This window comes from Macrobrachium nipponense, chromosome 3, assembly GCF_015104395.2.
Source record: "Macrobrachium nipponense isolate FS-2020 chromosome 3, ASM1510439v2, whole genome shotgun sequence".
Classification (NCBI taxonomy): domain Eukaryota; kingdom Metazoa; phylum Arthropoda; class Malacostraca; order Decapoda; family Palaemonidae; genus Macrobrachium; species Macrobrachium nipponense.
In genome coordinates this window covers 10,769,571-10,841,659 of record NC_087202.1, presented here as the reverse complement: position 1 = coordinate 10,841,659, position 72,089 = coordinate 10,769,571, and positions in this window count along the sequence as shown.

The following is a 72,089-nucleotide window of genomic DNA, read 5'->3' as shown; positions in this document are numbered from 1 at the left end:
CTAATTTGCAAATTAAACCAAATGTGGGTCCACTAACCCTTTTGGTAGAAAACCCTGTCCCAGTAAATGTAGCCCCAGTACAGCCTGTAGTGTCCCAGGAGGACAGTGAATATAACTTATTTGTAAGAGAATAGAGTTAATGAAGCTCGAGTTTGAAGAGAACGAGAGGGTGAGGCGGCATGAGCTAGAGATGGCCAATGTAAATTTGGAGTTGGCTAGGTTACAAGGTTCTCCTAATAGATTGAGTACGCCCTGTGGACCATCTGCTGATAAATTTAATATAGGGGCAGCTCTGAAGTTGGTCCCTGTATTTGATGAAAGAAATGTGCCTGAATTTTTAAGGCTTTTGAACGGTAGCTACAAGGTTGTCTTGGCCCACCGAGATGTGGACAGTCTTAATTCAGTGTAGGCTGGTGGGCAAGGCGGCAATCCGGGTGTATAATTCTTTAGAGGAGGGTCTAGCCTGTGATTATAGTAAAGTGAAGGCGTTGGTCCTCAAGGCTTATGACCTTGTCCCTGAGGCCTATCGCCTAAAATTTAGAAACTTTTCTAAGCATGTTTCCCTTTCATTCGTGGAGTTTGCTAGGCTCAAGGAAGAGCAATTTGATGATGGCTAAAGAGTCGACAGGTAGCCTCTTTCTCCTCCTTGAGGGAATTAATGCTGTTAGAAGATTTAAGAAAATATTGTAGTAAGGAACTGAGGATTATACTTGGAAGAAGTAAAAGCGGTCAGTCTAAGTAAGGCGGCTCAGATTGCCGATGAGTTTGTTTGAGCCCATCGAGCGGGCTCCGGTAATTTTGGGTCCCAGGTTATAAATTTCCATTCTGCTAGGGCCAAATAACTTTATTAATAAATTCTGGTAATATGGTAGATAATAGGTAAAACATTCAGGTGTTCCAACCTATTCTAGGAATGAGAATCGCCAGGGAAAAGTCTCAAGTGGTGGGCACACTAGAGTCTTTTCCAAAAACAGCGTTAATGTCGGTAATGTGAGCAGAGGTAATGGGACCTGCTTTTGGTGTGCAATAAGCCCGGGCATTATCAGTCTAATTGTAATGCCAGAAGGAGGTATCTCCAGAGAAATGGTAACAATGTTGACAACCCTATATCTTTAATTACAAACAAGGCTACTCCTACTAATCCCAAGGTTGATAATCCATCAGTGATTGATAGTGGTAATATGATTAGTGGTGATGGCGGTAATGTGAATTCAACTGGTGGTAGACAATCATGACTCTATGATAAATATATCTGGCCTGGTAGACTGGTTACTGATTCAGGAGTTCTTAAGGTGAAATTTTTGCAGACACAGGGTCTGCTCGGTCATTAGTACTGAAAGAATCATTGAATAGTCTAGTTAAATATTCAGGAATTATGTGGTTCTGGGAGGGTTCCCGAACACAGTGGTTTCAGCTCCTTGGTAGAAGTTGAGTTTCCTTCCCTGGTATAATAAAAAAGGAACTGAGTGGCTGTTGTGGAGTCTCTCCCCATTCCAGGTATTGATGGTATTTTAGGAAATGACATGTTAGACCATAAGGGTCTGGAATTATTCCCTATTTTGACTATGGACGCTTGTCCCGTGGCTGTGACGACCCGGGCATCTGCTAAGGCAGCTAATTTGATAAATGATGATGACTTAGATTTAAGTTAGTTTAGAAGTAGAGTTAGAAAGGCCCGGGCCAGTAGATAGTCCTAGTAGTATTAGTGATATCTTGCAACCCGATTGGGACCGTTTCACGTTTATTGAGGCTCAGAAACAAGAGTTTGATTTTGAGTTGGGTGACACAGCCGATTTAACTAAACCAAGGTTTTGTGTAATAAAAGGTTTGTTATACCGAGTTAGTCGCCCATCTACACATGATCTGAACAAGACTTCTCGAGTGGAACAAATTGTGGTTCCCTCACAATTTAGGGAGGCTGTTTTGAGGTTGTCACATGATGATTCTTTTTCTGGTCACTTTGGAGTATTTAAGACTTTCAAGAGGTTGGCAAAATGTTTTTGGTGGCCAGGATTAAAATTATCAGTGAAACAATTTGTTAGTAACTGTGAGGTTTGTCAGGTATGGGAAAACCCAATCAAGTAATCCCTAAAGCACCTTTAAATCCAATTCCTGCAATTGGGGAACCTTTTGTAGAATTGGTAATAGATGTGGTAGGGCCTTTGCCAGAACAAAGACTGGGTTTACTCATCTCCTGACGATTATGGACAGGGCTTCTAGATTCCTGAGGCATTCCCATTGAGAAAGATTACCTCCAGAGCAGTATTTGAAAAGCTTATTGAATTTTTCTCCAGATATGGACTCCCTCGTAAAATTCAGACCGACTGTGGGACAAATTTTACGAGTAAGGTATTTAGGGGTAAGTGTGCTGAACTGGCCATTCAGCACACTACCAGCGTACCTTATCATCCAGAGAGTCAGGGTGTGGTGGAAAGATTCCACCAGACACTTAAATCAGTGTTAAAGAAATACTGCTATGAACAAGGAGAGGATTGGGAAAGAGGGCTTCCCTTTGCTCTCTTTGCTATAAGGAACCATCCAAATTCATCTACAGGTGTAGCTCCCTTCGAGCTGGTGTTTGGACACAGGGTACGTGGTCCGTTGGAAATTTTCCACGAATGCTTGCATCTGGTCAGAAGGGAAAAATTAATGTGGTGGAATTTGTAGAGAATTTACGGAAGAAAATTAGCCATTGCATGGAAATTTGCAAGAGAAAATTTGGCTTCCTCCCAAGCAGTCATGAAAATCAAATTTTGATAAGAAAACCAAGGTGCGGGTCGTTTGCCGCCTGTGAATTGGTATTGGTGTTGAGTACAGACTCAGACAATTTTCTCGAACCAAGGTATAAAGGGCCCTGGAAGGTTTTGAGAAAATTGTCTGGGTGGAATTATGAAATTGAAGCCCCCGGGACCAAACGAAAGTGCCGGGCTTTCATATTAATAGATTAAAATCTTATATTTCATGTGGTAGAGATCCTTTAGCTATTGTATATGAGTCTGTGTCTATGGTTGTAGAGCCTCCAGAGGATAACTTTGAGGACTTAGTTGGTCAGGTGTCTTCTGATGCTCTCTTTAATAATATTCAAAATCTAGAGGTTTTGAAAGGAGGGCTTGACCATCTGGAAGTTACCCAGAAAAGGGACATTATTAATTTAATCTGTTCTTTTCCAGAATTATTTCAGAGTTCGCCAGGTAGGGACAAGGTTGCTTCAGCATGATGTGGATGTGGTCAGTGCTTCCCCTGTAAAGCAGAGTCCATTATCGAACTAAATCCAGTGAAGAGGGACATAGTCGAGGAGAAATAAAGTATATGCTGGAGCATGACCTCATCCAACCTTCAATAAGTCCTTGGAGCTCTCCGATGTTCTGGTCAAGAAGTCTGACGGGAAGTCAGCATGTGTGGGTGGGGACTATCGAAGTTAATGCCCACACCAAAAATGACTCTTTTCCTTTGCCACGTATTGATGATTGTCTCGACCAGATAGGTTCTGCCAAATTTATTACGAAAACTAGATTTGCTGAAGGGTTATTGGCAGGTTCCGTTATCTGATCGAGCCCGTGAAATCTCTGCATTCGTAACTCCCTTTGGTTTATATGAATGCAAGGTTATGCCATTTGGGATGAAAAATGCCGCGTGTACTTTTCAGAGGCTTATGAATAGGGTAATTGTGGTTTGGAAGGCACTGAAATTTATATTATGATTTAGTTGTTCACAGTAATGATTGGCGAACTCATATGGTAAGGTTGAGAAAAGTGTTTGAAGCTTTGAGGGCTGCCGGTCTTGTTGTGAACTTAGGTAAGTGTGAATTTGGCAAGGCCAAAGTATGTTATTTGGGTCATGAGGTTGGTTTGGGACAGGTAGCCCCGAAACAAGCCAATCTCGAGGCCATTATAAATTTGAAGAGGCCGTGCAATGTCAGAGAAGTTCGGAGAGTTCTCGGTATGATGGGCTATTATAGGCGGTTTGTCCGAAACTTCTCGGACATTGCTCAGCCGCTTACTAAGCTATTAGAAAAAGGACAGAAATTTGTGTGGTCTCCTCAATGTGAAGAGTCTTTTATTAAACTTAAACTGGTGTTGGTGTCAAACCCAATATTAATGTCTCCTGATTTTCAGAAACCTTTCATTATTGCGGGTGGATCCATGTAGATGTAGGCATTGGGGTTGTCCTCTTTCAGAGAAAGGGGTGGGGCTGAGAGGTTCGTCCTGTGTCTTACTTCAGCCGTAAAGTTATTGCAGCGGAGAAAAGTTTACTCCACTATCGAGAAGGAGGCCTTGGCCTTGGTTCGTACTCTGTTACATTTTAAACCCTATGTGACTAATTTCTCTTTCCTATAGAGATTTGGACTGACCACAATCCTCTAGTGTTCATCGAACGGATGAAAGGATCCAAACCAGAGGATTTTAAGGTGGGCTCTGCAGTTGCAGGAATTCTCTCTCGGTTATCAAAACATATTAAGGGATCTGAGAACCGTATTCCTGATGCCCTTTCTCGTATGTAATCTTGGCTTTTTGTCCCTCCCTCGCCCTTCTCGTGCTTCATTGGAGTTTGTATTAAAACTATTATTGCATAGTAAAATATGATGGCAAGTATGTGTGTGAGTATGAGTGAGTCCTTATCTTAGGGTTTAGTTTAGATGTAGGTTTGGTTAAGTGCATTGTTTTTGTATGTTCAACCTCGGTAAGGTCTATCAGTTTTTTTTAGTACTCGTTCGAGTCTTGGTTTAGCCTCTTTAAGGTGCCCATATTGTCTGGTTTGGTGGAAGTTTTCTTCGTGAAGCTATGCTTCTTTTGTCATGTATATTGTAATAATTTTCATAACCTTTATTTTTTCAGGGTTGTTTAAATAGTTTATCTTGATCTGGTTTGTATCTCTATAATATTATATTAATTCCTTTCATTTCAGCATTCTTACAGTATTTGATTTAAAAAAAAAATGTATTCTATGTGAATAATTTTTTTTGTTTTGGGGGAGGAAGGTATTAGGTTAACGTAAAACTATCATTATCTCTTTAGTTGATTTAAATCAGCCTTGTTTACTTTTTTGTTTACTTTTAAGTTAAATTTTTGCTGAGTATGTTTACTCTTGTGTCACCGTAAGTTAAGTGGCTTTACGATTGTTTCAGTGTTTTTGCGCCTCCTCCTCCTCTTTTGTGTATTAGTGAACTATCGTTTTAAACGATGTTATTCTTTTGCTTTGAGTGTTTATAAACACTGGGAAGGTGATGAGTGGACATGGTCGACCGGTCAACGGGAGTTCGGGTCTTGACAAGCTCTCACCAATACTGTTTCCTGTCGCAGCATATATTTTGATTTGGAGGACGACTTTGGATACTTACCTTTTGGACCACGCACTTGGATATTTCCCTCACGGATTCGGGAAGACGCAGATATACGTTCTCTTGTGCGTGTGTGTCCCTGGAAGTTGGATTCACGGCATTTTCCGCGCAGGTGTTGTTGTCACCTGCGACCTTCACGCTGCAGTGGGGGAGTTTCGCAGAGGCTGTCATCTGCGACCGCTGTTTCTGCCCCGTTTTTCCCGTCGGAGGATTTTTACGGGACCAGTGTCGTCGCTGTATACCGGCACTGGATTCTGGATTTACCTGCCGTGTCATCCTCGTACAGCTGTTATACGGGAGTGAGAGCTATTGACTCGTGAGGTGGCTAGTAGGGAGTCTGTCGCCAGGTAAGACGTATTATCGTTCCTCTTGTATCGGGAAATGTGTTGCCCTTCAGTACCTGGCGTACAGTATTTGCCCTTCCGTTAGCAGTTTGATGGACTGATTACGGCCCTGAATTAAACTCCTCTTCTGGTACTTCACTTGAGGTGAAATTGTTTATTTTGTTAATCTTATTTACAAATATATATGTATAAGTTTACATGTATATGTGTCATATTTGTTTGTGTGTAGTATTTAGTGGACCGAGTCCACATTGTTTAGCTTTGTGTTGTAGGTAGGAATATTAAGGTTTCCTTGTTATCATCTCTTACTTCCTTCCTTCTACCTTATTATTATTAGGTTATTGATTATTTGGCTAGCCTTATTTGGATCCACCTTGTTATTATCAAGTGTTTTCTCTCTTAGGGTTTTCTCTTGTTTAGGGCTTAGTATTAGCTTTAGGTTTTCTTGTGAGTTCCGAGAACCAGGTATTTGTTCTCTTTAATATTCTATACAATTAAGTGTATTTAATCTCACAAGGTTGATTTAAGTCTTGTTCTAGTTTATAATAAATATTGTTAAGTTTTCTTGATTTTCTGTTTCCGTCCTTCCTTGTCACTGAGGCTACATTTACTGACTGCATCCTTAAGAATATAAAGACCTAAAAAGAACCTGTACTGCAACCTGGGAGGTTGTAACACTCCTACAAGAAAAACTTTAAGACGGAAGTACTCTCCTACTCCGGGAACAATTTTGTCGTCTTCTCCTTCGCATATCTGCTTTAAATTGATATTCCATCACTGTTTACTCCCCAAGTGAAATTGTAAACGTGAGAATTTCTTTAGCGATTCGCGTCCGGAATTCTATCTCTCGGGATGGCTTCACGCATCAGCGCTCTCTCGTTGCATTCAACTAAACGCGAAGGCTATAACCTTTCTCTTTCGCCTGAAATCAGCGCTGGATGAATTAAGCATAAAAGCGAATGAAGAAACAATGAAAAACGTAACTTATAAACCGTATTTTTTTTTAAGCGATTTTCAAAGTATATTCAAACTGAAAGTTCCTAGTTGCATTGTGATGTGATTCAAGTTCTGTCTGCAAGCCCTTCATGAATACTATAATATATAGATTAAAGTTTAATGTACGTTTTGTAAATAGCTACAGAAAACCTCACTTATACGGGGATCATATAATGGTCAGTTTCTCAAATTCTAACAGCAATTCTCCTTCAGGCCTCAGATTTCACATACTTCGCATAATATATTAATGTTAGTATCCTCTTGGATCTATAATAGCGTTATATGTTTAAAGAAGGAAAAAATTGTGTATATATATACTATATATATACATACATACATACATACATACATATATATATATATATATATATATATATATATATATATATATATATATATATATTCATTCACTTGGTGGAGAGTGACTTTGGAAGATACGATTTCTCTAATATTCGATGATGTACAAAATGAGGAGAGAGAGAGAGAGAGGAGAGAGAGAGAGAGCTATAATCAAGGCATTAAACAAAGGCCCAACATGAAAAATTCGCCAGGATTTAGTGAATATTTCGCTAAACAGACGTTCGTCTTTAGATTTTTTAAATTCTTTTTTCCCGCAACTTTTATGTCCAAAGTTTCCGTCTTCAGTGATCCGTAAAGTCAGCGACTTGCGGCAAACTTTTGGCAGCCACGAAGACCTAAATATAGATACCCTAACCGGCCCCTCCCCCTTCTCTTGTCTCTCTCTCTCTCGCTCTCTCTCTCTCTCTCTCTCTCTCTCTCCTCTCTCTCCTCTCAAACGCGAGTAAACTGTACCGTGGCACTCGACTTCGAAATGTGTTAAAATCAAAAATCCTATTCGTCACGATAAATTATGGACATAAACATGTTTTTTATTTCTTATCTTTACATTATCATCAGTGTGCCTGACAAGTACAAAAATGTAAACAGTGCTCCACCAATTCTCTGCAGTTGCATTGCACCTGGCAATACTTCGAATGCACAGCGTTGTTCAGTATTTTCTGGTCTGATTTCAAGTCCTAGAATTTTGAAAAATCAATAAGGCCATGGTACTTAGCGGACGATTATTATATTAAGAAAATTTTTATAGAGTTCGATAATGATGTCAGCTTAAATAAAATGGACACTTACACACACACACACACACACACACATAATCACACACCCACACGGGTTTATGTCAAGAACGCCAGGGGGCCGTTCCTGAAATGGTTTACATAACTTGGCCAAACTACCGACGGAAAATTTAATTAGCTCCTGGTGCATAACAAATATACAGAACAAAAAAAAAAGAAAGTTGAAATGCCTTGCGTACAGCGTTCTAATCAGCGCTCGTTTGATGTCATGAAATACTTACCTGCTTTTCTTTGGATTTGGTAAGACATTTTCCGCAGTATGAATTATTATCTTTTTAAAATTTTCCTATCAAATCTTTGCGCAGGTCGTCGCTAATCCTATGCTCGATTTATGAAAGGAAAATGCTAACGGAAATGAAGATGCGAGAATAATAATGTTAATATATGCCAAATATAAAACAGTGCTGAATATATTTACTTATACATTTCTCTCTCGAACTGAATTCGATCTCTAATAAATGTATCCATCCTTTCTCTCACTTGCTTTCACTTCGTAGCTCTCTTTCATACGAATAATTTCGGATGAGAACCTCTCTCTCTCTCTCTCTCTCTCTCTCTCTCTCTCTCTTCTTCTTCTTCTTCTTCTTCTTCTTCTTCTTCTTCTTGTCTTGTTCTTCTTTTTCTAGTTCTCTCTCTCTCCTTCTTCTTCTTCTACTCTCTCTCTCTCTCTCTCTCTCTTCTTCTTCTCTCTACTTTTTCTTCTTTCTCCCTCTCTTCTTCTTTTCTCTCTCTCTCTCTCTCTCTCTCTCTCTCTCTCTCTCTCTCTCTCCTCCTCCCTACTCCTCCTCCTCCTCCTCCTCCTTCCTTCCCCTCCTCCTCCTTCCTTCTCTCTCTCTCTCTCTCTCTCTCTCTCTCTCTCTCTCTCTCTCTCTCTCTAATTAAAGAAAAAAAGGAATATTGAGTTTCGAAGGCTTCCAGACAATTTCCACCTCGAGTTCCATCTTCCTGGTGTCACAGCGAGATGACTTGATACAAGTTTTATCGCTTCGTTTTGATGAGATTCTATTAAATCAATTTACATACTGAATCAAGCACCTGCTCGGAGAACGTCTGAATTGGAATCATCGCATGAAACAGATTTGCATATCTCTCTATTTGTTATATATATATATATATATATATATATATATATATATATATATATATATTAAATAATTATAAGCTTGCTATGGTATTTGATGTTTTTCGAAAGACGCACTTTGCCTGAAAGTATCAAAGATTACTAGGCTAAAAAGTTAGAGCGTGAGAAGTAGTACGTATCTCTCTCTCTCTCTCTCTCTCTCTCTCTCTCTCTCTCTCTCTCTCTCTCTCTCCCCACACACCACCACACACGTTTTAGTGAATCAAACATCTGTATTTTGATCAACACGAATTTAACATTTTCGTACGAGAAAGTGAAATCTTCAAAAAATATTGTAAAGATTTCTCGTTACTTTTATGTATGTATAAATAAAACTAATGCGTTAATCTTGATGCCTTCATCCTCTTAAACAATGCTCATTATAACTCTCTCAAATTTCTTATGCCCTAAACCTCCTACCATAGCAATAACTACGAAGTGTAGAGTTTATTTTTTTATATATAGATTCATCCCCTCATGCCTCCACACGTAAAATCTCGCTCTCAGAACAACCGGTCAGCATCAGAGACACTGAACAAGTGCGCGCGCTCACACACACACACACACACACACGTTCGTCGCAAACCAATCAGGATACCCTACCTATGACTTATAATATTCCGAGCAGGTGGGACGATATACCGCTAGGGAGTATATATATATATATATCTCTTAATTAGAGTTTCGTGACAGGGAGAGAAGGCTTAGCTGCAATTATGCAAATCGTGGAATCTCTGTGTGCATATCAAAGAGCCACCAAGACAGAGGCGAAGGGTATATATATTCATACTAAGAAAACAATGGGGGAGGGTCAAAGTATCTTAGAAGGATAATAATATTGGTATTTTAAGCGTTGTTTATTTGCGATTAGGACTCATAATGCATTGCAATGCTACGCAACAATTTACGAGGTGCCTTATCAATTCTACAAAAAGCGCTTGAGAACGTTTGGTTTTCTGTATATGGTGCAGTATGGGTAGCCCTTTAAGTCCTGTTGTTCTAGCCAATCTGTACATGGAATACTTTGAAACTACAGTAATAAATGCAATAAAACCCAAAAACATGCTGTGGATGAGATATGTGGATGATATCCTAACATTTTGGGATAATAGGTGGGGCAATTTCAATGAATTCCTCTCGAAATTTAAACGCATTAGGTGCCCTACCAAGCATCAAATTTAAAGTTGAATGGGAAAACAGACAACAAAATTCTTTTTCTTGATGTTTTAATAATCAGAGATACGACAGAATACAAATTTACCATATACAGAAAACCAACGTTCTCACTTTCATACATTCACTACTTTAGCTATCACGACATTACTATCATCAAGATAGGTGTAGCTAGCAACCTGTTCTTCAGAGCCTTACGAATTTGTTCCCCAGAATTCCTGGAAAAAGAATTTGAACTAATTCGCAAGCAACTTTCGTCTTTAAAGTATCCTGGACCATATAACTGAGAAAGCAATTCACAAAGCAAACGTAATTTTCTACCGACCCCCCTAAAGACAAGACCAGAGATCACCCAACAATAAAATAAAAAATTCCCCACCTGGACACGATTAAGAGAGTAACCCACCCCCTCGGAAAATCTAACCCTTTTGTATTTACTTACCCAAACACCTTAGCCAAATCCCTGATTAACGTCCAACAAAAGACATCTCCCAAGGACTCTGGGGTATACGAAATCCCATGCCAGGACTGTGACCAATCTTATCGGATCGGATTTAACAGAGGTAAATCACTTCCCCAGAGATTAATACAACACAAACGGTCAGTTAGATATGGACAACAGAACTCGGTTATTTTCAACCATATAAATATTGAACATAACCATAGAATAAACTGGAATTTGTCACGTGTAATTTATAGCAGCAACTCGCTGGTACAAGAGTCAAATGATGGAATCTGCCTTAATAAAGAGAGGCAGGTAATGAACATCTCAAAAGGAGCATGGATTTCAGATACGATCGACGAGGTTTTCATTCAACCAACACTTAAGAAGATTAAAGGAAGATTATCAGCGGGGGTGACCTAAATTGGCTTGCCTGTGGATGGACCTCTTGGTATAAATACCACCTTTTCTGTAAACTTTTCTCATTCATCTACCTGAAGAGGGAGACAGGAGTCTCTGAAATATAGTACTTTTTTCTCTATGGTTTTGGTGTTTTTATGGGCTCCTTTTTATTAGATGGAATTCTGTTGTTATAAGAACATTTTACCAGTCATATATATATATATATATATATATATATATATATATATATATATTATATATATATATATATATATAGTATATATATATACCTGATAAAAGGAGCCATAAAAATACCAGAATGTAGAAAGTAAGTACTATAATTCAGAGGCTGCTGCCACTCTCTTCAGCAGTCTCTGAAATATAGTACTACTTACTTTCTATCTTTTATCGTTTTTATAGGCTCCTTTTATTAGATGGAATTCTGTTGTAACAGAACATTTTTACCAGTCATATACATTATGTATATAAGATTTAGTTGTTTGCTAGGCTCATTTTCATTCCTAAAAAGGTCTGAAAAAGATGGGTTTCGCGTCGAGTTAAAGATACAGGAATTTCAGGATAGGATATTTATGGTTTATTTATTAGAATGAAAATTTAGCAAAATCAATAACGTGCATGCTAAACAGTACAGAACTATTATTATTTGTAAAAAAAATATAGCGTATTTATTTTATTTTTCGTTGGTGAAACAACGCCCTATTTGACGTTAGATTTCAGCACGCGTCCTGAGTAAGCTTTAAGCCGGATCACGCCTTGTTTAATTGATTCTCTCTTACTTGTTTTTGTTAAAAGATCTCTCTCTCTCTCTCTCTCTCTCTCTCTCTACGAGCTTGATGGTTCTGGGAAACTTTACGTATATACCCTTTCTAATATATGCATAATATAACGTGAAAAATAATGAGAAAATTAGCCCACAAAACGATTTCCCAACTCAAACCAAATGGTACAGAAAAGGAGACGTCTGCCATCTAGAAGAAAATGCACGAAAATAAATCCCTATGAGGAGCTCACAGTCGTCCAGACACTCACAAAAATGAGACTTAGTAAAATAGGAACCAAACATATCATCTCATATATTAGCAAAAATTGCACATAGTAGCATGAGTATTAAAAAACAAATCCACAGTTATGGATGGGCAGAAATATATTTAAAGATAAGTCTCAGCAGAGAGCTTTCGGGAATCCGCACGATTCCCCATTTTCAGTTTCTTTCGAATAAATGGGAACCGTGTGCAAATTCCCGAAGGCTCTCTGTTAAAGAATTAGCTTTGAATGTATTTGTGGTACACATACATAACTGTGGATTTGTTTGTCCAATTATCTCGTAATGATGACAATTGCTAAACATGTTGTCAGCATAAGGAAAAATTTTGCCTCATTTAATTATTATTATTATTATTATTTATTATTATTATTATTGTTATTATATTATTTTGGTCTATCACCAAGTCCTTCCAATTCGATTGGGTGGTTTTTATAGTGTGGGGCTCCGGGTTGCATCCTGCCTCCTTAGGAGTACGTCACTTTTCTTACCCATGCAGAAGAGCACACTCTTCTGCATGGGTCCTGGAGCTACTTCAGCTTCTAGTTTTCCATTATTATTATTATTATTATTATTATTATATTATTATTATTATTTTTATTATTATTATTATTATTATTATTATTATTATTATTATTATTATTATTATTTATTTTTTGGTCTATCACAGTCCTCCAATTTGACTGGGTAGTATTCATAGTGTGGGGAAAGAAAGGAAAAAAAATGGATAAGTATCAAGACCTGAAAATAGAAATAAGATATGCCAGTGGAAATTGTACCCATAATCATAGAAACACTAGGAGGCACGATCCCAAGATCCCTGAAAAGTAACCTGGAAAAACTAGAGGCTGAAGTAGCTCCAGGCCCTCATACAGAAGAGTGTGCTTCTGGAAACAGCGACATAGTTTAAGGGAATGGGGGGGGGGGTTGGGGGGGGGGGGTTTTGGGGGGGGGGGGGGGGGGGGGGGGGGGGGGGGGGGGGATTGGGGGATTTTTTTTATTTTAACATAGTAAAGAAAAAATTTTTTATAATTAATTAAAAAACCATAAGTAATAATTTTTTTTTTATTATTATCACTATTATCATCGAACATCATGTCAGTAGATGAAAACCTCCCACCGCTAAAGACCCCCTAACACTGCAGCAGTAATGATCATGACACACAGCCAGTGATTTCTCATCACCCTGGGGGCGACGCGAACCCGCGACATCCAAGTGACTTACCACGACATTAACCACTATACCAGCGGCACAACACAAAGACGACCCAAGAATCTCGGCGAACGAGGGGGAGAGACAGGGAGAAGATGGCGATAAAAAGATCTAAGTTAGTGGCGGGACCCTTCATTAACATTGCACGTTTTGTGTTTGCATATTGAGTTAGAGCAAGACAGAGAGAGGGTCTCACACACTCTCACAAAAGAGTTTTCTCTCTCTTACATCTCGTTAAAGGCAACGAGATTCAATAGAGTCGTATATACCTTTCAAGGTGGAGCGGATTCTTCAAAGTTCCTTTTAGCTGATTCGTTGCGAATGATTGCTTTTTTTTTTTATTCATTTTTGTTTATTTTCTGTCTGGCTTGACTTTCGGAAAAGCACTGGGAAGCAGTCCCATCTTTTTGTGCAGTTGTGGGAGGGAAAATCAAATCATAGGAGTTGAAAATATTCACATTGACAATATAATAATAATAATAATAATAATAATAATAATAATAATAATAATAATAATAATAATAATAATAATAATAATAATAATAAAAATAATAATAATGTGGCGCCGTGGAGGAGTGGTTAGGTCGTCAATAGACTTAAGTCAAGTTAAGCAACATTGGGGCTGGTCAGTCGTTGGATGGGTGACCGCTCTCCTCGGCGTTGATTCCTTGGGAAAGGATCTTTACCATAATTTCCTCAGTCTACTCAGCTGTAAATGAGTACCTATCCCTGATGGGGTAGGGTCCAGCTATGGGTTAAATAGCCAAAAACTCAGCAATGATGGAAACGAAAGGTGGAATAAAAACGGACAAAACGACTCGTAAATGGGAACCTCTGGCAAAAACACGAGGAAGGGCCTCGTTCCTGGCAACCAGGTATTCAACCCAATTGTAGGGAAGACGGGTCAGGTACTTGGAGGTCGTCATCAGCAACTGATCAAAACCACGACAGTAATCAACAGCCTGAGATTGGAGCTACAGAGGCAAAAAGGAAGAAATGGACAAGAGAAGAAAATAAGGAAATATGGAGATGCTACATCAGAAGCAAACCGACGGAGAGAGGATATAGAAGAAGATTGATCAACATCTGGAATGAGAGGAATAACACCCCCCAAACAGAGCAGAGGCTGGCAGACCAAGTAAGGAACATAAAGAAAAAGAACTGGCTCTCCCCCACCAACAGAAAGAGAAGAACTGGAAAGGGAAATGTCACACGACAACGAATTACACGAAGACGAACTGAGAGACGATGCCCCCCCCCCCCCCCCACAGAAGACGACAGAGAGGATGAAGTATCAAACAACGACACACGAAGAAACACCGACGAAGTAACAGATAGGACGGAATGGGTAGAAAAGATTAGAGATGGATGGAGCCAGATACAGAGAGAACAAAGATCCCCTCCATGAAAGCCTACAACACCAGAAATTAAGGGAGAAAAACAAGTGAGGTCAATGAAATAATGGGCCTAATACACACCACCAGTATCACAGAAACAAATAACTTGACATATGCAGGAGCAAGATTAGTAGCAGAACTGATGGGGGATCGAATTCGAACACACACCACCGTCACAACCCAACCCAACAGAAACCAAAACAGCAACCTCCTTGGAAAAGGCGCCTGGAAAAGCAAATCATGGTGATGAGATCTGACTTGAGTAAACTGAAAGAGATGGCAGAAAAAAAAGGCTAAGAGCAAGAAAACAAGGGAGGAAACTCAACGAGAAATACAAAGTACAAGAGAGGGGACTAAACAACACAATAGAAGATGTAAAACAGAGGCTTAAGGCCAAAGCACACAAGATCCAACGGTACATGAACAGGAATAAGGGATACCAACAGAACAAACTATTCGGAACCAACCAGAAAAGACTATACAGCCAACTAAGAGGGGAAGACAACCACCCAGAAATTCCTGAAGCCGAACCAAGTAAGAGACTCTGGGAAAACATATGGAGCAATCCGGTATCACACAACAAACATGCAACATGGCTCCAGGAAGTCAAGGAAGAAGAAACAGGGAGAATAAAACAAACATTCACAGACATCACGACAGACACAGTCAGACACCAACTAAAGAAAATGCCAAACTGGAAAGCCCCAGGTCCCGATGAAGTCCATGGATACTGGCTCAAAAACTTCAAGGCCCTACACCCACGAATAGCAGAACAACTCCAGCATTGTATCTCAAATCACCAAGCACCCAAATGGATGACCACAGGAAGAACATCCTTAGTACAAAAAGACAAGAGTAAGGGAAATATAGCCAGTAACTACAGGCCTATCACCTGCCTACCAATAATGTGGAAGTTACTAACAGGTATCATCAGTGAAAAGGCTATACAACTACCTAGAGGAGACAAAACACCATACCCCCACCAAACAGAAAGGCTGCAGAAGGAAGTGTAGGGGCACAAAAAGACCAGCTCCTGATAGACAAAATGGTAATGAAGAACAGTAGGAGAAGGAAAACCAACCTAAGCATGGCATGGATAGACTATAAGAAAGCCTTCGACATGATACCACACATGGCTAATAGAATGCCTGAAAATATATGGGGCAGAGGAAAATACCATCAGCTTCCTCAAAAATACAATGCGCAACTGGAATACAATACTTACAAGCTCAGGAATAAGACTAGCAGAGGTTAATATCAGGAGAGGGATCTTCCAGGGCGACTCACTGTCCCCACTACTCTTCGTAGTAGCCATGATTCCCATGACAAAAGTACTACAGAAGATGGATGCCGGGTACCAACTCAAGAAAAGAGGCAACAAAATCAACCATCTGATGTTCATGGACGACATCAAGCTGTATGGTAAGAGCATCAAGAAATAGATACCCTAATCCAGACTGTAAGGATTGTATCTGGGGACATCAGGATGGAGTTTGGAATAGAGAAATGCGCCTTAGTCAACTTACAAAAACAAAGGCAAAGTAACGAGAACTGAAGGGATAAAGCTACCAGATGGGAGCAACATCAAACACATAGATGAGACAGGATACAAATACCTGGGAATAATGGAAGGAGGAGATATAAAACACCAAGAGATGAAGGACACGATCAGGAAAGAATATATGCTGAGACTCAAGGCGATACTCAAGTCAAAACTCAATGGAGGAAGAATATGATCAAAGCCATAAACACATGGGCAGTGCCAGTAATCAGATACAGCGCAGGAATAGTGGAATGGACGAAGGCAGAACTCCGCAGCATAGATCAGAAAACCAGGAAACAAATGACAATACACAAAGCACTACACCCAAGAGCAAATACGGACAGACTATACATAACACGAAAGGAAGGAGGGAGAGGACTACTAAGTATAGAGGACTGCGTCAACATCGAAAACAGTGCGCTGGGGCAATATCTGAAAACCAGTGAAGACGAGTGGCTAAAGAGTGCATGGGAAGAAAGGACTAATAAAAGTAGACGAAGACCCAGAAATATACGAGGACAGGAGAGACAGAAAGAACAGAGAACTGGCACAACAAACCAATGCACGGACAATACATGAGACAGACTAAAGAACTAGCAGCGATGACAATTGGCAATGGCTACAGAGGGGAGAGCTAAAGAAGGAAACTGAAGGAATGATAACAGCGGCACAAGATCAGGCCCTAAGAACCAGATATGTTCAAAGTACGATAGACGGAAATAACATCTCTCCCATATGTAGGAAGTGCAATACGAAAAATGAAACCATAAACCACATAGCAAGTGAATGCCCGGCACTTGCACAGAACCAGTACAAAAAGAGGCATGATTCAGTGGCAAAAGCCTCCACTGGAGCCTGTGCAAGAAACATCAGCTACCTTGCAGTAATAAGTGGTACGAGCACCAACCTGAAGGAGTGATAGAAAAACGATCAGGCAAAGATCCTCTGGGACTATGGTATCAGAACGGATAGGGTGATACGTGCAAACAGACCAGACGTGACGTTGATTGACAAAGTCAAGAAGAAAGTATCACTCATTGATGTCGCAATACCATGGGACACCAGAGTTGAAGGAGAAAAGAGAGGGAAAAAATGGATAAGTATCCAAGATCTGAAAATAGAAATAAGAAGGATATGGGATATGCCATGGAAATCGTACCCATAATCATAGGAGCACTAGGCACGATCCCAAGATCCCTGAAAAGGAATCTAGAAAAACTAGAGGCTGAAGTAGCTCCAGGACTGATGCAGAAAGAGTGTGATCCTAGAAACGGCACACATAGTAAGAAAGTGATGGGACTCCTAAGGAGGCAGGAGCAACCCGGAACCCCACACTATAAATACCACCCAGTCGAATTGGAGGACTGTGATAGAGCAAAAAAAAAAAAAAAAAAAAAAAAAATAATAATAATAATAATAATAATAAAAGGAGCCCATAACAATGGTAGGTAATGAATGAGAAAAGTTAGAGAAAAGGCGGTCTTATACCGAGAGATCCATCCACAGGTGATGGAATTCTGTTGTAACAGAACATTTTTTCTGCTAAGTAAAGGACGGTTGAACGTCGAAAGATCTTGCAAAAAAGAAATTTCCGGTGTTTATTTTCCCTCGTGGCTTATACCTTTATTTATGGATTTATCACGTTCCAAACTTTCGTGATTCAGTTATAGATAGATAGAGATACTACATACATACTACATACATACATACATACATACATACACACACATACATATATATATATATATATATATATATATATATATATATATATATATATATATATATATATATATATATATATATATATATATATTATACATACTTTTATGGATATTCACTCACAAGCAGATATCTATAGACGATTATTTATTCACCGATAAAACTAGTCAGAATATCAGGTTTCTCAAATTATTCAGTTCAGTAACAGACAAATACTTATTTGTTTTTGGTATTTTTTGTTTAAACTAGTTTGTAAAGGCTTTACTTATGAGATAATAATGCCTTTGCTCTTAAGTTTTTCTCGACGTATTCAGCTCTCTCTCTCCTGTTTCACTAATTCCTTCATCGTTTTATTTTTTTTTTTTCTGAATCGTTTCTTGTATAATTTTTTTCTTTGCCCTTCAAACATTCTAACCTTATAGCGCTACAACTTGTAAATTACATTTCTCGAAGCCTTTCACAGACAAATAAAAAATCAATTAGGGTTAATTTAACAATGAATGCATCAACGAAAAATAAAAATATATTCAATAAAAACCCTTACCAAAAAAAAAAAATGAACTAAAATGAAAGTACAAACGAAAAATATATTTTCCCTAAAAACTTTTATAAAATAATGAAACAAACGGAAAAGAAAAATAAATAAATAAACATAAATAATAAGGTTCCTTTGGCAATGAAATGTAAGAACGAAGAAGATATTTACCTTGAAAGCATCTTGCACAAGAAAAATATATACAGAAAACCGCAAATAACTTTATCTTAGTGATAAAAAAAGAAAAAAAAGCGAAACCTTCTTCCGAGTCGGCAACACCTCTCTCTCTCTCTCCTCTCTCACCCGAGTAGGACGTCAACCAACCTACTTGTGAGAAAAGCCGAAATCAGGAATCGCTGCTACTTTTTCTTTGGATTAGTATCAGTGTTTTTTTCTTAATCTACCTCTCTATTTTTGATAATGTCAGTTAGTAAAGTTATTTCAAACATACATACAGGTATTATTATAATATATAGTATTATATATATATATATATATATATATATATATATATAATATATATATATATATATACACACATATATATGATTAGTCATACTGTTAACAGCTAGACAGTCTCAAATGCTATGACCTGTATACTATCACTTAGAGTTAAAAAACCAGAACTGCCATTATGACAGCTCGACATTCGTCTCTGCAAGCAGACATTACAGTGTCAAAACTAGTTCACATTTACCGATGCTGGTGACTTACATATCTCAAATAGAGACGAATCTATAAATGATTTTCAACAATCCACGATTGAAATATATGAATTTCTGCAACCTATGAGGGAAATATATGATTTTCTACAACCTTTGATGGAATTATATGATTTTCAACAATCCATGATTGAAACATGTGATTTTATACAACCTATGATTGAAATATATGAATTTCTACAACCTATGAGGGAATTATATGATTTTCTACAACCAATGATTGTTATATAGGATTTTCTACACACCATGATTGAAATATATGATTTTCTACACACCATGATTGAAATATATGATTTTCTACACACCATGATTGAAATATATAATTTTCTACACACCATGATTGAAATATATGATTTTTCTACACACCATGATTGAAATATATGATTTTCTACACACCTGATTGAAAATATATGATTTTCTACACACCATAATTGAAATATATGATTTTCTACAACCCATGATTGAAATATATGATTTTCTACAACCTATGAGCGAAATATATGATTTTCTACAACTTATATAAATTTTCTACCATAATGCTATTAATGTTGAGTTGCTTATATACACTATAACATACTAAATCAGTTTCAGAACTCTGGGGCTAAGAATATATTAATATTATACAAGATACCGTTTCCTTTAGTATAATATCATGGCAATATGCCTTAGAAAATTAAGAGTATCTGTTGAATGCTTAGCAACTTCATTAATACGTATCCCTTATTTGTTTTTTTTAAGTTCTTGCTAAAATTGTTAACAAATTAGAAACTAATAATCAGGCTCAGTTTATCTAATGGAAAATGTGGGATTGCCACATGAAATGGAAGTTGAATTTGAATATGAGATATGGCATGCCGTACAGATGGTCTTGGAAACCGCCCCCCCCCCCCCCCCCCCCCCCCCCCCCCCCCAACCCCCCCTCCCCCCCATCTCTCTCTCTCTCTCTCTCTCTCTCTCTCTCTCTCTCTCTCAGCAAGTATGGAGTATATTTTCATTTTAGCTATTTATTCACATGTTAAAATATCAGCGAACTGAGCTTCAAAACGCACTTATTATTATTATTATTATTATTATTATTATTATTATTATTATTATTATTATTATATTATTTATTATTATTATTAATTATTATTGTACTTAGGAAGCAGACCCTCTCTCAAGCATACTTTATGAAAAGTAAGGGCTACTTCAGCGGCGTTACACTTGTAGAGATTCTTCTATATTCCGGAAATTAGAGAAGAATCTCTACAAGTGTAACGCTGCTGAAGTAGCCATTACTTTAATAAAATATTATTATTATTATTATTATTATTTATTATTATTATTATTATTATTATTATTATATAAAAGGTGGAAACAATCATTTGGACCTAATAAGTCTCCACAAAATTAAAATTTGAAATGTAGAGAATGAAGAAGATAACGTTAAAATAACGGAGTAGGGAAAAATCATTCACAATATAGATTCACACGAAAAAAAACGCAAAAGCTCTAAACGACATCAAAGAGCTTTTTTCCTATTACAGGCTACTGATTTCTTTTCTATCTCGCGTAGGTCACTAATGGCCTCGCAATATAGTAAGCATGCGGCAAAATGAAAGTATTCGCTAAAATATAAAGAGAGAGAGAGAGAGAGAGAGAGAGAGAGAGAGAGAGAGAGAGAGAGAGCTCTTAGAACCCATCTCTCTCTCTCTCTGCTGAACAAAGAAACAAGGCACCAAAAAAGGATGGAAACTAGTTAATGTGCCCACAGTTTACAACACAGATAGAAACAGTTTGCTGTTAAAACAGCCAACACGGTTTCAGATACTCCTGAAGATACGGAACAACGGTTTAAACCTTCAGGAACTATCAGCAACCGATGCTACTAGTACTGCATATCATTATTATTATGATATTATTATTCCAGCAGACTGGAACCTATTCACTGGAGCGACGAGATAGTCTAGTAGGCCAACAGCCCTAGATTCCATTGGAGCGTTAAGTTATCAGCAAGTAATAAGACGGTTTCGATATGGTGTACTTGTGTGTTGAAGTGTCGTATACATACATACATACATACATACATGCATACATAAATCACGTGTCAGTGTGATTACAATCATGTGTGTGTATATATATATATATATATTATATATATATATATATATATATATATATATATATATATATATATATATATATATATATATATGCAGCATTTTATATGACACAACTCTCTCTCTCTCTAGCAGCAGTTTCTGACACAGACAATGAGAATCATCTCAATGCCATGGTTTTTTTTTTTTTTTTTTTTTGTTTTTTTTTTTTTTTTTTTTTTTTTTTGTGTGGAGAGAACCGTGCCAAAAGAATATTCGTTTTTATCAAAACTTGGCAAAGTGGGAGGGACAAACAGCTTGGTATTCAGTATTCAAATATCCTCCAGGACTAGAGAGGATCCTCTTGTGCCGCGTCTTTTCTCTTTCTTCTTCTTCTTCTTCTTCTTCTTCTTCTTCTTCTTCTTCTTCTTCCCAACTTTCTCTTCGCAGACTTTTCGTCCCTTGAAGGCTCTTGTTCTATTTGTCGAAGAAAATAAACGTTTAAAATTTCTAGTTATCAGTTGTGCTCTGATGCGAGAAAAAAAACGTCTTGTATCTACCAATGATTTTACCTCGAATTTAGCAGCCTCAGTATAGAATGATTCCATCATACGATGTTATTTACTCACACATTAAATAATTATAGAAGGATTCTATCATATGAAGATGTTACTTACACGCAAATTAAATAACTATAGAATTATTCTATCATATGAAGATGTTATTTACCTTTACATAGGTTAAATAAATAGCTAATTCTTTGCATCTGGTAGTGACAACAAGCTATTTTTACTATTGTTAACTGGAAGTATGTTACTGTTGAAAAAAAAATCTAAAATATCAATTTCATGGAAAGAATTCAATAAGACTTTGGGATACCCGACGGGCACCTACTACTAAAAACTGATACCCGACGGGGCGGCACCTAATAAAACTGAAGATTATGACCCATTATTATTATTATTATTATTATTATATTATATTATTATTATTATACTAGGAAACATATATATATATATATATATATATATATATATATATATATATATATATATATATACAGAAATTATTTATGTATAATAAATTCGTATGGTAATTAAGTCTACGGGCATAAACAAGCCCCATTTCAGAGGCAGAACCAGCCTCGTTTCAGGGAATCCCTTCTCACTCCCACACCCTTCGGAGGAGGGGAGGTAGGATGAAACCTCATTATAAGCCGATCTTTGGGGTCCCCACTGTATCCCTGCCAAGTTCATGCCTCGGACATGCCATTTGGCTGTGATTGAATGACAGACAGACGGAGAGGACGACATAAAGCCCATTATAGTAAGATTATTATTCAGAAAATGAAACCTATTCATAAGGAAGAAGCCCACCAAAGGGGGCCACTGACTTGTAATTCGAGCTTCCAAAGAATATTAAGGTGTTTCATTAGGAAGGAGTAAAAGGAAGTAAAGGGAAATACAGAAAGAAGAAATCCCATGTATAAAAAAATAATAAATTAATAACTAAAAAAATGTATTCAATTGCAAGGAATATAGTACGTTAGGGTAGTAATGCATTTTTGGGAATTCCAACTGTATGACATCCTAGCAAAAACAGTCTCCGACCGTATGCGTTGGGTTGGGTTATATCGTCTCCACTCTTGCTGTGTCTCTCTAGCGGCAAGTTGCCTAACTGTATCTTTTTAAAGTCACATCCTATCTTGAAAAAAAAAAACATATTCATTAGAGGAAGCCACTGGGAAAGAGAAAGTTCAAAATGAAACGACAGAGTGCCAAGTATCTTCGGGTGCAAAGATGTGTTAAAAATACGCGGAAGTACTAGGCACCCTGTCGTTTCATTCTGAAGCTTTCCCAGTTCCTCAGGGGGGTGTGAAGAACAAAATCACGTCCTTACTTTTGTGATTATTTCTTGGCATACTCATTTAAACAATTTTATCTACTTCATTGCTGATATCTGTATATGAGAGTTTAATGTTGTGTTCGGCTACAGGAGCGTCACTTCTTTTGATCATATTCTGCACAAACTACATTTATGAGTATAATTCCATAAAGAAACATTTTTTCGCAATAAAAATAACTTCCATTCTAAGCAGGGAAGACGCCGGGGAAGGGGGGAGCCACTTCCAGCGACCCTCCTCCCGAGATTTACCTTCCATGAACTGTACAAATAGTGGGGCTGGAGGCCGGGCAATATATGCATGAGTTTTGAGTGTACCGGGGACTTCTTAAAAAGGGGAATTCCCCAAGCAATATGTGAAAGTCTTGTTGCAATGCATGTAATTGCAGAACTCCTCTTTTCAACAGAGGCGAATCACATTCCGACTTTATTTATTTATTTATTTTTTTTGGTAAATTCATTACGGCCCGATGGAGCAGGAAAATTTTGTTTTTCCTGGTATGCGTCGCCTATTTTGAAGCAGTGTGTTTTTTTGGGGGAGGGGACCGGCAGGGGGGGGGCAGTGGGGACAGGGTCTGAACAGATTAAAGAAGCCGTATGTTTGCCATTTTTTTACTAATAAAAGAATAACCCTACGAGTCTTGTGTTAGTTTTGCACAGAAATGTGTTAATTTCATTGCAATTAATTAATTGATATAATTATATAATTTATTCAATCGATCATTTCCTGTGGCACCTTATTTCAAATGCTAATAATTTATTATCCTAAGTCTTTATTATTATTATTATTATTATTATTATTATTATTATTATTATTATTATTATTATTATTATTATTAAATTCATTTTATACAAAATTCTCTTAATTCTTCTAAAGAATTGAGAGAATTTTGTATAAGATGAATTTTGTAAATTCCGCCATAATTTTCAATATAATAATAATAATAATAATAATAATAATAATAATAATAATAATAATAATAATAATAATAATAATAATAATATAATAATAATAATAATTTTTATAATAACGGCAGAATTCATAGAATGTTTATTTATAAAAAAATTCTCTCAATTCTTGTAACGAATTATCTGGAGAATTTTGTAGAGAATCAGTTCTGAAATTCTTTGCATTATTTTCAATAAAACATTTTTTGAAAGAAGGTCGTTTTTTCTTCAGAATATTATTATTATTATTATTTATTATTATTATTAATTTATTATTATTACGTCCCCTAACTACAATTAATATCAAGTAGAACTAGAAATGTTCATGAAGATGACTGTCCTCATATGTCCGGTTTTTCTGATGCCATTGTTTGTTAAGTTGCATTCTTCAGACAAATCAAGTTAATGAAACTGAAAATGATTATTTACATAAACTGAAATATGACTACAAGGAAGAATCATTTTGGTCACCATAAATGTGAATTAACGGTAATATTATATAAAATATTTCTTCTCCGGTTATTAGACTGAGAGTTGGTATTTCTAGAGAATGGACAGATGAACGCCCCGAGTTATAACTCCAAATGTAAATGATGATGCCGTATGAATCTTCCTTCATTAGGCGAAGAAAATCTCACCCAAGACCTTATATGGGAGAAGAACTGTCTTAATCAGGGATCTTTGCCCCATACGTCATAATTAGGGCGTCTTTGAAGCCAAAATACATCATCCGTCGTCTTGGTCTCATCAGCGTAAAGGCATCAATATCCATTAGTTTGCCCTCGGTTTCTGGATGGTTATGGGAGATATAGACTTTCCTCGCAGAGCGTTTGCTGATATCATGGCATCTGGATGCCTCAGTTTCCAAAGCCATTTTTGAAAATCAACGAAGCCAAGCTGATGGCAATATCAGTGAAAATTTCCACTCCATAATGTTTTGACACCTCAACTGAAATGTCAATAGATTTTGAACAACCGTATTATATTATAATCTTGAATTTAATTTTTCTGTTTTGATACACGTATACTTTCGCCTACATTTCATTCGTTTATATTTAACGGGGGAAAAATAGCAGTATACTGAAAAAGAAAATGAAAAGGAAACATTGTCTTAGACACGTCATTAACTGAAATTTCAATAGATTTCAAAAACAATCTAGTTATATTACCTTTCTTCAATGGCATTTTTCCGTTTTGTTATACGTATAGTTTCACATACTTTTCATTTGTTTACATTTAACGGGAAAAATTAGCGGTATAATAAAAAAAATAAAATAAAAAACAGGGTCTTTGACAATTCATCAACTGAAATTTCAATAGATTTTAAACAATCTAATTATATTATCCTTTTCCAGAGTCATTTTACCGTGTTGATATACGTCTATTTTCGCCCACATTTCATTTGTTTACGTTTAATTGGGAAAAAATAGCAGTATACTGAAAAAAAAGTGTCTTAGACACTTCATCAACTGGAATTTTTAAGAATTGTAAACAATCTATTTATATTAGCCTTTTCCAATATCATATTTTCATTTTGGTATACGTATATTTTCACCTACATTTCATTTGTTTACATTTAACTGGGAAAAAATCTGCAGTATACTAGAAAAAGAAAAAAAAACAAGTTTCTTTGAAACTTCATCAACTGAAAATTCAATAGATTTTAAAAACAATGTAATTATATTATCCTTTTCCAAAGTCATTTTACCGTGTTGATATACGTCTATTATCGCTTACATTTCATTTGTTTACGCTTAATTGGGAAAAAATAGCAGTATACTGAACTTCATCAACTGGAATTTTTAGAAATTGTAAACAATCTATTTATACTAGCCTTTTCCAATGTCATTGTTTCATTTTGGTATGTGTATATTTTTCACTACATTTCATCTGTTTAAATTTAATGGAAAAAAATTAGCAGACTAAAAAAGAAAAAAAAAGAAAAAAAACAGTGTCTGACACTTCATCATCAACTGAAATTTCAATAGATTTGAAAGAATCTAAATTATATTATCCTTTTGCAGTTTTATTTCCGTTTTGATATAAGTATATTTTCACCAACATTTCATTTGTTTACATTTAACAGGGAAAAAATTGCAGTATTACAAGAAAAAAACGGGTCTTTGACATTTCATCAACTATCTAATGATATTATCCTTTTCAATATAATTTTTCCGTTTTGATATACGAATATTTTCGCCTACATTCAATTTGTTTACATTTAACGGAAAAAATAGCAGTATACTAAAAAAAAAAAAAAAAAAAAAACAGAGACCTTCCACTGCCCAGGGTGTCATGCCTGAGATCAATTAGAGCGCCAGTAAATAGTTTTGCTGGAGGGGGGCGTATTCCCCCTCTTGCGGCAGGGAGAGGGGTGGACACGAGGGGAGTAAAAGAGGGGAGGACGAGATTGGCGAGGGGAAAAAACTAATGTTTTTCCCTTTTCTTGATTCTTTATCAAGTGTTTCCCCGACAAAACTGTCAGGCCAAGTTAGGTCTATAGCAATAGTGAGTGAAGAGTGAATTTATTCTCCTTATTTTACGTCATATAATTACTACCAAACATGTACAAACATAGAAAACGTAATAATGAGAATAAATTACGTATATCTCAGTTCAACCAGACCACTGAGCTGATTAAAACAGCTCTCCTAGGCTAGCTCAAAGGATTAGATTTTATTTAAGTGGCTAGGAAACCAATTGGCTACTTAGCGACGGGACCTACAGCTTATTGTGGGGACCCCGAACCACATTATATCGAGTAATGATTTTCTAGTCACCACAAATAAATTCCTCTGGTTCCGCATTGGCAGCAGCGGGGAGCGAACTCGGGCTTCCAGATTGGTAGGCAAGTATGCAACCCACTCGTCCAATGAGGAACTTAACTATGAGACTAAAAATATGAACAAAATACGAAACTATTCACGAGAAAAATAGAGACAAGCGATCAGAATATGCATGGAGGAACAAAGAATTATGTTCTTTGAGCCTTTCGGCGATTCTAATAGGGTAACACGAGCGGCTATGAGATTCCAGTACAAGTACTATAGTAGATTCACATCACCCGTGCCTTACGACGCTCCTGATTAGCTGTTGATAAGCCGATCACAGGGCTGGAAACTCTCAGTTTCTCTCGAGAGTTCACATAGGCAGGCTGTATGTTCCAACTCTCCTGAGGGATACTTTTGAAAAACGTATCCCTCAGGAGAGGTGGAACGTACACCCTGCCTATGTGAACTCTCTTTCGAGAAACGGAGAGTTTCCTTCCAGCCCTTATTATTGGCTTATCAACAGCCAATCAGGAGCGACGTAAGGACGGGCCTAGACATCGGATGCACGGGTGATATGAATCTACTAAAGTTACCAGTGTTGAGGAAACTGGGGTTCTACTGTAACATAAGACAGAATGTGACTGGGGCATTTGCCTGTTGATATTTCCGATCAACAAATCTAGTCTTCTTGTCTTGGACATATATTCAAACCATATTTTTGAACTAAACTGAATATAAAATTTAGGCTAAAGAACAAGCGGTGGAACCTATGAGGTCATTCAGCACTGAAACGGAAACTGAAACTAAAAGGTTTGAAAGGTGTAACAGGAGGAAAACCTCAAAGCAGTTGCGCTATAAACCAATCGTTAGGAGAGGGTAGAAAACAAGATGGAAGAAGGAGAATATGAAAGGAGATACAGTTAAAGGAACGAAAGGGGTTGCAGCTAGGGGCGGAAGGCCTGCTGCAAAGAACCTTATATAATGCCTACAGTGCACCGCATGAGGTGCACTGACGGCACTACCTCCTACGGGAACCATATTTTTGAATAGAATAAAATATGTTACTCTCAATTTTTAGCTCTCTCTCTCTCTCTCAGTGAGTGAGTTTTTTTATACTCTCATTCTTTCTCTTAGAGACATGCTCCACTCCAACTGCCAAAACGGAACCTGACTTAATCGCATTCAGCTCTCTGGCACTGCAATCAATTCCCTTTACTTTTATTTGTAATATTTTGGAAAGAGTTGAGCTTCCAGCAACTATTATTCCATGATATTGTGAATACTACGATGGGTATTACTCTATGGATTTATACCAATTGAAGAAATTTTTCATAGATTAAAAACTTAATCTCTCTCTCTCTCTCTCTCTCTCTCTGGGGCAAGTGTCTTCCTCATGCCTCAAGTAATGGTGAGTGACATTTCTCCCACTGTATTATTTATGTATCAATTTATTAGTATCGACAACACAGAGTAATGTCTAATTTTAATCGTACGGTGTTATTTATGACTCCCTTCCTGCAAATATTATTTGGAATTATAACAAGTAAAATATGGGGATACGTTTCTTCTGCGCAATCCAGCAACCCATCGACGATTAAGATATATAGTCCGTGCCCTTCCATTTTAGTTATGCAAATTAAAGTGCGTATTTATGATCGAGGAACAATTGTAAGAAAGAGACAACTTTTACAACTTTTGGGGATTCCTTAAAGAAAAAAAATTTCAGCATTTCCTATAATATATTTTTTATAGCAATTCCTAACAAAATACTTAATAGCAATTCCTAAGAAAAAAACTTTCTTATAGTAATTTCTAAAAAAATACTTTTTTATAGCAATTCATAACAAAGATACTTTTTTATAGTAATTCCAAAAAAAATACTTTTTCATAGCAATCCCTAAATAAAATAGATTTTACACCAATACCTAAAAAATAATTTTGATATCAATTCCTTACAAAAATACTTTTCGATAGCAATTCCTAAATAAAATACTTTCTTATGGTAATTCCTAAACATAATACTTATTATACCAATTACTAAAAAAATAATTTTGATAGCAATTCCTAAAAAGTTACTTTTTAAATAGCAATTCCTAAAACAAAAAAAACACACACTACTTTCTAGCAATGTGGTCAATTCTGATGCGCACATGACGACTGGTAAAGACCTGAATAACATAAAGTATTATTCTGGACCACGAAACAAAGGAACTGGAAATAGAAATGGGAGCATCGTAAAGTCCTACTTCTACAGCACACTACTTATGCAACACAAAGCCCAGGAAATCACCTTAGACGACACATTCCGGAAATGGTGTGTGTGTGTGTGTGTGCCTGTCTTCCAACTCCGTAATTCAACATCGTTCAACATGGCATTCTGTCAACAATAACAACATTCAAACACTAATGGCATCAAGACGTCAATATTGCTGGATAAATGTTATTAACAGATTTTCACTCATTATTTATTTTAAAAAATTTAGACATTGTTCCCCTGAATCAAAAATAGAAACATTTTATAAAATTGTGATAAATGAAAAATTCTCAACAAGGTCAGATTACAAAAAAACACAAGTAAAAATGTTCGGAGCAACTGAGTTTTATGTAAAGCGTATAATGCTGTATGAGGCGAGGCCCATTAAACTTTCAGCCACGGCCCTGTGGGGGAAATGTCCTCCAGCGTTTGTCAGACGCACGATTATGGTTAACTTTAACCTAAAATAAAATAAAAACTACTGTGGCTAGAGAACTGCAATTTGGTATGTTGATGATTGGAGGGTGGATGATCAACAAACCAATTTGCACCCCTCTAGCCACAGTAGGTTTTAAGATCTGAGGGCGGATTGAAAAAGCGCGAACGGACGAACAAAGCCAGCACAATAGTAAACGATCTGAATAATCATCGCAAAAATATCACGTAAAACTGAAACAAAAACCAGAGACTCATCATTAAAGTTGTCTGATTACGTTGGACGATCGATTGACGCAAAAATTTTTACGGGCTGCTCTATGAGCAAGAGCCCGTGCGGCATAAGGCCAGCTTAATCTTAAACAGCAAAAATTAAAGATTATTAGCATTAGATTTCCCCCCTTGAAATAAGTGAAGTGCAGTATTTTATCGCTGGAATTGGGGATTCCATTTGAAAATTTCCATTTTCTATACTCTACACTGCTCTGAAGATGTTCAGCGTAATGTAGCAATCCAAACAAGTGCTATTTCAAAAGTGAAGTACCCCATTTATTATGACGTGGTTTTGTAAGATATAGTAATGATTTTTGTAATATAACTAAAATAGCATCTGACCTTTTAAATTAGTTGAACCTTATTATCATAGTCTGAAAATCTAAAGAATGTTTAAGTCTTATTATAATATATATATATATATATATATCAATATATAATATATAATAACATATATATATATAATATAATATATAATATATAGATATATATATCATATATATACTTTAGGGCACAATTTTTTCACGGATACAACATTCATTGAATAGAATGGCTTTTTCACTGTTTACCAGCTTTTTTGAAATTGATTCATATTTTCTAATTATTTTCTTCACTTCATTGTTCAGGTTACTAATGGACACATAATGGGGTTCTTCCATTTACTCCAGTATTTTTACAAAAACGCGACAGCTGTTTCGTCAACCTATACGTATTGACGTTATCAAGCGTACTGATACAAATATGTTGTTGTTTAGGATTAAGCTGGCTTTATGCCAGCACGGGCTCTTGCTCATAGAGCAGCCCGTAGGTCATTTGAATTTTTTGGATGTGGAAAGGTGATTTTTAAGGATATGAGGTGAGCCTTTATTTATGATTCTATGGGTTATGCACGTGAAATGGTATGATTTGAAAAGGAAAGGAAAGGTGAACAGGCAAGGTTACAAACCCCTTTAAACCCTAAGGTACCCATTAGTAGGAGATAAAGATCGATAGTAGCGAGTCCTGGCGAGTCAGAGATAGCCAGTAAGGAAAACGAAAAATTTATAGTCGTAGAAAAACGGAAAAAAAAAGCACATTAATCTATGGAGTTCAAGTACCATATTTCACTTAACGACAATAGAATAAACAGCGCCGATCGTTAGTGATAGAGATTCGGCGAGAGAAAAACGAAATATTATAAGTTCTAGAGAAAGCAAAACAAAAGTAAACAACAGCTTAAGCGGTAGTTTGAGTGACAGTTGAAATATTCGGTCGTTAGACGTGAGGCGGCCGAAAAACGGAGGGGAAAGGAGGATTGTTTAGTAAAAGAAAAAGCAGTTAATGCTATAAACAGCACTTTTCTCGAAGGAGGTCATCTGGAACTGATCTCTAGGTCCAACAGAACGTGGACGAGCTCAGAGAACAGTTGATGATCGTTCTATTGCAGAATGGGTTATTGCCTTCGAGGAGTTCTGAATCGAAATTCAGATTGGAGGAAATCATCTGGGAGGGAGATCTCAAAGTTGAGGGCTTCCTGGAAGATCTCTGTAAACAGTCGGTCGTTGTAGTAATGGTTGTTGAGTAGAACTCTGTGAATGAAGATTTTGAATTCGTCGTAGGTCATCAGGAGCTTGTGAATTCCTTGTTCTCCTACGAACCGGAATTCACTTCCAGAGGCGACTGATCTGAGTTTCGGTTTGCAGGTTCTGGATTTCCATGTTTCTTGCTTAAACTGGGAACATACAAATATGAGCTACATGCGTTTTGTGACGTCATGAGGACGGAAAGGTAGTACAATTGCCAGATACCTAGTTTTAAATATTTACAAAAGACTATAGTGAAACATAAAATAAGACAAATAAATAAATATGTTAACAGAAATTATATCAAAAGTTGAAAGTAAGTTATTATATACAAATTTTACATAAAATATATTATTAATTCATATATGTTTAATTAACAAAATGTCAGTGTGCGCTCCTGTCCGCGTGTGGTAGTGGTCTTGTTCCACGCGGCTGAAGGGCTGCCCTCCTACACGAGGGCAAAGATCGGTCTGCCTCGCGTTGGATGTTAAGGTTTGGGCGTTGCGTGGCGATGCTGACGGCTTCTGATATCAATAAACGATTGTAGTTGCCTTCCTTGTGGATTATTTTGGTGTTTGTGAGAAGTTCTTGCAAGGATGGTTTTTTATTGTGGGTATCCACAAAGTGCTGGTGAATAGCGCCTTGGTTTCTGTGGGCCTGCATGCGACGTTTGAGTGTAGTTGTTGTGTGTCCGATATAGCATTTTTGGGGGGACTGACATTGCTCGTCAGCACAGACAAACTTGTAAACTATATCAGATTCAACCTCTTTCTCCGTCGATGGAGCCGTACTATTTTTCATTACCAGTGAGGCCGTAAGATTTGGCTTGCAGTAAATTCTTGCTGTTATTTTGTTATATGGTGCTAGGGGGGTGGTTCCTCTTCGCAGTATACCAAGGAGGGCTTTCCTTTCGTCTTCGTGGTGTTTGTGTATGATATCTGATGGTATATCACTATTTCTTTGTCTTTGTCTTGTGTGTTGTCCCTCGGGGTCGGGTTTTGGAAAGCCTCTAATCTCTTTTTGACAACTTGCTGGATCATGTCATCTGGGTAGCCGTTATTTGTGAGCAGCTGTTGAACTCTGTTAATTTCTTCGTTCGTCGCTTTCCACGTCGAACAGTGTGTTAAGGCACGTTTTATGTATGCATTTACCACAGACCGTTTATATGCATCAGGGCATTCTCCTCTAGCATTTAAGCATCTCCCAGCATCTGTCTTTTTAGTGTATACGGTGGTATTGTATTTGTTGTTTTTCTGGGTACAAGTACGTCCAAGAAGGGGAGCATTTTCTCATTACTTTTTCTACCGTAAAATTCAATGTAGAATTTGCTCGGAATTTATTCACTAATTCATCTATATATATATATATATATATATATATATATATATATATATATATATATATATATATATATAGTATATATATAGTATATATAAATAACAATCAATTAAGGGAAGGGGACACACAAAGATGTATAGGCTGCCTTTATTGCGACGTTTCGTAATTATCCAATTAATTACATCATCAGGGCCGTTAAAATGAAAATAAAATTCCTGATGATGTAATTAATAGGATAATTACGAAACGTCGCAATAAAGACAGCCTGTACGTCTGTGTGTCTTCTCTTCCCTTTATTGATAATTATTAATATGGATTGACTCCTGACTCCTTATATATATATATATATATATATATATATATATATATATATATATATATATATATATATATATATATATATATATATATATATATATATATATATATATATATATGAATAACTTGATCACGAAGTATATAAAACGTGATGCTATGTATAAATAAAGGTTTTTTGCAACGAAGGAAAAAATGAAAAAGCGAGATAGCCAAGTACTTTCGGTCCTGTTCGGACCCTTTACTGAGGCAAAGGGTCCGAACAGGACCGAAAGTACTTGGCTATCTCGCTTTTTCATTTTTTACTTCGTGGCAAAAACCTTTATATATATATATATATATATATATATATATATATATATATATTATATATATATCATTCACCCTACTGGATTCCAATTCCTCTGCTCCATATCCAATCTTTGCTGTAGACTTCCACGTGATACCCTGATGGCTATAACTCACTCTCTTTTTTTGGTGAGAGAGAGAGAGAGAGAGAGAGAGTGAGAGAGAAAAAATCGGCTTTCCCTCGAGGCTGAATCTTTCTTTCGTCAACGCAATGCATTTTAATCTAGCGAGTAATTCCTTAAAGTTGCCAGAGCGGGATCTCTCAAGAGAAGGTTCTTGAAATCCTGTTCAAGACGAAGAAGGTTACGTTCAGTCGGGTTAACTTATACAAGTCGGTTTTTCGCGCTTCGTTACGATCATTTGCCGGTCAGGTACGGCGGCTGGCTGGTTTCCGTATTAATGCCCTTAATTAGTCCATAGCCTCTCACGCTGAACCGTATTATTATTATTATTATTATTATTATTATTATTATTATTATTATTATATTTAAACAAATCTATCACAGTCATCCTATTCGACTGGGTGGTATTTATAGTGGGGTTCAGGGTTGCCACCTGCCTCCTTAGGAGTCCATCACTTGCCTCACTATGCGCGCTGTTTCTATAAGTAGCACACTCTTGTACACGAGTCCTGGAGCTATTTCGGCATCTAGTTTTTTTCAGGTTCCTTTTCAGGGATCTTGGGATCGTGCCTCCTAGTGTCCCTATGATTATGGGTACAATTTCCACTGGCATATCCCATATCCTTCTTATTTCTATTTTCAGGTCTTGATACTTATCTATTTTTTCTTTCTTTCTCTTCAACTCCGGTGCCAATGGTATTATTATTATTATTATTATTATTATTATTATTATTATTATTATTTGTAGTAGTAGTAGTAGTAGTAGTCGTATTAATTAAACACTAGAGAAAGAATCTGATACATAATTCAAGTGTAAATTATTGCATTTTCGCTTTATTATTTTAATTATCCCATCTGCTACAAATATCAAATCATCAGAGATAACACGAAAGCCAATAAAGAAATAACAACACAACATTTTGCCAATATGACGAGTAAAGTCAGTTTAATAATAATAAAAAAAATATCATATTACATCCCCCATGAAAAGCGCTAAAGTCACATGTTAATAAAAATGCTGTTTGCAAATATTCCCAGAGAGCATAATGGCGTTTGTATGTCAAAGTAGTCATGTGAAAAAACTGCTGTTTGATGATAGACAATATTATGCATCGTATAGCTATATTATAAAAGCATATATTTATACGCCTGATACCCTAAACGAATTCATTTTCATGTAACAATGAAATTTTATTTTCTCTCTCCTGCAATATATTTTCGCCTTTGCAGCCATGAATGATATTACGTGAATATGGATTAGAAATAAATCAGTAAATAAAAAATAAAAAAATTGGCCAGATTATTCACTAGATCCTAGTTTCTTTTTTACCCATCTGTTCCTGGCGACTTACAACTTGCCTTTATGTATGTATTGATGTATTTGTATGTATGTATGTATGTATGTATGTATGTATGTCGGTAACGTTACTGAAGTTCTGATTTCTCTCTCCTCTGTCCGCTGGTTCGAATCCACAAGAAGACGAATTTATTATCAACTAAAAAATTCCCCTTCGGTTGATATATACGAAAATATATCAATTCCGAGGCAGAGCGAATTGGATATTAAAGGACATTTGTAGCTAAATGCATATATATATATATATATATATATATATATATATATATATATATATATATAATATATATATATATATGATATATATATATATATATACATACATACATACATATTATATATAGGTTTTATTTTTTACTTTTTATTTACTAGTTTACTGTATATTTACTTAATATCACCTATGGTTACAAAGCGAAAAAATATCTTATGAGAGAACAATATAAAATTTTATTGTTATCTGAAAATGAATTCGTTTAGGTTATCAGGCATATAAATATATATAAATTATCTTTTTAAAATAGCTATATGATGAATAAATAATATCCGCCAGCCAACAGCACTTCATTCATAGGCTACTCGACATACAAACAGCATTATGCTCTCTGGGAATATTTGCAAAAAGCATTTTTATTAACATATGACATTAACACTTTTCATGGGGATGTAATATGATTTATTTTTCAATAAGTTGACTCGTCATATTGCCATAATATTATTTAAATAATATTTTAATCTTGGCCTTCATGAGATCAATGACTTTTTTTTTATTCTGTCTCATCAAATCATCCTACCTACATTTTTTTATGCGTCTTTGTTACAGTTTTAAAATATTATATTCACCAAAAACATCGGTAACCAGGAAGTTTATGAAATGCACGATATCGCTGGTCCGCTGGTACTAGCCCTGGTGTCGTGACATGCCGCTGAGATGTCGAGAGTTCGCGCCTCTGCTCCCACAACAAGATGAAAAAAAAAAAAAAAAAAATCAGTCCCTGCCGCAGTGGTGTGGGGAGGTTGAAACCAACATTCTTTGGAAGCTTGAATTTTAAGTCAGTGACCCCTTTGGGTGGTCTTGTTCCCTGTGAATGGGTTCCATCTACTGAAATAATAATAATAATAATAATAATAATAATAATAATAATAATAATAATATCTCTGACAACACAGAAGAATCATAAGATTCACGCTCTCTGAAAGCATATATATATAAAAAGATAATTATCATCGCTGAATCTAAAGTTCGTGACTTCTTCAAAGAATCAACGGCAATGCATCATGTAATGATTGCCATGGATATAAGGAGAAGGGTGAATTATATATATGGAATTCTCTCTCTACTTTTGTGTTCCCATACTTCTGCGTTTTCCATTAAATACAGAAGCCAATTTAATTTATTCCAAGATAAGCAATTTATTGACACCATCACTCACTGCACTTGATTGCAAGGGACCTTTCTTATAGGAACATGGCGTGATCAAACCTGCAGCTTACTCGGGACGAGTGTTGACATCTGGTTAAATAGAGCGGTTTCCCCAACGAAAATTAGACTATATACTCTATATATTATTTAAATAATTGTTCTGTACTGTTTAACAGGCACATTATTTATTATTTACATTTTCATTCTAATAAATAAATCATAAATATCCTATCCTAAAATTCTTGTGACTTTAACTCGAAGCGAAACACCTTTTTCAGACCTTTTTAGGCTTTTCCATAGGCCTTTCATAACCCCCTTCCCCAAACAAGAACAACAACAACAAATGAGTAGTTTGTAGGCTCACTCCCCGAGTAAGTGGAAATACTATTGACATCCCTTATCAACCACCTTACTAGATAGAAGGTGAAATGCTAAAACCATCATGCAAAGTTCAGGTATAGGAATTCCTACCTACAAATATTCCCGAATAGGATTAATTAATCTAGTTGGCAATTATTTTGACGTTGAAGACAGCCTATTTATGTATATAAATCGCCCAAAAATGATTAACGAATATAATAAAAAAAAAAACTTTCATAGCCATGAATTTATATGAAAAATACTAATTGACGGCGGTTAATTGCAGTTAATGACCCCTAACTCATTCAGATGTCCAAAATGACTCATAGTTAAAACTGAAAGCAAATAACCATTTTATTTGTTTTTTTTTTAACCGTTCTGCTATAAACGACTTTTCCGTTCAGTTTCAATGGCTAATATGAGGTTGGTAATCCTGACATACTATTGTTATTGATATGTTCATGTTTTACACAGATATACTTTCTTTTTTATTCTAACATTTGTAGCCAAATAGAGTGAATACAGGGTACAAAGGACCTTTGCACTTTTACAAATTGATTACTGAAATGCGAAACCGTGTTGCAGTAGCTGGGATACTGCCGTAGTACGAAATGCAACTGTTTAGGCCGCCACCGAACGCTCAGTTATACCTGCGTAGATATATATGACTGCGCAGTCGGTCCGCGCAGGCAAAACTGAAACCACAAATGTTCAGTTTTGCCTGCACAGGCCGACTGTTCAGGCACAACTGCGCGGTTATAACTTTAAGTAAAATCTTCCGAGTAGGAATCCGACAGATTCCTGTATTGTCTCATCCGAAAGTGACAGGTCATCACCCTGTGGAGAGATGTTGTAACGAAGTGAAATAGAAAATAACAATAAGAGGGAATTAAAAAATAAATTAACTTAGATAAACCTTTGCAAATACACTTAAAATTATGTAAAAGGTTCCTCGAATTTGTAAGTTCGCTCTGAAGGCTTACCTGATCACTTTTATGTAGAAAGAAAAAGTTATTTCAAAGACATAATTACTCCATCTTACTTCTTCCTCTATTGAATTCACCGTGGCAGTGATTTACCCCTTAGAAGATAATATATCGCTTATGATAAGTGATTTTGCCTAAGCCTTCATTCGAAACTATGCCAGTCAGAACCATATTCTTCGTTTCGCTTTATGATTTCAGTCTAATTGTACGCGTTCATAACATTGGTATTACATATATAATATATATATTATATAATATATATATTATATATTATTCTATATATATATACATACCCATATATATATATATATATATATATTATATGCATATACATACATCCATATAGAATATATATATATATATCTATATATATATATATATATATTATATATATAAAGTATGCTAAAAAAAAGGTTATAATTATACGATATATAGTTTGTATTATTACAGTCATTAAGCTAAAATAAAATAAAAAAAGGCTACAAAGCGACTTTAAGCCAAAAGTAAAATTAAAAACACTACATAACTCAGTGACATAACAGATCAAAAAGCAAAAAAAAAAAAAGGAAGGAAAACATTTCTTTATTCTTATTTTAACTTAATAACTTTATATTACAAAAATATATTTCATAGGTATATACATATAGATATATATACACGTATTAATATATATATATATATATATATATCTATATATATATATATATATATATCTATACATATATCATACATATATATATATATATATATATATAATATATATATATATATATATATGTATGTATAACCTTTGTCACTTATACACACGTGCTATATTATACTCGCAATTATTAAGCCGCCAAATTCCCTTAACGTCGAGGTGAATTCACTTGGGGAATATCCACCATCAAAACCGAATTAAATAATGCAAGCAGAACTGCCTTTATCAGGGGTGGAACTAATGCGTTTTGGGTTTGATGGAGAGAAAAAGAGGAGCTTACCCGCTCGGCTTTGCTGCCAAATGCATTTGTCATATACAGAAGCGAGTTTGATATATACTCAAGAGTCAATACGCACAGGGCTATCTAGTATTTATTTTCATACCAAAAACACAATACTATGGTAGATTCACATCAACAGTGTATCTGATGGCTAGGCCCGTCCCTTACGACGCTCCTGATTGGTTGTTGATAAGCCAATCACAGGGCTGAAAACTCTCCTTAGTCTCTCGAGATAGTACACATAGGCAGGATGTATGTTCCACCTCTCCTGAGGGATACGTCTGTCAAAAGTATCCCTCAGGAGAGGTGGAACATACATCCTGCCTATGTGAACTCTCTCGAGAGACTGGGGGTTTCCAGCCCTGTGACTGGCTTATCAACAGCCAATCAGGAGAGTCGTAAGGGACGGGCCTAGACATCATCAGATACACGGTTGATGTGAATCTAATATATTTTATAGAGTATTTCATTTATACGAATGATATTTAAGCCCTAAATACATTAAATATAGTAAGCAAATTATCATACGTAAAATACAGTTTGAATTTACGATCTCTGAGAGTTCGTAAGTTGAAAGTTCTTAAGTATTGGAGTGTCTCTATAATTCCCTTTGAATGGACGTTACTCACAAGGTAATGTGCATTCATTATTAATGCGCGTAAATCATTAGATAGAATTTAGTTTCGTAAAAGTTGAATATTTTTGTTATCAAGCCGCATCCAGTGTCCAGAACGATCTCATATGACATCAAAGTGAAAAAAGGCAATGTTTCAGAAATATGACAGCAAATATGTTTTTGATGGAATTTTTCGTGCCTTTTGATCAAAGAGTGATGGATGCTCATTTTCACGAGAGAGAGAGAGAGAGAGAGAGAGAGAGAGAGAGAGAGAGAGAGAGAGAGAGAGAGAGAGAGTTGGTTGTTAATAAAATCTGCGTTCTAATATAGAGGAATGAAATGAAATATGTAATTAATAAACCCGGTATGGTATACATGAATGTAATGAGAGAGAGAGAGAGAGAGAGAGAGAGAGAGAGAGAGAGAGAGAGAGAGAGAGTTGGTTGTTGTTAATAAAAAAAACATGAAAATAACTGCGTTCTTATATAGAGGAATGAAATAAAAATATGACTAATAAACCCGGTATACATAAATGTAATGAGAGAGAGAGAGAGAGAGAGAGAGAGAGAGAGAGAGAGAGAGAGAGAGAGAGAGAGAGAGAGAGAGGTGGCCTGTTAATAAAAATCATGAAAATAACCTGGTGTTATAGGAAGGGATGAATTGAAATATACGTATATATATTAATAATAAACCCGGTATACAAGAACATAATGAGAGAGAGAGAGAGAGAGAGAGAGAGAGAGAGAGAGAGAGAGAGAGAGGTGGGCTGTTCATAAAAATCATGAAAATAAACGCGTTCTTATAATAAAGGATACAATGTGGATGAAATATAACTAACAAACCTGGTATATACAAGGATATAATGGTTGAAAACTAGACTGGAGTTATAAAACTATGAATAAAACTATGACCTGTATCTAGAAAAATGTTGTCCCTTACCCAAAATCCTGCAGGACCCCCAAACTTCCCTGATATGTGGCCTCTGTTCTTGAAGGATATTAATGTCCTTAACATATGTGACCGAAGATTCTATGAGGCCCAAATTGAAGATTCAACGGCGCCCTTACCTCAAGATACTTGGAGGAGAGGGAGGCTTGCCAAGGGGTTATGGGGTTATCTCTCTCTCTCTCTCTCTCTCTCTCTCTCGTCTCTCTCCTCATCTCTCTCTCTCGTCTCCTCTTCCTCCCTCATATTTACAATGAATTATCGGACAGAATATCTAAAGAAAAGTAATGGTTCTGTAACTACAAACATATTGCCGATTATAATTCAGATCTCTCTCTCTCTCTCTCAGGCAAAATTTAAATCTACTGTAAGCTTCAGAGTGAAGGTAATCTCTAAAAGTGAACCTATTGCTCCCTGTTGCTAGCAAACAAGCACTGAATGCTATATAAATAGTATACTATTGTGATCCCAAATGGCTCCTAATTTGCATAAGCACATCTCTAGTACTCGGGGGAGAGCAACTTTTATATATATATATATATATATATATAATATATATATATAGTATATATATATATATATATATATGTATACATATATATTAGAGAAATCATGGAAAAAGAATTCCTTTGCATTCCAACATTCCTTTCAACGCGAGATAAACGGCCCCGCGAAAAAAGGACGCAGTCATATTCGCGGGTCTACACACACACGAGGCACAAAACGGTTCAAGGGAGAGGTCTTCTCAATGGGAAAATTCCTAACCACCGCTGCCGCCGCTAAAGCAGTCAGACCTTTCAAAAGGAAGGAAGCTTGCGTCAATAATTGGCAAAAGTCGTAATTTCCTGGCTCAGAAAGTCTCGTAAATTTTTGCAGAGATTATATATATGTTTTTCAAGACACTCGAAAACGCTCGTCAGTGGCGATATTCATTCAAACAAGTATAAAAATAAAATTCCTGTACATAGTATAATCAAGGCCACCGAAAACAGATCTATCTATGAGCCACGGCCCACCAAACTTTAACCTCGGCCCGGTGGTGGCTTGAACTATATCGTTGCCAGATACACGATTATGGCTACCTTTAACCTGTTTCCTGTACATAGTATAATCAAGGTTACCAAAAAGAGTTCTTTCGGTATTCTTGGTACAATGTTGCACGAGCCGCGGCCACCAAACTTTAACCGCGGCTCAGTGGTGGCCTGTCCTATATCGTTGCCAGACACACGATTATGGCTAACTTTAATAACCTGTTTCCTGTACATGGTATAATCAAGGCCACCGAAAAGATCTATCTTTCGGTGGTCTTGGTATAACACTGCACGAGCCGCGGCCCACCAAACTTTAACTGCGGCTCGGTGGTGGCCTTTCCAATAACGTCTAGAGATCCATCCACAGGTAACCGTTTTACTAGGTCACCCCCGCTGATAATCCATATTTAATCTTCTTAAGAGTTGGAAGATTTTATCTATGATATCTGAATCCTGGCTTTCAAATTCTTCTAAAGTTGTGTACCAATGCAGCGTTGCGCTGTCTGTCTGTCTGTTTGTCTTGTTCCTCTGTCGATCCTCCCCAGGTCTCTATCAAGTTAAAGTCTTCCTTTCGATGAACCACTTCATCTTCAACATGAAACAGGATCGGGTTTAATCCGATTGAAGTCTTGCCCCAAAAGTTCAATCAAAGCTCAATAATTTCTCTTCGAGTCAAACCTTAAAGATGAGGGTCGGGTTCGGATTCTTCTTTTCTTTTTATGTTTTTTTTTTTCTTTCTCCAGTTAATTTCTCACACAAGATTTGGAACGAATTTTGAATCGTGTATTACACGTTGCTTTTCCGTTTGGTTTTCTGTCTTTAGTCTGTAGAATTAAATGCCTGGGTCTATTCCTCTCATCTCCTCTCTCTCTCCATCTCTCTTCCCGTCTCCACCATCGCTCCTCAGATCACCCCCTCCTCCTCTCTCCTCTCCATTCTTCTCTCCTCTCATACACAAAAACATGCAAGTAAAAAAAAGCGAAATGGTAGATCTTTTTTTTTCAGGTTGCCACTCGAACTTCCTTAATCTCTCTCTCTCTCTCTCTCTCTCTCTCTCTCTCTCTCTCATACACACGAAAACTGCAGTGAAAACCAAGCGAAATGGTAGTTTTTTTTTTTCTTCTCTTTAGGTTGGCATCGTCCCCAAAACTTGTGAAATCCTCTCTCTCTCTCTCGCTCTACATGCCAAAACAGTACAAGGGTCTCTCTTCCTCTCTCTCTCTCTCTCTCATGCCAACAGTTTTACAGTGTTTACTCAAACTGTTTCAGGTTGCATTCTTTCCAAAATACAATGAGAGAGAGAGAGAGACCTTACAGACCTTACATCTTGTTCGGGTGCCCCAGGTCCCTCAGTGTGAGGCACCTCTTAATGTCTACCAGAGAGTTGCTATACATCTTCCGGTATATTTTGCATCTTCCAATCTTGGATGGTCTGGGATGCAGTTTAGATATTTGTCGAGCTTATTCTTAAACACATCTACGCTCACTCCTGATATATTCCTCAGATGAGCTGGCAACGCATTGAATAGACGCTGCATTATCGATGCTGGTGCGTAGTGGATTAATGTCCTGTGCTTTCCTTATTTTTTCCTGGTTATAGTTTTTGGGCACTATTAATCTACCTCTGCTTGCTCTTTCTGATATTTTTAGTTCCATGATATTTTCTGCTATTCCTTCTATCTGTTTCCATGCCTGAATTATCATGTAGCGTTCTCTTCTCCTTTTCTAGCTATATAATTTTAGAATTGTAGTCTTTCCCAGTAGTCTAGGTCCTTAACTTCTTCTATTCTAGCTGTAAAGGACCTTTGTACACTCTCTATTTGTGCAATATCCTTTTGATAGTGTGGGTACCATATCATATTGCAATATTCAAGTGGACTACGAACATATGTTTTTTTTATAAAGCATAATCATGTGTTCAGCTTTTCTTGGTTTTGAAGTGCCGTAACAACATTCCCATTTTTGCTTTACATTTGCCAACAGAGTTGCTATTTGATCATTGCATAACATGTTCCTATTCATCATCCACACCAAGGTCTTTAACTGCTTCCTTATTTGTGATGGTCTCATTATTAGGTCCCTTATATGCATATAGCTTTCTTTCTCTGTCTCCATAATTTATTGATTCAAATTTATCAGAGTTAAATACCATCCTATTTACCTCTGCCCAATCATATACTTGTTAAGGTCTCTTTGTAGAGCGTTCCTATCTTCATCACAAGTAATTTCTCTACTTATTCTTGTGTCATCTGCGAAACTACTCACTACCGAATCCTTAACATTATTGTCTATGTCTTCAATCATAATAACAAACAGTATTGCAGCTAACACCGTACCTTGCGGCACACCGGATATTACCTTGTCTTCATCCGATTTCTCGTCGTTTGCAATAACTATCTGTTTTCTGTTGTGTAAAAATTCTTTTAACCATCTTCCTACTTTATCCACGATATTGTGTTTTCTAATTTTCTTCGCTAATATATTATGGTCTACTTTATCAAAAGCTTTTGCAAAGTCTAAATAAACCACATCTGTTTCATTTCCGCTTTTCATATTTTTGAATATGTTTTCACGGTGGACTAACAGTTGGGTTTGTGTACTTTTTCCGGGTACAGAAACCCATGTTTGCCTTGTTTATTAAACAAATTATTTTTTATTAAATGTTTCATAATATTTTCTTCATTACCCTTTCGTACACTTTCATAATATGTGACGTTAGACTCACAGGCCTATAATTACTTGCCTCTAGTCTTGATCCACTTTTGAAAGTAGGGGTAATATATGCTAATTTGTGCTCATCATATATCTTGCCTGTATCTTACACTTTGTCTTAATAATATTGCAAGTGGCTTTGCGATAGAATGAACTACTTTCTTTAACAAAATAGCAGGAATTCCATCAGGCCCTGCAGCAGCTCCATTTTAATTTCATTAATAGCCTGCACAATATCAGCTTCATTAATATCTATGTCAGCTAAATATTCACTATTTTCATCCCTTACTTCTATATCATTATCTTCATTATCTATTCTAGGGGTGAATTCTCTCTTATATCGTTTCTGCCAGTATGTTGCAAATTTCCTTTTTTCATTCGTTAATCTCCCTTCAATTCTCAGAGGGCCTATTTTCTATTCTTCTTTTAATTCATCTTCTTCGCATATGAGTATAATAGTTTGGGGTTTTTGCTTTGATATTAATAGGGTTTTTTCTTCCAAGTCCCGTTTTTCATTTTCTTTTGATTGTATAATCTTTTGTTCTGCATTTTCTATCTTACTTTTTAGTTCTATAACTTTCCATGCATTTTTTTCTTTTGCAAGATCTTTTTTCACTTTCTGATTTTCTGGAACAAGATCCTTCTGTCTCTTGGTATGCATGAATGATGTTTACTTTTTCTTCTTCGGTATATATTTTTCCACTATTATCTCCAATATTTTATATAATATCTCCGTATTTACCCTTATGTCATCACTTACGAAATGTTATCCCAATCTTTGTTTAATTCTTCATTAATTTCTGACCATTTTATATTTTTACTGTAGAAGTTGTATTTTCCATATCCTTCCCACTTTTTCATTTCTTGCTTATCTCTATTTTCACTTGCTTTGGAATGAACTGTTAATTCTATGACATTATGATCTGAAATACTCGCATTATAAACATTACCTTGTGAGTAACGTCCATTCAAAGGGAAAATTATAGAGACACTCCAATACTTAAGAACTTTCAACTTACGAACTCTCAGAGATCGTAAATTCAAACTGTATTTTACGTATGATAATTTGCTTACTATATTTAATGTATTTAGGGCTTAAATATCATTCGTATAAATGAAATACTCTATAAAATATATTAGATTCACATCAACCGTGTATCTGATGATGTCTAGGCCCGTCCCTTACGACTCTCCTGATTGGCTGCTGTTGATAAGCCAGTCACAGGGCTGGAAACCCCCAGTCTCTCGAGAGAGTTCACATAGGCAGGATGTATGTTCCACCTCTCCTGAGGGATACTTTTGACAGACGTATCCTCAGGAGAGGTGGAACATACATCCTGCCTATGTGTACTATCTCGAGAGGACTAAGGAGAGTTTTCAGCCCTGTGATTGGCTTATCAACAACCAATCAGGAGCGTCGTAAGGGACGGGCCTAGCCATCAGATACACTGTTGATGTGAATCTACCATAGTATTGTGTTTTGGTATGAAATAAATACTAGATAGCCCTGTGCGTATTGACTCTTGATTATATATCAAACTCGCTTCTGTATATGACAAATGCATTTGGCAGCAAAGCCGAGCGGGTAAGCTCCTCTTTTTCTCTCCATCAAACCCAAAACGCATTAGTTCCACCCCTGATAAAGGCAGTTCTGCTTGCATTATTTAATTCGGTTTTGATGGTGGATATTCCCCAAGTGAATTCACCTCGACGTTAAGGGAATTTGGCGGCTTAATAATTGCGAGTATAAATATAGCGTGTGTATAAGTGACAAAGGTTATACATACATATATATATATATATATATATATATATATATATATATATATAATATATATATATATGTAGTGTATTTATATATCTATGTATATATATATATATATATAATATATATATATATATATATATATATATATTATACGTGTAATATTATCTAATGTATATACCTATGAAATATATTTTTGTAATATAAAGTTGTAAGTTAAGTTTAAAATAAGAATTAAAAGAAATGTTTTCCTTCCTTTTTTTTTTTGCTTTTTGATCTGTTATGTCACTGAGTTATGTAGTGTTTTAATTTACTTTTGGCTTAAAGTCGCTTTGTAGCCTTTTTTTATTTTATTTTAGCTTAATGACTGTAATAATACAAAACTATATATCGTATAATTATAACCTTTTTTTAGCATACTTTATATATATATATATATATATATATATATATATATATATATATATATATATATATATATATATATATGTATGTATATGCATATATATATATATATATATATATATATATATGGGTATGTATATATATATATATATATATATATATATATATATATATATATATATATATATATATATATATATATATATATATGTAATACCAATGTTATGAACGCGTACAATTAGACTGAAATCATAAAGCGAAACGAAGAATATGGTTCTGACTGGCATAGTTTCGAATGAAGGCTTAGGCAAAATCACTTATCATAAGCGATATATTATCTTCTCGGGGTAAATCACTGCCACGGTGAATTCAATAGAGGAAGAAGTAAGATGGAGTAATTATGTCTTTGAAATAACTTTTTCTTTCAACATAAAATTGAACTCACGTAAGCCTTCAGAGCGAACTTACAAATTCGAGGAACCTTTTACATAATTTTAAGTGTATTTGCAAAGGTTTACCTAAGTTAATTTGTTTTTTAATTCCCTCTTATTGTTATTTTCTATTTCACTTCGTTACAACATCTCTACATAGGGTGATGATAACCTGTCACTTTCGGATGAGACAATACAGGAATCTGTCGGATTCCTACTCGGAAGATTTTACTTAAAGTTATAACCGCGCAGTTGTGCCTGAACAGTCGGCCTGTGCAGGCAAAACTGAACATTTGTGGTTTCAGTTTTGCCTGCGCGGACCGACTGCGCAGTCATATATATCTACGCAGGTATAACTGAGCGTTCAGTGGCGGCCTAAAAAGTTGCATTTCGTACTACGGCAGTATCCCAGCTACTGCAACACGGTTTCGCATTTCAGTAATCAATTTGTAAAAGTGCAAAGGTCCTTTGTACCCTGTATTCACTCTATTTGGCTACAAATGTTAGAATAAAAAAGAAAGTATATCTGTGTAAAACATGAACATATCAATAACAATAGTATGTCAGGATTACCAACCTCATATTAGCCATTGAAACTGAACGGAAAAGTCGTTTATAGCAGAACGGTTAAAAAAAAAACAAATAAAATGGTTATTTGCTTTCAGTTTTAACTATGAGTCATTTTGGACATCTGAATGAGTTAGGGGTCATTAACTGCAATTAACCGCCGTCAATTAGTATTTTTCATATAAATTCATGGCTTTGAAAGTTTTTCTTTCTTTTTTATTATATTCGTTAATCATTTTTGGGCGATTTATATACATAAATAGGCTGTCTTCAACGTCAAAATAATTGCCAACTAGATTAATTAATCCTATTCGGGAATATTTGTAGGTAGGAATTCCTATACCTGAACTTTGCATGATGGTTTTAGCATTTCACCTTCTATCTAGTAAGGTGGTTGATAAGGGATGTCAATAGTATTTCCACTTACTCGGGGAGTGAGCCTACAAACTACTTATTTGTTGTTGTTGTTCTTGTTTGGGGAAGGGGGAGGGGGGTTAGGAAAGCCCTATGGAAAAGCCTAAAAAGGTCTGAAAAAGGTGTTTCGCGTCGAGTTAAAGTCACAAGAATTTTAGGATAGGATATTTATGATTTATTTATTAGAATGAAAATGTAAATAATAAATAATGTGCCTGTTAAACAGTACAGAACAATTATTTAAATAATATATAGAGTATATAGTCTAATTTTCGTTGGGAAACCGCTCTATTTAACCAGATGTCAACACTCGTCCGAGTAAGCTGCAGGTTTGATCACGCCATGTTCCTATAAGAAAGGTCCCTTGCAATCAAGTGCAGTGAGTGATGGTGTCAATAAATTGCTTATCTTGGAATAAATTAAATTGGCTTCTGTATTTAATGGAAAACGCAGAAGTATGGGAACACAAAAGTAGAGAGAGAATTCCATATATATAATTCACCCTTCTCCTTATATCCATGGCAATCATTACATGATGCATTGCCGTTGATTCTTTGAAGAAGTCACGAACTTTAGATTCAGCCGATGTAATTAATCTTTTTATATATTATATATGCTTTCAGAGAGCGTGAATCTTATGATTCTTCTGTGTTGTCAGAGATATTATTATTATTATATTATTATTATTGATTATTATTATTATTATTATTATTTCGTAGATGGAACCCATTCACAGGGAACAAGACCACCCAAAGGGGGTCACTGACTTAAATTCAAGCTTCCAAAGAATGTTGGTTTCAACCTCCCCACACCACTGCGGCAGGGACTGATTTTTTTTTTTTTTTCATCTTGTGTGGGAGCAGAGGCGCGAATCTCGACATCTCAGCGGCATGTCACGACACCAGGGCTAGTAGCCATCGGACCACAGCGATATCGTGCATTTCATAAACTTCCTGGTACCGATGTTTTTGGTGAATATAATATTTTAAAACTGTAACAAAGACGCATAAAAAAATGTAGGTAGGATGATTTGATGAAACAGAATTAAAAAAAGTCATTGATCTCATGAAGGCCAAGATTAAAATATTATTAAATAATATTCTGGCAATATGACGAGTCAACTTATTGAAAAATAAATCATATTACATCCCCATGAAAAGTGTTAATGTCATATGTTAATAAAAATGCTTTTTGCAAATATTCCCAGAGAGCATAATGCTGTTTGTATGTCGAGTAGCCTATGATGAATGCTGTTGGCTGGCGGATATTATTTATTCATCATATAGCTATTTTAAAAAGATAATTTATTTATATATATTTATTTTATGCCTGATAACCTAAATACGAATTCATTTTCAGATAACAATAAAATTTTATATTGTTCTCTCATAAGATATTTTTTTCGCTTTGTAACCATAGGTGATATTAAGTAAATATACAGTAAACTAGTAAATAAAAAGTAAAAAATAAAACCTATATATAATATGTATGTATGTATGTATGTATACTATATATATATATATATATATATATATATATATATATAATATTATATATATATATATATATATATATGCATTTAGCTACAAATGTCCTTTAATATCCAATTCGCCCTGCCTCGGAATTGATATATTTTCGTATATGTCAACCGAAGGGGAATTTTTTAGTTGATAATAAATTCGTCTTCTTGTGGATTCGAACCAGCGGACAGAGGAGAGAGAAATCAGAACTTCAGTAACGTTACCGACATACATACATACATACATACATACATACATACATACATACATACATAAAGGCAAGTTGTAAGTCGCCAGGAACAGATGGGTAAAAAAGAAACTAGGATCTAGTGAATAATCTGGCCAATTTTTTATTTTTTATTTACTGATTTATTTCTAATCCATATTCACGTAATATCATTCATGGCTACAAAGGCGAAAATATATTGCAGGAGAGAGAAAATAAAATTTCATTGTTACATGAAAATGAATTCGTTTAGGGTATCAGGCGTATAAATATATGCTTTTATAATATAGCTATACGATGCATAAATATTGTCTATCATCAAACAGCAGTTTATTCACATGACTACTTTGACATACAAACGCCATTATGCTCTCTGGGAATATTTGCAAACAGCATTTTTATTAACATGTGACTTTAGCGCTTTTCATGGGGGATGTATATGATATTTTTTTTATTATTATTAAACTGACTTTACTCGTCATATTGGCAAAATGTTGTGTTGTTATTTCTTTATTGGCTTTCGTGTTATCTCTGATGATTTGATATTTGTAGCAGATGGGATAATTAAAATAATAAAAGCGAAAATGCAATAATTTACACTTGAATTATGTATCAGATTCTTTCTCTAGTGTTTAATTAATACGACTACTACTACTACTACTACTACTATAATAATAATAATAATAATAATAATAATAATAATAATAATAATAATAATACCATTGGACACCGGAGTTGAAGAGAAAGAAAGAACAAATAGATAAGTATCAAGACCTGAAAATAGAAATAAGAAGGATATGGGATATGCCAGTGGAAATTGTACCCATAATCATAGGGACACTAGGAGGCACGATCCCAAGATCCCTGAAAAGGAACCTGAAAAAAACTAGATGCCGAAATAGCTCCAGGACTCGTGTACAAGAGTGTGCTACTTATAGAAACAGCGCGCATAGTGAGGCAAGTGATGGACTCCTAAGGAGGCAGGTGGCAACCCTGAACCCCACTATAAATACCACCCAGTCGAATAGGATGACTGTGATAGATTTGTTTAAATAATAATAATAATAATAATAATAATAATAATAATAATAATAATAATAACGGTTCAGCGTGAGAGGCTATGGACCTAATTAAGGCATTAATACGGAAACCAGCCGCCCGTACCTGACCGGCAAATGATCGTAACGAAGCGCGAAAAACCGACTTGTATAAGTTAACCGACTGAACGTCGCCTTCTTCGTCTTGAACAGGATTTCAAGAACCTTCTCTTGAGAGATCCCGCTCTGGTAACTTTAAGGAATTACTCGCTAGATTAAAATGCATTGCGTTGACGAAAGAAAGATTCAGCCTCGAGGAAAGCCGATTTTTTTCTCTCTCACTCTCTCTCTCTCTCTCTCTCTCTCACAAAAAAGAGAGTGAGTTATAGCCATCAGGGTATCACGTGGAAGTCTACAGCAAAGATTGGATATGGAGCAGAGGAATTGGAATCCAGTAGGGTGAATGTATATATATATATATATATATAATATATATATATATATATATATATATATAAAGGTTTTTTGCCACGAAGTAAAAAATGAAAAGCGAGATAGCCAAGTACTTTCGGTCCTGTTCGGACCCTTTGCCTCAGTAAAGGGTCCGAACAGGACCGAAAGTACTTGGCTATCTCGCTTTTTCATTTTTTCCTTCGTTGCAAAAAACCTTTATTTATACATAGCATCACGTTTTATATACTTCGTGATCAAGTTATTCATATATATATATATATATATATATATATATATATATATATATATATATATATATATATATATATATATATATATATATATATATATATATATATATATATATATAAGGAGTCAGGAGTCAATCCATATTAATAATTATCAATAAAGGGAAGAGAAGACACACAGACGTACAGGCTGTCTTTATTGCGACGTTTCGTAATTATCCTTATTAATTACATCATCAGGAATTTTATTTTTCATTTTAACGGCCCTGATGATGTAATTAATTGGATAATTACGAAACGTCGCAATAAAGGCAGCCTATACATCTTTGTGTGTCCCCTTCCCTTAATTGATTGTTAATTTAATATATACATATATATATATATATATATATATATATTAATATATATAATATATATATATTTATATATTATATATATTAGATGAATTAGTGAATAAATTCCGAGCAAATTCTACATTGAATTTTACGGTAGAAAAAGTAATGAGAAAATGCTCCCCTTCTTGGACGTACTTGTACCCAGAAAAAACAACAAATACAATACCACCGTATACACTAAAAGACAGATGCTGGGAGATGCTTAAATGCTAGAGGAGAATGCCCTGATGCATATAAACGGTCTGTGGTAAATGCATACATAAAACGTGCCTTAACACACTGTTCGACGTGGAAAGCGACGAACGAAGAAATTAACAGAGTTCAACAGCTGCTCACAAATAACGGCTACCCAGATGACATGATCCAGCAAGTTGTCAAAAGAGATTAGAGGCTTTCCAAAACCCGACCCCGAGGGACAACACACAAGACAAAAGACAAAGAAATAGTGATATACCATCAGATATCATACAACAAACACCACGAAGACGAAAGGAAAGCCCTCCTTGGTTATACTGCGAAGAGGAACCACCCCCCTAGCACCATATAACAAAATAACAGCAAGATTTACTGCAAGCCAAATCTTACGGCCTCACTGGTAATGAAAAATAGTACGGCTCCATCGACGGAGAAAGAGGTTGAATCTGATATAGTTTACAAGTTTGTCTGTGCTGACGAGCAATGTCAGTCCCCCCCCAAAAATGCTATATCGGACACACAACAACTACACTCAAACGTCGCATGCAGGCCCACAGAAACCAAGGCGCTATTCACCAGCACTTTGTGGATACCCACAATAAAAAACCATCCTTGCAAGAACTTCTCACAAACACCAAAATAATCCACAAGGAAGGCAACTACAATCGTTTATTGATATCAGAAGCCGTCAGCATCGCCACGCAACGCCCAAACCTTAACATCCAACGCGAGCAGACCGATCTTTGCCCTCGTGTAGGAGGGCAGCCCTTCAGCCGCGTGGAACAAGACCACTACCACACGCGGACAGGAGCGCACACTGACATTTTGTTAATTACATATATGTAATTAATATATATTTATGGTAAAATTTTGTATATATAACTTACTTTCAACTTTTGATATAATTTCTGTTAACATATTTATTTATTTGTCTTATTTTATGTTTCACTATAGTCTTTTGTAAATATTTAAAACTAGGTATCTGGCAATTGTACTACCTTTCCGTCCTCATGACGTCACAAAACGCATGTAGGCTCATATTTGTATGTTCCCAGTTAAGCAAGACATGGAAATCCAGACCTGCAAACCGAAACTCAGATCAGTCGCCTCTGGAAGTGAATTCCGGTTCGTAGGAGAACAAGGAATTCACAAGCTCCTGATGACCTACGACGAATTCAAAATCTTCATTCACAGAGTTCTACTCAACAACCATTACTACAACGACCGACTGTTTACAGAGATCTTCCAGGAAGCCCTCAACTTTGAGATCTCCCTCCCAGATGATTTCCTCCAATCTGAATTTCGATTCAGAACTCCTCGAAGGCAATAACCCATTCTGCAATAGAACGATCATCAACTGTTCTCTGAGCTCGTCCACGTTCTGTTGGACCTAGAGATCAGTTCCAGATGACCTCCTTCGAGAAAAGTGCTGTTTATAGCATTAACTGCTTTTTTCTTTTACTAAACATCCTCCTTTCCCCTCCGTTTTTCGGCCGCCTCACGTCTAACGACCGAATATTTCAACTGTCACTCAAACTACCGCTTAAGCTGTTGTTTACTTTTGTTTTGCTTTCTCTAGAACTTATAATATTTCGTTTTTCTCTCGCCCCGAATCTCTATCACTAACGATCGGCGCTGTTTATTCTATTGTCGTTAAGTGAAATATGGTACTTGAACTCCATAGATTAATGTGCTTTTTTTTTTCCGTTTTTCTACGACTATAAATTTTTTCGTTTTCCTTACTGCTATCTCTGACTCGCCAGGACTCGCTACTATCGATCTTTATCTCCTACTAATGGGTACCTTAGGGTTTAAAGGGGTTTGTAACCTTGCCTGTTCACCTTTCCTTTCCTTTTCAAATCATACCATTTCACGTGCATAACCCATAGAATCATAAATAAAGGCTCACCTCATATCCTTAAAAATCACCTTTCCACATCCAAAAAATTCAAATGACCTACGGGCTGCTCTATGAGCAAGAGCCCGTGCTGGCATAAAAGCCAGCTTAATCCTAAACAACAACATATTTGTATCAGTACGCTTGATAACGTCAATACGTATAGGTTGACGAAACAGCTGTCGCGTTTTTGTAAAAATACTGGAGTAAATGGAAGAACCCCATATGTGTCCATTAGTAACCTGAACAATGAAGTGAAGAAAATAATTAGAAAATATGAATCAATTTCAAAAAAGCTGGTAAACAGTGAAAAAGCCATTCTATTCAATGAATGTTGTATCCGTGAAAAATTGTGCCCTAGTAAGTATATATATATATATATATATATATATATATATATATATATATATATATATATATATATATATATATATATATATATATATATATATATATATTATAATAAGACTTAAACATTCTTTAGATTTTCAGACTATGATAATAAGGTTCAACTAATTTAAAAGGTCAGATGCTATTTTAGTTATATTACAAAAAATCATTACTATATCTTACAAAACCACGTCATAATAAATGGGGTACTTCACTTTTGAAATAGCACTTGTTTGGATTGCTACATTACGCTGAACATCTTCAGAGCAGTGTAGAGTATAGAAAATGGAAATTTTCAAATGGAATCCCCAATTCCAGCGATAAAATACTGCACTTCACTTATTTCAAGGGGGGAAATCTAATGCTAATAATCTTTAATTTTTGCTGTTTAAGATTAAGCTGGCCTTATGCCGCACGGGCTCTTGCTCATAGAGCAGCCCGTAAAAATTTTTGCGTCAATCGATCGTCCAACGTAATCAGACAACTTTAATGATGAGTCTCTGGTTTTTGTTTCAGTTTTACGTGATATTTTTGCGATGATTATTCAGATCGTTTTTAGTTTTCTGAAAAGAAAACTATTGTGCTGGCTTTGTTCGTCCGTTCGCGCTTTTTCAATCCGCCCTCAGATCTTAAAACCTACTGTGGCTAGAGGGGTGCAAATTGGTTTGTTGATCATCCACCCTCCAATCATCAAACATACCAAATTGCAGTTCTCTAGCCACAGTAGTTTTTATTTTATTTTAGGTTAAAGTTAACCATAATCGTGCGTCTGACAAACGCTGGAGGACATTTCCCCCACAGGGCCGTGGCTGAAAGTTTAATGGGCCTCGCCTCATACAGCATTATACGCTTTACATAAAACTCAGTTGCTCCGAACATTTTACTTGTGTTTTTTTGTAATCTGACCTTGTTGAGAATTTTTCATTTATCACAATTTTATAAAATGTTTCTATTTTTGATTCAGGGGAACAATGTCTAAATTTTTTAAAATAAATAATGAGTGAAAATCTGTTAATAACATTTATCCAGCAATATTGACGTCTTTGATGCCATTAGTGTTTGAATGTTGTTATTGTTGACAGAATGCCATGTTGAACGATGTTGAATTACGGAGTTGGAAGACAGGCACACACACACACACACACACACCATTTCCGGAATGTGTCGTCTAAGGTGATTTCCTGGGCTTTGTGTTGCATAAGTAGTGTGCTGTAGAAGTAGGACTTTACGATGCTCCCATTTCTATTTCCAGTTCCTTTGTTTCGTGGTCCAGAATAATACTTTATGTTATTCAGGTCTTTACCAGTCGTCATGTGCGCATCAGAATTGACCACATTGCTAGAAAGTAGTGTGTGTGTTTTTTTTGTTTTAGGAATTGCTATTTAAAAAGTAACTTTTTAGGAATTGCTATCAAAATTATTTTTTTAGTAATTGGTATAATAAGTATTATGTTTAGGAATTACCATAAGAAAGTATTTTATTTAGGAATTGCTATCGAAAAGTATTTTTGTAAGGAATTGATTATTCAAAATTATTTTTTAGGTATTGGTGTAAAATCTATTTTATTTAGGGATTGCTATGAAAAGTATTTTTTTTGGAATTACTATAAAAAAGTATCTTTGTTATGAATTGCTATAAAAAAGTATTTTTTTAGAAATTACTATAAGAAAGTTTTTTTCTTAGGAATTGCTATTAAAAAGTATTTTTGTTAGGAATTGCTATAAAAAATATATTTATAGGAAATGCTGAAATTTTTTTTCTTTAAGGAATCCCCAAAAGTTGTAAAAGTTGTCCCTTTCTTACAATTGTTCCTCGATCATAAATACGCACTTTAATTTGCATAACTAAAATGGAAGGGCACGGACTATATATCTTAATCGTCGATGGGTTGCTGGATTGCGCAGAAGAAACGTATCCCCATATTTTACTTGTTATAATTCCAAATAATATTTGCAGGAAGGGAGTCATAAATAACACCGTACGATTAAAATTAGACATTACTCTGTGTTGTCGATACTAATAAATTGAATACATAAATAATACAGTGGGAGAAATGTCACTCACCATTACTTGAGGCATGAGGAAGACACTTGCCCCAGAGAGAGAGAGAGAGAGAGAGAGAGATTAAGTTTTTAATCTATGAAAAATTTCTTCAATTGGTATAAATCCATAGAGTAATACCCATCGTAGTATTCACAATATCATGGAATAATAGTTGCTGGAAGCTCAACTCTTTCCAAAATATTACAAATAAAAGTAAAGGGAATTGATTGCAGTGCCAGAGAGCTGAATGCGATTAAGTCAGGTTCCGTTTTGGCAGTTGGAGTGGAGCATGTCTCTAAGAGAAAGAATGAGAGTATAAAAAAACTCACTCACTGAGAGAGAGAGAGAGAGAGAGAGAGAGCTAAAAATTGAGAGTAACATATTTTATTCTATTCAAAAATACGGTTCCCGTAAGAGGTAGTGCCGTCAGTGCACCTCATGCGGTGCACTGTAGGCATTATATAAGGTTCTTTGCAGCAGGCCTTCCGCCCCTAGCTGCAACCCCTTTCGTTCCTTTAACTGTATCTCCTTTCATATTCTCCTTCTTCCATCTTGTTTTCTACCCTCTCCTAACGATTGGTTTATAGCGCAACTGCTTTGAGGTTTTCCTCCTGTTACCACCTTTCAAACCTTTTAGTTTCAGTTTCCGTTTCAGTGCTGAATGACCTCATAGTTTCCACCGCTTGTTCTTTAGCCTAAATTTTATATTCAGTTTAGTTCAAAAATATGGTTTGAATATATGTCCAAGACAAGAAGACTAGATTTGTTGATCGGAAATATCAACAGGCAAATGCCCCAGTCACATTCTGTCTTATGTTACAGTAGAACCCCAGTTTCCTCAACACTGGTAACTATAGTAGATTCATATCACCCGTGCATCCGATGTCTAGGCCCGTCCTTACGTCGCTCCTGATTGGCTGTTGATAAGCCAATAATAAGGGCTGGAAGGAAACTCTCCGTTTCTCGAAAGAGAGTTCACATAGGCAGGGTGTACGTTCCACCTCTCCTGAGGGATACGTTTTTCAAAAGTATCCCTCAGGAGAGTTGGAACATACAGCCTGCCTATGTGAACTCTCGAGAGAAACTGAGAATTTCCAGCCCTGTGATTGGCTTATCAACAGCTAATCAGGAGCGTCGTAAGGCACGGGCCTAGACGTCAGATGCACGGGTAATGTGAATCTACTATAGTACCTGTACTGGAATCTCATAGCCGCTCGTGTTACCCTATTAGAATCGCCGAAAGGCTCAAAGAACATAATTCTTTGTTCCTCCATGCATATTCTGATCGCTTGTCTCTATTTTTCTCGTGAATAGTTTCGTATTTTGTTCATATTTTTAGTCTCGTAGTTAAGTTCCTCATTGGACGAGTGGGTTGCATACTTGCCTACCAATCTGGAAGCCCGAGTTCGCTCCCGCTGCTGCCAATGCGGAACCAGAGGAATTTATTTGTGGTGACTAGAAAATCATTACTCGATATAATGTGGTTCGGTCCCCACAATAAGCTGTAGGTCCCGTCGCTAAGTAGCCAATTGGTTCCTAGCCACTTAAATAAAATCTAATCCTTTGAGCTAGCCCTAGGAGAGCTGTTAATCAGCTCAGTGGTCTGGTTGAACTGAGATATACGTAATTTATTCTCATTATTACGTTTCTATGTTTGTACATGTTTGGTAGTAATTATATGACGTAAAATAAGGAGAATAAATTCACTCTTCACTCACTATTGCTATAGACCTAACTTGGCCTGACAGTTTTGTCGGGGAAACACTTGATAAAGAATCAAGAAAAGGGAAAAACATTAGTTTTTTCCCCTCGCCAATCTCGTCCTCCCCTCTTTTACTCCCCTCGTGTCCACCCCTCTCCCTGCCGCAAGAGGGGGAATACGCCCCCCTCCAGCAAAACTATTTACTGGCGCTCTAATTGATCTCAGGCATGACACCCTGGGCAGTGGAAGGTCTCTGTTTTTTTTTTTTTTTTTTTTTTAGTATACTGCTATTTTTTCCGTTAAATGTAAACAAATTGAATGTAGGCGAAAATATTCGTATATCAAAACGGAAAAATTATATTGAAAAGGATATATCATTAGATAGTTGATGAAATGTCAAAAGACCCGTTTTTTTCTTGTAATAACTACTGCAATTTTTTCCCTGTTAAATGTAACAAATGAAATGTTGGTGAAAATATACTTATATCAAAACGGAAATAAACTGCAAAAGGATAATATAAATTTAGATTCTTTCAAATCTATTGAAATTTCAGTTGATGATGAAGTGTCAGACACTGTTTTTTTTCTTTTTTTTTCTTTTTTAGTCTGCTAATTTTTTTCCATTAAATTTAAACAGATGAAATGTAGTGAAAAATATACACATACCAAAATGAAACAATGACATTGGAAAAGGCTAGTATAAATAGATTGTTTACAATTTCTAAAAATTCCAGTTGATGAAGTTCAGTATACTGCTATTTTTTCCCAATTAAGCGTAAACAAATGAAATGTAAGCGATAATAGACGTATCAATCAAACACGGTAAAATGAACTTTAGGAAAAAGGAATAATATAATTTAGCATTGTTTTTAAAATCTATTGAATTTTCAGTGATGAAGTTTCAAAGAAACTTGTTTTTTTTTCTTTTTCTAGTATACTGCAGATTTTTTCCCAGTTAAATGTAAACAAATGAAATGTAGGTGAAAATATACGTATACCAAAATGAAAATATGATATTGGAAAAGGCTAATATAAATAGATTGTTTACAATTCTTAAAAATTCCAGTTGATGAGTGTCTAAGACCACTTTTTTTTCAGTATACTGCTATTTTTTCCCAATTAAACACGTAAACAAATGAAATGTGGGATCGAAAAATAGACGTATATCAACACGGTAAAATGACTCTGGAAAAGGATAATATAATTAGATTGTTTAAAATCTATTGGAAATTTCCAGCTTGAATGAATGTTTCAAAGACCCTGTTTTTTATTTTTTTTTTTTATTATACCGCTAATTTTTCCCGTTAAATGTAAACAAATGAAAAGTATGTGAAACTATACGTATAACAAAACGGAAAAATGCCATTGAAGAAAGGTAATATAACTAGATTGTTTTTGAAATCTATTGAAATTTCAGTTAATGACGTGTCTAAGACAATGTTTCCTTTTCATTTTCTTTTTTCAGTATACTGCTATTTTTCCCCCGTTAAATATAAACGATGAAATGTAGGCGAAAGTATACGTGTATCAAAACAGAAAAATTACATTCAAGATTATAATATAATACGGTTGTTCAAAATCTATTGACATTTCAGTTGAGGTGTCAAAACATTATGGAGTGGAAATTTTCACTGATATTGCCATCAGCTTGGCTTCGTTGATTTTCAAAAATGGCTTTGGAAACTGAGGCATCCAGATGCCATGATATCAGCAAACGCTCTGCGAGGAAAGTCTATATCTCCCATAACCATCCAGAAACCGAGGGCAAACTAATGGATATTAATGCCTTTACGCTGATGAGACCAAGACGACGGATGATGTATTTTGGCTTCAAAGACGCCCTAATTATGACGTATGGGGCAAAGATCCCTGATTAAGAAGTCTTCTCCCTATAAGGTCTTGGGTGAGATTTTCTTCTCCTAATGAAGGAAGATTCATACGGCATCATCATTTACATTTGGAGTTATAACTCGGGGCGTTCATCTGTCCATTTCTCTAGAAATACCGACTCTCAGTCTAACCGGAGAAGAAATATTTTATATAATATGACCGTTAATTCACATTTATGGTGACCACTATGATTCTTCCTTGTAGTCATATTTCAGTTTATGTAAATAATCATTTTCAGTTTCATTAACTTGATTTGTCTGCAGAATGCAACTTAACAAACAATGGCATCAGAAAAACCGGACATATGAGGACAGTCATCTTCATGAACATGTTCTAGTTCTACTTGATATTAATTGTAGTTAGGGGACGTAATAATAATAATATTAATAATAATAATAATAATAATAATAATAATAATATGCTGAAAACAGACCTTCTTTCAAAAATGTTTTATTGAAAATAATGGCAGAATTTACAGAACTGATTCTCTACAAAATTCTCCAGATAATTCGTTACAAGAATTGAGAGAAATTTTATAAATTTCATTCTATGAAATTCTGCCGTTATAAAATATTATTATTATTATTATTATTATTATTATTGATTATTATTATTATTATTATTATTATTATTATTATTATTATTATTATTATTTTATATTATTATTATATTGAAAATTATGGCGGAATTTACAAAATTCATCTTATACAAAAATTCTCTCAATTCTTTAGAAGAATTAAGAGAATTTTGTATAAAATGAATTTAATAATAATAATAATAATAATAATAATAATAATAATAATAATAATAATAATAATAATAATAATAATAATAATAATAAATGACTTAGGATAATAAATATTAGCATTTGAAAATAAGGTGCCACAGGAAATGATCGATTGATAAATTATATAATTATATCAATTAATTAATTGCAATGAAATTAACACATTTCTGTGCAAAACTAACACAAGACTCGTAGGGGTTATTTTTATTAGTAAAAAAATGGCAAACATACGGCTTCTTTAATCTGTTCAGACCCTGTCCCCCACTGCCCCCCTGCCGGTCCCCTCCCCCAAAAAAACACACTGCTTCAAAATAGGCGACGCATACCAGGAAAAACAAAATTTTCCTGCTCCATCGGGCCGTAATGAATTTACCAAAAAAAAATAAATAAATAAAGTCGGAATGTGATTCGCCTCTGTTGAAAAGAGGAGTTCTGCAATTACATGCATTGCAACAAGACTTTCACATATTGCTTGGGGAATTCCCCTTTTTAAGAAGTCCCCGGTACACTCAAAACTCATGCATATATTGCCCGGCCTCCAGCCCCACTATTTGTACAGTTCATGGAAGGTAAATCTCGGGAGGAGGGTCGCTGGAAGTGGCTCCCCCCTTCCCCGGCGTCTTCCCTGCTTAGAATGGAAGTTATTTTTATTGCGAAAAATGTTCTAGGAATTATACTCATAAATGTAGTTTGTGCAGAATATGATCAAAAGAAGTGACGCTCCTGTAGCCGAACACAACATTAAACTCTCATATACAGATATCAGCAATGAAGTAGATAAAATTGTTTAAATGAGTATGCCAAGAAATAATCACAAAAGTAAGGACGTGATTTTGTTCTTCACCTGAGGACTGGGAAAGCTCAGAATGAAACGACAGGGTGCCTAGTACTTCCGCGTATTTTTAACACATCTTTGCACCCCGAAGATACTTGGCACTCTGTCGTTTCATTTTGAACTTTCTCTTTCCCAGTGGCTTCCTCTAATGAATATGTTTTTTTTTCAAGATAGGATGTGACTTTAAAAAGATATCAGTTAGGCAACTTGCCGCTAGAGAGACACAGCAAGAGTGGAGACGTATATAACCCAACCCAACGCATACGGTCGGAGACTGTTTTGCTAGGATGTCATACAGTTGGAATTCCAAAAATGCATTACTACCCTAAGTACTATATTCCTTGCAATTGAATACATTTTTTTAGTTATTAATTTATTATTTTTTTTATACATGGGATTTCTTCTTTCTGTATTTCCCTTTACTTCCTTTTACTCCTTCCTAATGAACACCTTAATATTCTTTGGAAGCTCGAATTACAAGTCAGTGGCCCCTTTGGTGGGCTTCTTCCTTATGAATAGGTTTCATTTTCTGAATAATAATCTTACTATAATGGGCTTTATGTCTCTCCGTCTGTCTGTCATTCAATCACAGCCAAATGGCATGTCCGATGGGCATGAAACTTGGCAGGGATACAGTGGGGACCCCAAAGATGGCTTATAATGAGGTTTCATCCTACCTCCCCTCCTCCGAAGGGTGTGGGAGTGAGAAGGGATTCCCTGAAACGAGGCTGGTTCTGCCTCTGAAATGGGGCTTGTTATGCCCGTAGACTTAATTACCATACGAATTTATTATACATAAATAATTTGTCTGTATATAAATATATATAATATATATATAATAATTAAAATAATAATATATAGATATATTATATATATATATATATCCTATTATATAATCCTATATGATAATAATATATATAATAATAATAATAATATAATAATAATAATGGGTCATAATCTTCAGTTTTATTAGGTGCCCCGTCGGGTATCAGTTTTAGTAGGTGCCCTTCGGGTATCCCAAAGTCTTATTGAATTCTTTCCATGAAATTGATATTTAAATTTTTTTTTATTTCAACAGTAACATACTTCCAGTTAACAGCAGTAAAAATAGCTTGTTGTCACTACCAGATACAAAGAATTAGTCATTTATTTAACCTATGTACGGGTAAATAACCTCTTCATATGATAGAATAATTCTATAGTTATTTAATTTGCGTGTAAGTAACATCTTCATATGATAGAATCCTTCTATAATTATTTAATGTGTGAGTAAATAACATCGTATGATGGAATCATTCTATACTGAGGCTGCTAAATTCGAGGTAAAATCATTGGTAGATACAAGACGTTTTTTTTTTCGCATCAGAGCACAACTGATAACTAGAAATTTTAAACGTTTATTTTCTTCGACAAATAGAACAAGAGCCTTCAAGTTACGAAAAGTCTGCGAAGAGAAAGTTGGGGAGAAGAAGAAGAAGAAGAAGAAAGACGCGGCCACAAGAGGATCCTCTCCAGTCCTGGAGGATATTTGAATACTGAATACCAAGCTGTTTGTCCCTCCCACTTTGCCAAGTTTTGATAAAACGAATATTCTTTTGGCACGGTTCTCTCCACACACAAAAAAAAAAAAAAAAAAAAAAAATCCATGGCATTGAGATGATTCTCATTGTCTGTGTCAGAAACTGCTGCTAGAGAGAGAGAGAGTTGTGTCTATATAAAATGCTGCATATATATATATATATATATATATATATATATATATATATATTATATATATATATATATATATATATATATACAAATGATTGTAATCACACTGACACGTGATTTATGTATGCATGTATGTATGTATGTATGTATGTATACGACACTTCAACACACAAGTACACCCATATCGAAACCGTCTTATTACTTGCTGATAACTTAACGCTCCAATGGAATCTCGGGCTGTTGGGCCTACTAGACAATCTCGTCGCTCCAGTGAATAGGTTCCATCTGCTGGAATAATAATATCATAATAATAATGATATGCAGTACTAGTAGCATCGGTTGCTGATAGTTCCTGAAGGTTTAAACCGTTGTTCCGTATCTTCAGGAGTATCTGAAACCGTGTTGGCTGTTTAACAGCAAACTGTTTCTATCTGTGTTGTAAAACTGTGGGCACATTAACTAGTTTCCATCCTTTTGGTGCCTTTCTTTGTTCAGCAGAGAGAGAGAGAGATGGGTTCTAAGAGCTCTCTCTCTCTCTCTCTCTCTCTCTCTCTCTCTCTCTCTCTCTCTTTATATTTTAGCGAATACTTTCATTTTGCCGCATGCTTACTATAATGCAGGCCATTAGTGACCTACGCGAGATAGAAAGAAATCAGTAGCCTGTAATAGGAAAAAAGCTCTTTGATGTCGTTTAGAGCTTTTGCGTTTTTCGTGTGAATCTATATTGTGAATGATTTTTCCCTACTCCGTTATTTTAACGGTTATCTTCTTCATTCTCTACATTTAAATTTTAATTTTGTGGAGACTTATTAGGGTCCAAAATGATATGTTCCACCTTTTATATAATAATAATAATAATAATAATAATAATAATAATAATAATAATAATAATATTTTATAAAAGTAATGGCTACTTCAGCAGCGTTACACTTGTAGAGATTCTTCTCTAATTTCCGGAATATAGAGAAGAATCTCTACAAGTGTAACGCCGCTGAAGTAGCCCTTACTTTTCATAAAGTATGCTTGAGAGAGGGTCTGCTTCCTAAGTACAATAATAATAATATAATAATAATATAATAATAATAATAATAATAATAATAATAATAATAATAATAATAATAATAATAATAATAATAATAATAATAATAATAATAATAATAATAATAATAATAAGTGCGTTTTGAAGTTCAATTCACTGATATTTTAACATGTGAATAAATAGCTGATATGAAAATATACTCCATACTTGGCTAGAGAGAGAGAGATGAGAAGGACGAGAGAGAGAGAGAGAGAGAGAGAGAGAGGGGGTGGGGCGGTTTCCAAGACCATCTGTACGGCATGCCATATCTCATATTCAAATTCAACTTCCATTTCATGTGGCAATCCCACATTTTCCATTAGATAAACTGAGCCTGATTATTAGTTTCTAATTTGTTAACAATTTTAGCAAGAACTTAAAAAAAACAAATAAGGGATACGTATTAATGAAGTTGCTAAGCATTCACAGATACTCTTAATTTTCTAAGGCATATTGCCATGATATTATACTAAAGGAAACGGTATCTTGTTTATAATATTAATATATTCTTAGCCCCAGAGTTCTTGAAACTGATTTAGTATGTTTATTAGTGTATATAAGCAACTCAACATTAATAGCATTATGGTAGGAAATTTATATAAGTTGTAGAAAATCATATATTTCGCTCATAGGTTGTAGAAAATCATATATTTCAATCATGGGTTGTAGAAAATCATATATTTCAATTATGGTGTGTAGAAAATCATATATTTCAATCATGGTGTGTAGAAAATCATATATTTCAATCATGGTGTGTAGAAAATCATATATTTCAATCATGGTGTGTAGAAAATCATATATTTCAATCATGGTGTGTAGAAAATCATATATTTCAATCATGGTGTGTAGAAAATCATATATTTCAATCATGGTGTGTAGAAAATCCTATATAACAATCATTGGTTGTAGAAAATCATATATAATCTATAGGTTGTAGAAATTCATATATTTCAATCATAGGTTGTATAAAATCACATGTTTCAATCATGGATTGTTGAAAATCATATAATTCCATCAAAGGTTGTAGAAAATCATATATTTCCCTCATAGGTTGCAGAAATTCATATATTTCAATCGTGGATTGTTGAAAATCATTTATAGATTCGTCTCTATTTGAGATATGTAAGTCACCAGCATCGGTAAATGTGAACTAGTTTTGACACTGTAATGTCTGCTTGCAGAGACGAATGTCGAGCTGTCATAATGGCAGTTCTGGTTTTTTAACTCTAAGTGATAGTATACAGGTCATAGCATTTGAGACTGTCTAGCTGTTAACAGTATGACTAATCATATATATGTGTGTAATTTAATATATATTATATATATATATAATATATATATTCTATATATATATATATTAATATATATATATTATATAATACCTGTATGTATGTTTGAAATAACTTTACTAACTGACATTATCAAAAATAGAGAGGTAGATTAAGAAAAAAACACTGATACTAATCCAAAGGAAAAAGTAGCAGCGATTCCTGATTTCGGCTTTTTCTCACAAGTAGGTTGGTTGACGTCTACTCGGGTGAGAGAGAGAGAGAGAGAGAGAGAGGTGTTGCCGACTCGGAAGAAGGTTTCGCTTTTTTTTCTTTTTTTATCACTAAGATAAAGTTATTTGCGGTTTTCTGTATATATTTTTCTTGTGCAAGATGCTTTCAAGGTAAATATCTTCTTCGTTCTTACATTTCATTGCCAAAGGAACCTTATTTATTTATTTATTTATTTTTCTTTTCCGTTTGTTTCATTATTTTATAAGAGTTTTTAGGGAAAATATATTTTTCGTTTGTACTTTCATTTTAGTTCATTTTTTTTTTGGTAAGGGTTTTTATTGAATATATATTTTTCGTTGATGCATTCATTGTTAAATTAACCCTAATTGATTTTTTATTTGTCTGTGAAAGGCTTCGAGAAATGTAATTTACAAGTTGTAGCGCTATAAGGTTAGAATGTTTGAAGGGCAAGAAATTATACAAGAAACGATTCAGAAAAAAAAAAATAACGATGAAGGAATTAGTGAAACAGGAGAGAGAGAGCTGAATACGTCGAGAAAAACTTAAGAGCAAAGGCATTATTATCTCATAAGTAAAGCCTTTACAAACTAGTTTAAACAAAAAATACCAAAAACAAATAAGTATTTGTCTGTTACTGAACTGAATATGAGACTGATATTCTGACTATTTTATCGGTGAATAAATAGTCTATAGATATCTTGCTTGTGAGTGAATATCCATAAAAGTGTATGTATATATTATATATATATATATATATATATATATATATATATATATATATATGTATGTGTGTGTATGTATGGATGTATGTTATGTATGTATGATGTATGGTATGTATGTATGTATCTATCTATCTATCTATCTATAACTGAATCACGAAAGTTTGGAACGTGATAAATCCATAAATAAAGGTGGTATAAGCCACGAGGGAAAATAAACAACGGAATTTCTGCAAGATCTTTCGACGTTCAACCGTCCTTTACTTAGCAGAAAAAATGTTCTGTTACAACAGAATTCCATCACCTGTGGATGGATCTCTCGGTATAAATCCGCCTTTTCTCTAACTTTTCTCATTCATTACCTACCATTGTTATGGCTCCTTTTATTATTATTATTAATTATTATTATTATTATTATTATTATTATTATTATTATTATTATTATTATATTATTATTATATGTCAATGTTGAATTTTCAACTCCTATGATTTATTTTCCCTACAACTGCACAAAAAGATGGGACTGCTTCCCAGTGCTTTTCCGAAGTCAAGCCAGACAGAAAATAAACAAAAAATGAAATAAAAAAAAAGCAATCATTCGCAACGAATCAGCTAAAAGGAACTTTGAAGAATCCGCTCCACCTTGAAAGGTATATACGACTCTATTGAATCTCGTTGCCTTTAACGAGATGTAAGAGAGAGAAAACTCTTTTGTAAGAGTGTGTGAGACCCTCTCTCTGTCTTGCTCTAACTCAATATGCAAACACAAAACGTGCAATGTTAATGAAGGGTCCCGCCACTAACTTAGATCTTTTTATCGCCATCTTCTCCCTGTCTCTCCCCCTCGTTCGCTGAGATTCTTGGGTCGTCTTTGTGTTGTGCCGCTGGTATAGTGGTTAATGTCGTGGTAAGTCACTTGGATGTCGCGGGTTCGCGTCGCCCCCAGGGTGATGAGAAATCACTGGCTGTGTGTCATGATCAGTTACTGCTGCAGTGTTAGGGGGTCTTTAGCGGTGGGAGGTTTCATCTACTGACATGATGATGATAATAGTGATAATAATAATAATAAAAAAAATTCTTACTATGTGCGCTGTTTCCAGGAGCACACTCTTCTGTATGAGGCCTGGAGCTACTTCAGCCTCTAGTTTTTCCAGGTTACTTTTCAGGGATCTTGGGATCGTGCCTCCTAGTGTTTCTATGATTATGGGTACAATTTCCACTGGCATATCTTATTTCTATTTTCAGGTCTTGATACTTATCCATTTTTTTTCCTTTCTTTCCCCACACTATGAATACTACCCAGTCAAATTGGAGGACTGTGATAGACCAAAAAAAAATAAATAATAGTAATAATATAAATAATAATAATAATAAAATAATAAAAGAATAATAATAATATAATAATAATAATAATAATTAATAATAATAAAATAATAATAATGGAAACTAGAAGCTGAAGTAGCTCCAGGACCATGCAGAAGAGTGTGCTCTTCTGCATGGGTAAGAAAAGTGACGTACTCCTAAGGAGGCAGGATGCAACCCGGAGCCCCACACTATAAAAACCACCCAATCGAATTGGAGGACTGTGATAGACCAAAATAATAATAATAACAATAATAATAATAATAATAATAATAATAATAATAATAATAATAAAGAGGCAAAATTTTTCCTTATGCTGACAACATGTTTAGCAATTGTCATCATACGAGATAATTGGACAAACAAATCCACAGTTATGTATGTGTACCACAAATACATTCAAAGCTAATTCTTTAACAGAGAGCCTTCGGGAATTTGCACGGTTCCCATTTATTCGAAAGAAACTGAAAATGGGAATCGTGCGGATTCCCGAAAGCTCTCTGCTGAGACTTATCTTTAAATATATTTCTGCCCATCCATAACTGTGGATTTGTTTTTTAATACTCATGCTACTATGTGCAATTTTTGCTAATATATGAGATGATATGTTTGGTTCCTATTTTACTAAGTCTCATTTTTGGTGATGTCTGGACGACTGTGAGCTCCTCATAGGGGATTTATTTTCGTGCATTTTCTTCTAGATGGCAGACGTCTCCTTTTCTGTACCATTTGGTTTGAGTTGGGAAATCGTTTGTGGGCTAATTTTCTCATTATTTTTCACGTTATATTATGCATATATTAGAAAGGGTATATACGTAAAGTTTCCCAGAACCATCAAGCTCGTAGAGAGAGAGAGAAGAGAGAGAGAGAGAGATCTTTTAACAAAAACAAGTAAGAGAGAATCAATTAAACAAGGCGTGATCCGGCTTAAAGCTTACTCAGGACGCGTGCTGAAATCTAACGTCAAATAGGGCGTTGTTTCACCAACGAAAAATAAAATAAATACGCTATATTTTTTTTACAAATAATAATAGTTCTGTACTGTTTAGCATGCACGTTATTGATTTTGCTAAATTTTCATTCTAATAAATAAACCATAAATATCCTATCCTGAAATTCCTGTATCTTTAACTCGACGCGAAACATCTTTTTCAGACCTTTTTAGGAATGAAAATGAGCCTAGCAAACAACTAAATCTTATATACATAATGTATATGACTGGTAAAAATGTTCTGTTACAACAGAATTCCATCTAATAAAAGGAGCCTATAAAAACGATAAAAGATAGAAAGTAAGTAGTACTATATTTCAGAGACTGCTTGAAGAGAGTGGCAGCAGCCTCTGAATTATAGTACTTACTTTCTACATTCTGGTATTTTTATGGGCTCCTTTTATCAGGTATATATATATATATATATATATATATATATATATATATATATATATATATATATATATATATATATATATATATATATATATATATATATATATGACTGGTAAAAATGTTCTATAACAACAGAATTCCATCTAATAAAAGGAGCCCATAAAAACACCAAAATATAGAGAAAAAAGTACTATATTTCAGAGACTCCTGTCTCCCTCTTCAGGTAGATGAATGAGAAAAGTTTACAGAAAAGGTGGTATTTATACCAAGAGGTCCATCCACAGGCAAGCCAATTTAGGTCACCCCCGCTGATAATCTTCCTTTAATCTTCTTAAGTGTTGGTTGAATGAAAACCTTGTCGATCGTATCTGAAATCCATGCTCCTTTTGAGATGTTCATTACCTGCCTCTCTTTTATTAAGGCAGATTCCATCATTTGACTCTTGTACCAGCAGTTGCTGCTATAAATTACACGTGACAAATTCCAGTTTATTCTATGGTTATGTTCATTTATATGGTTGAAAATAACCGAGTTCTGTTGTCCATATCTAACTGACCGTTTGTGTTGTATTAATCTCTGGGGAAGTGATTTACCTGTAAATCCGATGTAAGATTGGTCACAGTCCTGGCATGGGATTTCGTATACCCCAGAGTCCTTGGGAGATGTCTTTTGTTGGACGTTAATCAGGGATTTGGCTAAGGTGTTTGGGTAAGTAAATACAAAAGGGTTAGATTTTCCGAGGGGGTGGGTTACTCTCTTAATCGTGTCCAGGTGGGGAATTTTTATTTTATTGTTGGGTGATCTCTGGTCTTGTCTTTAGGGGGTCGGTAGAAAATTACGTTTGCTTTGTGAATTGCTTTCTCAGTTATATGGTCAGGATACTTTAAAGACGAAAGTTGCTTGCGAATTAGTTCAAATTCTTTTTCCAGGAATTCTGGGGAACAAATTCGTAAGGCTCTGAAGAACAGGTTGCTAGCTACACCTATCTTGATGATAGTAATGTCGTGATAGCTAAAGTAGTGAATGTATGAAAGTGAGAACGTTGGTTTTCTGTATATGGTAAATTTGTATTCTGTCGTATCTCTGATTATTAAAACATCAAGAAAAGGAATTTTGTTGTCTGTTTCCCATTCAACTTTAAATTTGATGCTGGGCACTAATGCGTTTAATTTCGAGAGGAATTCATTGAAATTGCCCCACCTATTATCCCAAAATGTTAGGATATCATCCACATATCTCATCCACAGCATGTTTTTGGGTTTTATTGCATTTATTACTGTAGTTTCAAAGTATTCCATGTACAGATTGGCTAGAACAGGACTTAAAGGGCTACCCATACTGCACCATATACAGAAAACCAACGTTCTCAAGCGCTTTTTGTAGAATTGATAAGCCTCGTAAATTGTTGCGTAGCATTGCAATGCATTATGAGTCTAATCGCAAATAAACAACGCTTAAAATACCAATATTATTATCCTTCTAAGATACTTTGACCCTCCATTGTTTTCTTAGTATGAATATATATACCCTTCGCCTCTGTCTTGGTGGCTCTTTGATATGCACACAGAGATTCCACGATTTGCATAATTGCAGCTAAGCCTTCTCTCCCTGTCACGAAACTCTAATTAAGAGATATATATATACTCCCTAGCGGTATATCGTCCCACCTGCTCGGAATATTATAAGTCATAGGTAGGGTATCCTGATTGGTTTGCGACGAACGTGTGTGTGTGTGTGTGTGTGTGAGCGCGCGCACTTGTTCAGTGTCTCTGATGCTGACCGGTTGTTCTGAGAGCGAGATTTTACGTGTGGAGGCATGAGGGGATGAATCTATATATAAAAAAATAAACTCTACACTTCGTAGTTATTGCTATGGTAGGAGGTTTAGGGCATAAGAAATTGAGAGAGTTAGTAATGAGCATTGTTTAAGAGGATGAAGGCATCAAGATTAACGCATTAGTTTTATTTATACATACATAAAAGTAACGAGAAATCTTTACAATATTTTTTGAAGATTTCACTTTCTCGTACGAAAATGTTAAATTCGTGTTGATCAAAATACAGATGTTTGATTCAACTAAAACGTGTGTGTGTGTGTGTGAGAGAGAAGAGAGAAAGAGAGAGACGAGAGAGAGAGAGAGAGAGAGAGAGAGATACGTACTACTTCTCACGCTCTAACTTTTTAGCCTAGTAATCTTTGATACTTTCAGGCAAAGTGCGTCTTTCGAAAAAACATCAAATACCATAGCAAGCTTATAATTATTTATATATATATATATATATATATATATATATATATATATATATATATATATATATATATATAACAAATAGAGAGATATGCAAATCTGTTTCATGCGATGATTCCCAATTCAGACGTCTCCGAGCAGGTGCTTGATTCAGTATGTAAATTGATTTAATAGATCTCATCAAAACGAAGCGATAAAACTTGTATCAAAGTCATCTCGCTGTGACACCAGGAAGATGGAACTCGAGGTGGAAATTGTCTGGAAGCCTTCGAAACTCAATATTCCTTTTTTCTTTAATTAGAGAGAGAGAGAGAGAGAGAGAGAGAGAAGGAGGGGGGAGAGAGAGAGAGAGAGAAGAAGGAGGAGGAGGAGGAGGAGGAGGAGGAGGAGGAGGAGGAGGAGGAGGCGAGGAGGAGAGAGTAGAGGAGTGGAGGAGGAGAGAGAGAGAGAGAGAGAGAGAGAGAGAGAGAGAGAGAGAGAGAGAGAAAAGAAAGAGAGGGAAGGGAAAGAAAGAAAAAGTAGAGAGAAGAAGAAGGGGAGAGAGAGAGAGAGGAGAGAGGAGAGTAGAGAAGAAAGAAGGAGAAGAGAGAACTAGAAAAAGAAGAAACAAGACGAAGAAGAAGAAGAAGAAGAAGAAGAAGAAGAAGAAGAAGAGAGAGAGAGAGAGAGAGAGAGAGAGAGAGAGGTTCTCATCCGAAATTATTCGTATGAAAGAGAGCTACGAAGTGAAAGCAAGTGAGAGAAAGGAATGGATACATTTATTAGGAGATCGAATTCAGTTCGAGAGAGAAATGTATAAGTAAATATATTCAGCACTGTTTTATATTTGGCATATATTAACATTATTATTCTCGCATCTTCATTTCCGTTAGCATTTTCCTTTCATAAATCAGAGCATAGGATTAGCGACGACCTGCGCAAAGATTTGATAGGAAAATTTTAAA